The sequence below is a fragment of the Phyllobates terribilis genome, unplaced genomic scaffold (genome assembly GCF_046119375.1).
Source record: "Phyllobates terribilis strain yellow unplaced genomic scaffold, ASM4611937v1 Scaffold_30__1_contigs__length_15301838, whole genome shotgun sequence".
Classification (NCBI taxonomy): Eukaryota; Metazoa; Chordata; class Amphibia; order Anura; family Dendrobatidae; genus Phyllobates; species Phyllobates terribilis.
This window is the reverse complement of record NW_027362790.1, coordinates 4,061,059-4,133,147: the sequence shown is the minus strand read 5'-3', so window position 1 is coordinate 4,133,147 and position 72,089 is coordinate 4,061,059. Positions and strand designations below refer to the sequence as shown.

Sequence of the window (72,089 nt, the reverse complement as noted above, 5' to 3'; positions counted from 1 at the left end):
CAACATGGTGTCGCTAACAATTTGAGCCGATTCTCCGTTAAATTTGTTAGCGGACACCATGTTGCATTTGGAGAGTCCCTGTGTGCCCAAATATTGGAGCTCCCCCACAAGTGACCCCATATTGGAAACTAGACCACCCAAGGCACCTATCTAGATGCATAGTGAGCACTTGGAACCCTCAGGTGCTTCACAAATTGATTCATAAAAATGAAAAAGTGTTTTTTTTTTCACTTTTTCATTGTTATGAATCAATTTGTGAAGCACTTGGGGGTTCCAAGTGCTCACTATGCATCTAGATAGGTGCCTTGGGGGGTCTAGTTTCCAAAATGGGGTCACTTGTGGGGGAGCTCCAATGTTTGGGCACACAGCGGCTCTCCAAACGCAACATGGTGTCGATAACAATTTGAGCCGATTTTCCGTTAAATTTGTTAGCGGACACCATGTTGCATTTGGAGAGCCGCTGTGTGCCCAAATATTGGAGCTCCCCCACAAGTGACCCCATTTTGGAAACTAGACCCCCAAAGGCACCTATCGAGATGCATTGTGAGCACTTGGAACCCTCAGGTGCTTCACAAATTGATTCATAAAAATGAAAAAGTGTTTTTTTTTTCACTTTTTCATTGTTACGAATCAATTTGTGAAGCACCTGGGGGTTTCAAGTGCTCACTATGCATCTAGATAGGTGCCTTGGGGGGTCTAGTTTCCAAAATGGGGTCACTTGTGGGGGAGCTCCAATGTTTGGGCACACAGCGGCTCTCCAAACGCAACATGGTGTCGCTAACAATTTGAGCCGATTTTCCGTTAAATTTGTTAGCGGACACCATGTTGCATTTGGAGAGCCGCTGTGTCCCCAAATATTGGAGCTCCCCCACAAGTGACCCCATTTTGGAAACTAGACCCCCCAAGGCACCTATCTAGATGCATAATGAGCACTTGGAACCCCCAGGTGCTTCACAAATTGATTCGTAAAATTGAATAAGTGAAAAAAAAACACTTTTTCATTTTTATGGATCAATTTGTGAAGCACCTGGGGGTTCCAAGTGCTCACTATGCATCTAGATAGGTGCCTTGGGGGGTCTAGTTTCCAAAATGGGGTCACTTGTGGGGGAGCTCCAATGTTTAGACACACAGGATCTCTCCAAACGCGACATGGTTCCAATTTGTTAGCGGACACCATGTTGCATTTGGAGAGCCCCTGTGTGTCTAAACATTGGAGCTCCCCCACAAGTGACCCCATTTTGGAAATTAGACCCCCCAGGGAACTTATATAGATGTGTGGTGAGCCCATTGAACCCCCAGGTGCCTCTCAGAAAATCATAATGTTGACTTGTGAAAATAAAAAAAAACACATTTTTTCCACAAAAATGCAAAAAAAAATATTTTCACAAGGGTACTAGGAGAAATTGCACCCCATAAGTTGTTGTGCAATTTCTCCTGAGTACTCATATACCCCATGTGTTGGAAAAAAACTACTGTTTGGGCGCATGTAAGGGCTCGGAAGGGAAGGAGTGACGCTTTTGAACGCAGACTTTGATGGAATGGTCTGCGGGCGTCATGTCATGTTCTCAGAGCCCTTGATGTGCCTAAACAGTGAAATGCCTAACAAGTGCCCCCTTTTTGGTAGTGTTAGTTGATTTTTGAATTTTGTAATGTAGTGTTATACATCAGTTGTGTAGGACAATCTGACGAACACTACACAACTGATGTATGACAACCTGACGAACACTACGTCAGCTGTGCAGTGTTTGTCAGGTTGTCATACTTCATAAATTAATTCAATAGTCCATCGAAGTATGGTACCTTTTGAAGCAGTCTTTCATACACAGGCCAGGTTTGTCAGGGCAGGTGTCACATTGATAAATGGTGTCCTTGCGTATTCCACTTTTATAACACACTCGGCACCTCTTTTGTGACTTTCCTTTTTTTCCGCTGTGAGGGATCTGCCCTGGGAAATGCTGGCCTGGTACAATTCTTGGTCCTTCAATTCCAGAAGTACTGGGGCCCTCTCTGTCACTGCTGCCAAATATCAGGGCCTTGATAACTGTTTCCTGAAACTGAAGGTACGACGCAGAAGTCTGGCCTGCACATTGTGACAGAAGGAAAGCATTGTGCATTGCCATCTGTACAATGCGCACGGCCAGCTTCTTGTACCACACTCTGGACTTTCTCAAAGCACTGTATGGCTGGAGGACTTGATCAGAGAGATCAACTCCCCCCATGTACTTGTTGTACCCCACTACACAGTCTGGTTTGACGACCTGTGTAGTGGAACCTCGTACAGTGCTGAGTGTGCTGCCATCACCATGTATGGTGGTCAAGAAAAGGACATCCCTTTTGTCCTTGTACTTGACCATCAACAGGTGGTCGCTACATTGGGCTCTGCTCTCACCCCTTTTGAGCAGCTACCCAATTAGCGTCTTTGGGAGGCCTTTCTGAATTTTGCGGACAGTACCGCAGGCTGCGGTACGTCGCGCAGAGAGGGACTGGAAGAGCGGGATACTTGTATAAAAGTTATCCACGTAGAAGTGATAACCTTTATCAAGCAGTGGGTGCACCAAGTCCCACACAATTTTCCCACTCACTCCCAGAACAGGGGGGCATTCAGGGGGTTCAATCCGGGAGTCCTTCCCTTCATAAACTCTAAACTTGTGAGTGTATCCTGAGGTACTCTCACAAAGTTTATACAGCTTGATCCCATACCTTGCCCTCTTACTGGGCAGGTACTGCCGGAATCCAAGCCGCCCCTTAAAAGAAATTAAGGACTCATCCACACAAATGTCCCTTTGGGGCACGTACACTTCACCAAACTTGTTGTTGAAGTGTTCGATGACCGGCCGAACTTTGAAAAGACGATCAAAGTTCGGGTCATCGCATGCAGGACACCTTGCATTATCTTGGTAATGCAAGAACTTGTAGATGGCCTGAAAACGTGTCCGGGGCATGACCATTCGGAACACTGGAGTGTTATACAAAACGTCAACACTCCAGTATTGCCGAAGCTCGGGCTTCTTCAAGTTCCCCATAAGAAGGACCAGGCCCCAAAACTTCATCATTTCTACTGCGTCTACAGGAGACCAGTTAGAAAATGATGAAGAGGGGTTTTGTTCTAAAAATTGATGAGCGTATAAATTAGTTTGGCCCACCATGAGGTTTATAAAATCCTCAGAGAAAAAGACTTTGAAAAAGTCTATTTCTGTGAGGCCGGTGGTGTCAAACTTGATTCCTGATTCCGCTATGAAATCAGGAATCAGCGGCTCATAATTTTCGGGGGGCGAAGTCCATATAGGCTCAGTAGTGGGGGGCGCTGGAACATCTCTCCTGAGACGACGGCGGGGCGGGCCAGCAGAACCTGAGGAAGAGGAGGAAGAAGAGAAGGAGGAAGACGACGAGGAGTCAGAAAAAGAAAGAAATGTGGGATCCTCACCCTCACTGTCAGTGTCGGAGGCAAGAATAGCGTAAGCCTCCTCCGCTGAATAATGAGTTTGGGATGAGCAGGACATTGTTTGTTATGTATGTGGTGCGTGTGTGTCAATTCTTTGAGAGTGTGTGTGTGTCAGTACTTTATTTAGAGTGTGTGGAAAAAGGAAATACTGTATGTGGTGCAAACAGCGAGCACGAGTGTGGATTGGTGAACTATGCCACCGATCAATACTCGGCGGCTGCTGGATGTGCGCACAAATGTGTGGGGAGTGGGAAGAGGGGAATTGGGTTGGATGAGGGGAGATCAGATTACTTACCAAAGTCCTCTCTGTTCTTTCAGGACCGGGAGCCCGTAGCAGGAGCCCGGCGCTGGTGACCGGGAGCCCGGCGCTGGTGACCGGGAGCCCGGAGCAGGAGACCGGGAGCCCGGAGCAGGAGACCGGGGGCCCGGAGCAGGAGACCGGGAGCCCGGAGCAGGAGACCGGGGGCCCGGAGCAGGAGACCGGGGGCCCGGAGCAGGAGACCGGGAGCCCGGAGCAGGAAGACGGGAGCCCGGAGCAGGAAGACGGGAGCCCGGAGCAGGAGACCGGGAGCAGGAGACCGGGGGCCCGGAGCAGGAGACCGGGGGCCCGGAGCAGGAGACCGGGAGCCCGGAGCAGGAAGACGGGAGCCCGGAGTAGGAGACCGGGAGCCCGGAGCAGGAAGACGGGAGCCCGGAGCAGGAGACCGGGAGCCCGGAGCAGGAAGACGGGAGCCCGGAGCAGGAGACCAGGAGCACGGAGCAGGAGACTGGTACTGTAGCTGGAGATCAGAAGCAAAAGAATTAAAGAATTAACAGGGACACTGGGGTGAGGCGGATTGGGATGGGAAGGGGGGTAAAAAGACAGGGGAGTGGGAAGAGGGGGATTGGGGTGGATGAGGGGAGATCAGAGATGGACTTACCAAAGGGTCAGCAGGACTGGAACAGAAGACCCAGAGCAGGAGCCCGGGAGCCCGGAGCAGGAGACCAGGAACCCGGAGCAGGAGACCAGGAGCCCGGTGCAGGAGACCAGGAGCCCGGTGCAGGAGACCAGGAGCCCGGCGCTGTTGACCGGGAGCCCGAAGCTGGTGACCGGGAGCCCGGCGCAGGAGCCCGGGAGCAGTAGACCAGGAGCCCGGAGCAGGAGACCAGGAGCCCGGAGCAGGAGACCAGTACTGGAGCTGGAGATCAGAAGCAAAAGAATTAACAGGGACACTGGGGTGAGGCGGATTGGGGTGGGAAGGGGGGTAAAAAGACAGGGGAGTGGGAAGAGGGGTAAGAAAACAGGGGAGTGGGAAGAGGGGGATTGGGGTGGATGAGGGGAGATCAGAGATGGACTTACCAAAGGGTCAGCAGGACTGGAACAGAAGACCCAGAGCAGGAGACCAGGAGCCCGGTGCAGGAGACCAGGAGCCCGGTGCAGGAGACCAGGAGCCCGGTGCAGGAGACCGGTACTGGAGCTGGAGATCAGAAGCAAAAGAATTAACAGGGACACTGGGGTGAGGCGGATTGGGATGGGAAGGGGGGTAAAAAGACAGGGGAGTGGGAAGAGGGGTAAAAAGACAGGAGAGTGGGAAGAGGGGGATTGGGGTGGATGAGGGGAGATCAGAGATGGACTTACCAAAGGGTCAGCAGGACTGGAACAGAAGACCCAGAGCAGGAGACCAGGAGCCCGGTGCAGGAGACCAGGAGCCCGGTGCAGGAGACCAGGAGCCCGGTGCAGGAGACCGGTACTGGAGCTGGAGATCAGAAGCAAAAGAATTAACAGGGACACTGGGGTGGGAAGGGGGGTTAAAAGACAGGGGAGTGGGAAGAGGGGTAAAAAGACAGGGGAGTGGGAAGAGGGGGAAGAGGGGGATTGGGGTGGATGAGGGGAGATCAGAGATGGACTTACCAAAGGGTCAGCAGGACTGGAACAGAAAACCCAGAGCAGGAGACCGGGAGCCCGGCGCTGGTGACCAGGAGCCCGGCGCTGGTGACCGGGAGTGGAGCTGGAGACTCGGACCAGAGCTGGAGACCGCTGCAGGACGCAGAAAAAAAAGGTAAGGGGGGGTAAAAAGAGGGGGGAGGGGGGATTGGGGTGGATGAGGGGAGAACAGACTTACCAAAGTCTTCTCTGCAGGATCAGCAGCAGGCTCTGGAGCAGGAACCACAGCAGGTCAGGAGCAGAAGATCCAGGAGCTGGAGCAGAAGATCCAGGACGCTGGAACAGAAGATCCAGGAGCAGCGGCAGCAGCAGCGACTGGAACAGTGAGAAGATGGTCTTGTGGTGTCACAGAATATTCTGTGGCACTACAAGGCCCAGCACAGACACATCAGATGTGATCGCTCTGTAGAAATCCTCACCAAATGTGAGGGTCTGCAGGGCGGTCACAGGGTGATGATGGGGTGGTGACAGGTGGAGGTAATCTGATTGGAGCAATCATTGATGACATTGATCGCTCCAATCAGAGTACCTGAATACAGGTGACCAGGCGGTCACAGGGAGGTGTCACCCCTCTGTGACCCCCTGTGGTGCATGTTGTGCCCCAGCCATTTGATTGGTGACACTGATTGCACCAATCAGACATGGCTGGAGCAGAGCACGCACCACAGGGGGTCACAGAGGGGTGACACCTCCCTGTGACCGCCTGGTCACCTGTATTCAGGTACTCTGATTGGAGCGATCGATGTCATCATCGATCGCTCCAATCACAGCAGTCTGGGGGATTGAATCACATTACAGGGGGTCATGGGGCGGTGACAGGCAGGTCACAAGCCGGTCACCGCCCCATGACCGCCCTGTCACCGCGCGGTCGCGCTATGATAGGTGCAATCGATGTGATCGGCGATCGCACCGATCATAGCAGTCCGGGGCCAGGGCTGGGGTGTCCTAGCAACAGTCTAGGATCGGTGCTCATAGGAGCACCGATCCTAGGCTGCAGATCACTGTTTCCGGCAATCACATTGCCGGAAACAGTGAGAAATGCTGTGATTGGCTGTTCAGATTTGAACAGCCAATCACAGCGATCGCTGGTGCGGGGGGGCGGCGACAGCCCCCGGGATGATGACGCCATCTACCAGGAGGTAAGATGGCACCGTAACTTTAATGCTGTCACCGCGACTTAAGTCGCGGTGCCGCATTAAAGATATGACGTACTAATACGGGTCTGGCTCTTAAGTCCCAGGGCACAGACGCGTATTAGTACGTCATATGTTATTAAGGGGTTAAAGTGGCCACTTGCAAGTTGTTCTCCTGTTTGAATCTCCTCTGAAGAGTGGCATAATGGGCTCCTCAAAACAACTGTCAAATGATCTGAAAACAAAGATTATTCAACATAGTTGTTCAGGGTAAGGATACAAAAAGCTGTCTCAGAGATTTAACCTGTCAGTTTCCACTGTGAGGAACATAGGAAGGAAATGGAAGAACACAGGGACAGTTCTTGTTAAGGCCAGAAGTGGCAGGCCAAGAAAAACATCAGAAAGGCAGAGAAGAAGAATGGTGAGATCAGTCAAGGACAATCCTCAGACCACCTCCAGAGAGCTGCAGCATCAACTTGCTGGAGAGGGTGTCACTGTGCATCGGTCAACTATACAACACACTTTGCACAAGGAGAAGCTGTATGGGAGAGTGATGCGAAAGAAGCCGTTTCTGCAAGCACGCCACAAACAGAGTCGGCTGAGGTATGCAAAAGCACATTTGGAGAAGCCAATTTCTTTTTGGAAGAAGGTCCTGTGGACTGATGAACCCAAGATTGAGTTGTTTGGTCATACAAAAAGGCGTTATGCATGGCGGCAAAAAACACAGCATTCCAAGAAAAACACTTGCTACCCACATTAAAGTTTGGTGGAGGCTCCATCATGCTTTGGGGCTGAGTGGCCAATGCCGGCACCGGGAATCTTGTTAAAGTTGAGGGACGCATGGATTCCACTCAGTATCAGCAGATTCTTGACAATAATGTTCAAGAATCAGTGATAAAGTTGAAGTTACGCAGGGGATGGATCTTTCAGCAAGACAATGATCCAAAACACCGCTTCAAATCTACTCAGGCATTCATGCAGAGGAACAATTACAATGTTCGGGAATGGCCATCCCAGTCCCCAGACCTGAATATCATTGAACATCTGTGGGATCATTTGAAGAGGGCTGTCCATGCTCGGCGACCATCAAACTTAACTGAACTGGAATTGTTTTGTAAAGAGGAATGGTCAAAAATACCTTCATCCAGGATCCAGGAACTCATTAAAAGCTACAGGAAGCGACTAGAGGCTGTTATTTTTGCAAAAGGAGGATCTACTAAATGTTAATATCACTTTTCTGGTGAGGTGCCCATGCTTATGCACCTGTCAAATTTTGTTTGAATGCAGATTGCACATTTTCTGTTAGTACAATAAACCTCATTTCAAGGCAGAAACATTACTGTGTCCAACAGTTATAACATATATCAAACTGAAATAGCTGTTGCAAAAACACCAATTTTTTGAAAACATTAAGCTTAAGATTAATAGGGGTGCCCAAACTTTTTCATATAACTATGTACGAGCTCAAAAAAAAAAACAATATGAGAACTCAACATAACAACGGCCCGAAACGGGCAACAGGGTGGGAGCTGTGTCCCCCAATTAGAGGCTAAGAGAAAGAGATTTTAGGGTGAGCACACAAAAATCTCCTTTACTCTGTCGCCTCATTGGGGGACACAGGACCATGGGACGTCCCAAAGCATTCCCTGGGTGGAAAGCAATGGACAAATATTGTGTAGACAGGCCCCTATAATTGGGGCACCGCCGCCTGCAGGATACACCTACCCAGGCTCGCATCTGCCGAGGATTGGGTATGAACCCTGTAGTGTTTGGTAAACGTGTGTAGGCTAGTTCAGGTGGCTGCCTTACACAATTGTTGTGCCGAAGCCTGGTGCCGAATGGCCCAGGAGGTCCAACCGCACGTGTAGAGTGTGCCGTAATACCTGCTGGAAGAGGAGAATTTGAGGCGGAAGGCCTCTTGTATGGTGGATTTGATCCACCTGGCAAGGGTAGCGTTGGAAGCTGGCAGACCCTTGCGACCGTCTTCCAGAAGAAGGAAAAAAGAATAAGATTTCAGTAAGGGCGCAGTCCTAAACACATAGATACGCAATGCCCTGACAAGGTCAAGCGTATGCAGAGCATTCTCCACTCTATCAACCGGGACCGGACAGTGGGATGGCAGTGAAATTTCCTCATTGAGGTGGAGGTTGGACACAACCTTCGGAAGGAAGGATGGGACCGTATGGAGAACTACCTTGTCCTGGTAAAAAGCCAGGAAGGGCCATCTGCAGGTGAGTGCTGTTAGTTCAGACACCCTGCGTAGCGAGGTGATTGCCACCGGGAAAACCACTTTCTGGGATAGAAGCAGAGTGGGACTTCCCTAAGGGGTTCAAAGGGTTTTTCATGCAATGCTGTCAGCACCAGGTTGAGGTCCCACGCTTCTAGTGGTCGTCTGTAGGGGGGAACCAATCATGAAACCCCCTGAAGAAATGTCCTTACTTGTGGCTTGTTAGCAATGCACCTTTGAAAAAGCACTGAGAGAGCTGATACCTGGCTCTTAAGGGAGGCCAGGGACAGTCTGGCCTCCAGACCCGATTGTAGAAACCCAAGTACCCTGGGGAGGGAATAAGGGAATGGGGTCTGGCCACGAGATTCACACCAGGTAAAGAAGGCTTTCCAGGTACGGTAATAAATCTTAGCAGAGGTTGGCTTCCGTGCCCTGATCATGGTTCCAATGACGTCCGGCGAGAACCCTGACTGGGTTAGAACCCAGGTCTCAATGGCCACGCCGTCAATTTGAGGGCCCCTAAGTTCTGGTGGTAGAACGGGCCTTATGACAGAAGATCCGGGCGGTCGGGGAGATGCCAGGGGACGTCTGCTATGAGCTGTACGATGTCGGCATACCATGTACGTCTGGGCCAGTCCGGTGCGATTAGGATGGTTGGAACTCCCTCTTGCTTGATCTTCCTCACGACTCTGGATATCAGGGGGAGAGGTGGAAAAATGTACAGGAGCTGGAACTGGGTCCAGTCCTGAACCAGGGCATCCGCTCCTAGCGCCCACGGGTCGTGTGTTCTGGCCATGAAGTTGGAGACCTTGGCATTGAAGTGGGATGCCATTAGGTCCACGTCCGGAGTCCCCCAGCGATGGCAGATCTGTCGAAAAACTTCGGGATGGAGAGACCACTCTCCCGAGTCCATTCCTTGCCGGCTGAGGAAGTCTGCTTCCCAGTTGTTCACCCCCGGAATGTGGACCGCAGAGAGAATCGAACCTGTGTCTTCCGCCCAGTGGAGAATGTGTGTCACTTCTCGCATCGACTGGGCACTGCGGGTCCCCCTTTGGTGATTCACATATGCCACAGCCGTGGCATTGTCCGACTGTACTCTAATGTGAGAGGCTGCCAGTAAGAAATGGAAGGCTCTCAACGCCAGAAGGATGGCACGAATTTCCAAGATGTTGATGGGTATGGTCGCTTCCGCTGGGGACCACTTGCCCTGTGCTCTGTGGTGTAGGTGCACCGCACCCCAACCCGTCAGGCTCGCGTCGGTGGTCAGAACCTTCCATTGACCCGTGAGAAAGGATTTCCCCTTTGTTAGTGAGGTTGGCTTGAGCCACCAGTGCAGGGACCTCCTGGTTGACGACGTCAGCTGGAACTCCCTGTCGAGAGAAAAAGGGTTCCTGTCCCATGACTTGAGGATGGCTAGTTGGAGAGGCTGGTGAAATGGGACCGCTTCTATTGCCGCCACCATCCTGCCAAGGACTCTCATGGCAAACCGGAGAGATCGAGGGGGTTTGCTGAGGAGAGTGCGAACTTCTAGACGGAGAGGCAGTGCCTTGTCCTTGGGAAGGAGCACTAGACCCCTGAAGGTGTTGAGTAGCATTCCCAGGAAGGTCAGAGACTGACTCGGGGTTGGTGATGACTTTTGTAGGTTGACTAACCAGCCCAGGCAACTCAGAGTGTCGATTGTGATTGAGACGCTGAGCTCGCAGTCCTTGAAGGTGGGAGCCTTGATAAGGAGATCGTCCAGGTATGGAACGACTACTATGCCTCTGGAGTGCAGGACGTCCATGGTGGCTGCCATGACTTTGGTAAACACTCTGGGAGCCGTGGCGAGTCCGAACGGGAGAGTCACGAACTGGTAGTGGTCCTGGTCGATTGCGAACCTGAGAAATCTCTGATGGGGAGGTGCAATTGGTATATGCAGGTATGCGTCTTGTATGTCTATGGAGGCGAGAAATTCTCCCTTTTCCATGGACGCAATGATTGACCGAAGGGACTCCATGCGTTAGTGACGTACCCGTACATATTTGTTGAGCTGTTTTAGGTCCAGTATGGGCCGTATGCCTCCTCCTTTCTTGGGGACTACGAATAAATTGGAGTAGAACCCTCAGCCGCGGGGACCGGTAATATGACTCATGCTTGAAGAAGCGAGAAGACCGCTTGGCGGAAGGCACGAGCCTTGGCTGGCGGTTTTGGGGGAACAGAAAGAAAGAGTCTGTTTGGTGGGTTGGAAGTGAACTCTATTTTGCATCCCGAAGACACTAGTTCCCTGACCCACCTGTCTTCTGTAATAGGCAGCCAGACTTGATGAAAAAGCAAAAGTCGGTCACCTATAGGTGGGGTGTCTTCCGGAGTCCATGAGTCATGATGAGGAGGAAGTCTGAGATTTTCCTCCTTTGGACTTTGACTAGCCTGCTTTTGACTGCCAGGTCTTGTCCGACTTTTGAGTCGACCGTGAGTTGTCCCTGTGTGGGGAGTGGTTGCTATTTTGTGCTGGCCTCGAGACGGACCAGCACGAAGAGTTCCGAAAGGATCGGAATCGAGTTTGGTTACTCTTCTTGTAAGTGCGTTTGGGTTGCAGTTGGGGGAGAGAGGTACTCTTACCCCCGGTGGCGTTGGATATCATCGTGTCCAACTATTCACCAAAAAGTCGACCACTGAGGTACGGGAGGTGCGTGAGGGACCTCTTAGAGGCTGCATCTGCTTTCCATTCCCGCAGCCAGAGGATACACCGAATATTGATGGCGTTTGATGCTATCCCCGCTGCACCCCTTGCAGAATCCAGAGCTGCATGAAGCGTGCAATCTGCTACAACTGCTATTTGAACCACTTGGTCCAACAGCTCAGGAGCAGATACTTGGAGGCCAGCTTGTAAAGGAGTGACTGTGCTGCTAGCCTAGAGACTGGGGGATCCACTTCGGGTGGATCTGTCCATTCCTTGGTGGCCTCCTGTGAGAAGGGGTACCGCGCCTCCAGATATTTGCGATTAGTAAACTTCTACTCAGGCTGTGAGAACTGCTTTTTAAGGATCGACTTAAACTCTGGGTGGTCAAAGAAGACCTTAGGCGGCTTCAGAACTCCTTCAAAAGGAAATCTTGTGTTGTGGTGCCTCCGGGGGCGGATCAGAAATGTCCAGCACCCGATGGATGGACGAGGTTACGTCCTCAACTAGCGCTGTATTGCTAGGGGGAATTGGGATCAGGGACCCTTCAGTTTCCTTGTCTGAGTCGAAATTACAGATGCCTTCCGAATCCTGTGTATCGCTAAGGCATCTCCTGCTGGGTGAACCGGGGTGGAGGTCTGGTCGGGGATCGCTGTGGAAAACTGCATTGTCTGTCCCTGGTAGGGGACGGTCTAGATGACCTGGAACTACGGTGTCTCTCTCTAGAAGGGGATGACCGTGTGCTATAGGATGACGCAGATGAACGTGACCTGTGGGTTCGCTTGCGTCGTGACCTAGACGTGGATGTGCCCGGGTCGTCATGTCCCTGAGTCGAGCCTTCCCTTTGCTGGGTAGCGTTCATAGCCGAGGCATGACTCTGCAGAGCCTGAAGCAATGTGGAGGTTAGGTTATCTATAGACTGCGTCATAGATTGCGACATCTGAGTGACCCATTCCGGCATGGAATTAGACACCGAAGCATTGACAGGGGCTTCTTGGGGCTCTGGCACAGTAGTCTGGATGCAGTCCTGGCAGCACGGGTACGTGAAGCCACTGGGGAGAGTATTGCTGCAGGCTGTACAGAGTGCATAATAGCAGTCCTGCCTGGTTCTCTTGGACCTTGAGCCAGGCATAGTGCACTGGGGTGGCTATGCAGAGGGCCCTACAGGGTTGGCTATGCAGAGGAGCCTATAAGGAATAATGGATTCACAGCCGAGGAAGAACTCAAGCTGTGATCTTATCCCACCAGTGTGTCCGTAGTTCCAGCGCCGAAGATCCACAGTCCTGTGCCCCCCGGAGACTGGCTGGTCTTCCCTTATCCTGCAGCAGATAATGGCCGCCGGAGTAAAGTTAAGAAAGAAGTGGGGTTGAGAGCTGAAAAGGGCGGCAGAACTGTGTGAAATCGCGCCCTTTCAGTCTCGATCTGCCCCCTCTATGACACTGTAGAGTGTCAAATTTGTCATCCGGGGGGCGGGCCGGGGAGAGGAGGTGGTGGCTTCGGCTAGGCCGAAGCCGCGGCCTAAATTAGATGCCTGATGCCCAAAGGGACTCCAGACTGGCGCGGAAGTCCAGGAGGGGGACGGATCTGAACCGGACCCCCCCGGATTTAAAGGCAGGATAGCGGTGGGGTATGAGCGGAAGGGGGGGCCCTGTGAAGAGTCCCCCTGAGGCACCATAGAGCTGGTGCTGCCGCAGAAACAGGGCGCAGGGAGGCCTGTGCCTCTGTTGTGTCATGCCTGCCTGCACACCCCCTGGCCCCAACAGGAGCCCGCAGTAGGACTGGGGTCCCTGGATTGAGCCGTAGTGTGCTGGCTGCTGGGAGCTGCTGCCTGTACAGGCCCTACCTGAGGCGTTTCAACCTAATACCCCCAGGGTGGGGATTAGGGAGGTGCTGCTGTCACCGTCAGGGGGCTATATCCTCGCCTCGACCTCAACCCAGAAACCAAAAGGAATTGGGGAAGGAGGGGGGTCTCGATTTCGAACCAGCACCCGAGGGGCTGGGGAAGGAGCGACATGGGGAATAGCCATCTCGACTTCAACCGTGCACCTCGTAATAAGAGGCCGAGGTAGGAGCCATGCCGGGAGTCTCGCAGTAGACCCACTTTTCTTCATCTGTAATCCCGTCGGAGAAAACGGAGTAAAAGTTTTAGGTGTGCCTCCTATGCCACACTAAGCAAAAACTGGAGAAGGCTGATGCCGTCCAGGGGTGTATACTGCAGAGGAGGAGCCACGGTTAATCTTTTTCAGATTATGCATAGTGTTCCCTTAGTGGACAGCAGCATAACACCCAAGGTCCTGTGTCCCCCAAAGAGGCGACAGAGTAAAAGGCATGCGGATTTACATGCGCTTTTTTAAGTGTTTTTGTACATCAATGAATGCTTTTTGGAGCTAAATAAAGGTGGTGGGACATTGCTTAAGCTCTTGGATTGCCATAAGAACTTGGGTGTTTATACTGGTTCATTTAACACTAGAACTACTGATGGAGTCATTTTGACTCCTTTCGTTTTTTATTTCTCTTCTGTGACTACATTTTTCAGAATTCCGGCTTGAAACTCGGTGACTTTTCCTCAAATATGATGTGAAAAAAGATTTTGTGAGAATAAATAATTTTGGTGAAAAATTTGCGCGTTTTTTTCAAAATTTACCAAGAACTACTGAAGGGAGTCATTTTGACTCCCTACTATATTTTGAGGTCCTTTTGTCACTAAATGTTGCTATAAAGTTTTGTGCATAATTTTTTCACTCTGTCTTATTTACCCTGATGTTCATATAGATGTAGTTCAATTTACATGTCAACTTTTCACATTTTCCTTGTGTTTTACCTGCTTGTATTACTGTGTAATGCTGAACAAACTCTATCTGATGAGGAGCTAGATGCATTCATTGCGATATTCTATGCTCGTGGAATATCTGGCACGAACCGTCACTCGATTAGCAGTATTTGGTGTAATGACTGGGGAATACCGTTTTGCAAAGCGACAATGTCTAGGGACCGCTTTGTTGAAATTATGAGGTTTCTCAGATTTGATGAGAAATCTACTCGATCGGAGAGACTGCAAACGGACAAGTTTGCTCTATTTTCTACTGTGTGGGACAGGTTTATTGAAAATTGTATTGCGTGTTACAAACCTGGCCCATACATAATGGTGGATGAGCAACTTTTCCCAAGCAAAACTAGGTGTCCATTCACGCAGTACATGCCTTCCAAACCAGATAAATATGGCCACAAATATTGGCTAGCTGTTGATAAGAGGAGCAAATATCTGGCAAATGGCTTCCCTTATCTAGGCAAAGATGACACACGCCGTGCTGAGGACCGTTTAGCTGACCATGTGGTAGTGAAGTTATTGGACCCGTTTTTGAAAAAAGGTCGCAATGTTACAACCGATAATTATTTTACTTCAGTAAAATTAGCTAAACAGCTAAAAAGCAAAGGAACAACCATCGTGGGAACACTGAACAAGATAAGGCGAGAAGTGCCTAAAGAAATAAAATCCATGAAAGAGGAATTGTACAACACTAAAGTGTTTAGAAATGAAGACAATTTTACACTTACAGTATATCAAGGAAAGCCCAACAAAAATGTTGTCATTTTGAGTTCCGTCCATCCAGATGTTGTTGTTGCGTCTGATTCCGCTAAAAAAACTCCAGAAACGGTAAAGTTTTACAATGAAACAAAATATGGAGTAGATGTAGTGGATCAGATGGCACGAAAATATACCACACGAACATGCACAAGGAGATGGCCTGTTCATGCATTTGAAAATGCCTTAGACTTTGCGGGTATAAATGCATGGATAATATTCAAGGAGATTACCCACCAAAAAATGTCACGCAAGGCATTTTTGCAAACGCTTGTGAGAGAGTTGAGTGGTCCTTATGTCACAGATAGGGAAAAGGGTTCCACGTTCCAAGTTTCTACATGCTCAGAAGTGATGGTTCAAACAAAATTTTGCCAGATCAAAGAAAAGTGCAAGAAAAATAGATCTGTCGGAAATTGTAAGACTTGTGGTAAGTCTTTGTGTGGGCAATGTACTGCCATAAATCAAAGGCAATGCCTAAAATGCGAAACACCAAATGTTTAGAAGGTGAATTCTGCGCCATATTTTCATTTTTATGCTCCTCCACCTACATTTTCTCTGCTTTTTGTTCTTCAGTTGTTGTTTATATGTGTGCACTTGAATAAAAAAAAATGTTTGAAAAACGTCTATTATAATTATTGTTATTTTCTGTAGAAAAATAAGAAAAGCAGAAAAAAAACAATCAAAAGCATTACTGTTGGATCTCACAATAATAATACATTACAAAAAATATAATTATTAATAAATAACCACAAATGAAACTCTAAAAATAAACGAAAACAAGCAAGGAGTCAAAATGACTCCTTTCAGTAGTTCTAGGCGGGGTCACGAGTCCAGTAGTCCTAGTGTTAAATGATTAAAGAATGGGTCTGTTGTATTTCAGATAAAGTGTTTACACTGTGTCTATGCTTTTTTAAATTAAAGTTTGGTCATGAAAAGGTCTAATTGACACCTTGACATCACTAAACAAAAGAGCTGGGTGTCAGCTAGTCCCATTCAATCAATCTTCATTAGCATTTCTATTCATGTAATTTATGCGACTTGTGTGAGATGCTAATTTTAGCCTGGGAAGGTGCCATTAGGCAAACATGGTCCCTGGCCATTAAATAACATCTCACAGCTGGTTTGTTAGCCGCTACATCCCCCGATCAGCACTCAGCAGCGCTTTGGACACAACGTATTTATGTTGCATTCAAAACGTGATGTTCTAACGCCGCACTTTTGTTGTCGGTACATGTGAATCCACCACATATAATGACACTTCAGGTCGGTCAAAATCTGCAGCAGAGACTAGCGTGTGAGTTTGGGTTCGTGGCCACGATCAGGAGCCGCTGCAGGTTTGATGCGGCGTGTTTATACAGCGTCAAACCCGCAGCGTCCAGATGTTACAGCATAGTGGATGGGATCTCTAGAAATCCCACGTCCACTATGCGTGCATCAGAGGCTGCGAATCACCCGTGGACACTGACATGCGGTGCGTCTTTCAGGACCGCAGCATGTCAAGTTCTCTTGCGGAGTCGCTAGTCTCCGCAACAGAAAATTGACCACCAGAATGTATTGAATGCGGTAAATCAGCATGGTTCAGTGAACACATGTGGATTTACCTGTGTTCAATAGAATGCAGCATTTTGGACGCAGGAAAACTTTGCTTCCAAAGCGCTGCTACGTCTGAATTATGGGCACAGAGCCTAAGAAAAAAAAAATGGTGTGGGCTCCCGCATCATTTTTATAACCAGCAGAGGGAAAGCCGACCGCTGGGGGCTGATATTAATAATACAGAAAAAAGCCACACAATAGCTACAAAAAGGTGGGCGGATAGCCAGCCAAATGGCGAGCATCCGTCCAAAAGCACGCTGAAAACATCATATCAAAAAAAGGAGGAAAGCTCAGCATATCATTGCAAAAAAGTATCTTTATTTAAACATATATAGAAAAATAGGTATTTAGACCAGACAAATTGTAGGTAAAAGATGACTGAGTAGGAACATACTAATACTCAAATATATGCACTAATAAGACAATGGTTTTAGCCCTTTGATATAGATAGGATTGCACACTAGCCCAAGGCAAAACATGAATCATAAATAGTGGAAGCAATGAATGTGCTATATATAATAAAAGCATTCCACTTGTCACTTGTGTCGGGTAAAGGAGTATTCTTAATGTAACAGAGAAAAGCATTGCCATATGTCAAGGGGGCGCACCAACATCTACCTAATACCAGGGCAAAATATATAATGAGAAGTATGTTACTTGTAGAAAGCTCTCACAGTCAGAGAGGGGAGGAGGGGGAGAGAAGAGAGTGTGGTGGTAGCATGGAGCCTGACGCGCGTTTCACGGTAAAACCGCTTTCTCAAGGGCGGGTGATAGATGTATGGCGCCCCCAAGGCATATATATATATGTCCATATCCCTTTGATACTAGCGAAAATACATGCAGCTGTGATGCGGGGCGCGCACCCGGAAGTAGCCAGCTAAACCGGGGGCGTGTCCCGCAAATCACATGACATGAAGTAAAGCTGTAACGGCGCATGTGCGCGGGCAAGAGGGGCGCACCGCGCACGACCCGGCCGTCAAGCCGCTACTGCGCAAGCGCGAACCAAAAAGGTTCGCGCAGGCGCAGAGAGGCATGGAGACAGCCAGGCAAGCGCGCGACGCAATCTCCCCCATCATACACGCACGCGCACATCACGTCAGTGAATGGCACTGCCAATTGTAGATATAAGAAAGGAGAAGAACGGGGACAACGACTAGGAGCAGCCACGAGAGAGTATAACAGTATAACAATACAGGGATGAAACAGTAATAATACAAATGCCACTACAGAGTAATAGAGATTAGCCATATTCAGCAGCATCATCCCGGCATAGGTGTGTATTCTAATTTGTAATGCTCTCATCAGGACATATATCCCATAATGGATGTGATCACAGAATTCGCCAAATCAAATTGGGTTAGGGAAGCAGCCAAATCTATACACTCCTGAAACCAAAAAGAAAACACAAATAGAAAGGCCACAGATAAAAACCAGAATGAAAAATAAAATGAAAAAATAATATATAAATAATGAACAACCACCCAATATATGCATGTGTAAGGAGATTATATAGCTCCAAATAAGAAATGCATAGATTGTGGCTATAAGAATGGAGAGAAGCTCAGAGATTCGTTCAAGCCATAAGGTGTCACAGTGTTTAATCGTACAATCCATTGTGACTCTTTCTGAGCCAATAGCTTTTTGGCATTACCACCCCGTATCCCCATGTGTATTGCATCAATACCACGCACCATGAAAGAGCGGGGATTACAGTTATGTTTCAATTTAAAGTGCCGTGGTATTGTTTTTAGCTGAGCTAGATCGCTCGCCGAGGTAGCTGCTGCAATGTCACAAATATGCTCACGTGTGCGAACCCGTAGTTCCCTTGTGGTTAAACCAACATAGATCATGGGGCAGCTACACGTGGCATAGTAATGATGTTGGATGTACCGCAGGAAATATGGTGTCTGATATCGAATGTTCTGTGGCCATCAGCTGAACAAATGCTGGTGTACCGCAAAACATTTGGACAGGCCACACAGTGTCCACATTTATAATTGCCTTTAATAGGGCCCCCAGAGCCAAAGGGTCGCGTTACCGGTGCAACGTAGTGACTCTTGGTCAATATGTCGCCAAGATTCCGACATCTCATTGGTGTCATTGATGGAAGAGACCCCGGGTGTCCCCTCAGGGAGGGCTCCACCATCAAGATACTCCAATGTTTTTGAAGGATGGCTCTCATGCTATCCCATTCGTGGTTATAGGTGGAGATGAAACGTATGGTTTCTTCCCTATCCGATGATCGTATTTTCGGATGCAGGAGGACAGTACGAGGAGTCTTACATGCTCTATCATACCCCCTCCTAATACATCTCCGACTATAACCACGTTGCAGGAAGCGCTGTTTAAGGTCATGTGCCTGACGCTGAAAGCTCTGTTCAGTAGAGCAGATGCGCCTCATCCTCAGGAACTGTCCGACCGGGACAGCTCCAATTGTGGCTGGACTGTGGGCAGATCCCGCATGAATCAAAGCATTGACCGAGGTGGGCTTTCTGAACACGTCCGTCTGCAGGCCCCCATGGATGTCGACACACAGGGATATGTCCAGAAAGTCCACCTTCTTAGTGTCATGTATATAGGTCAGCTTGATGTTATATTGATTCATGTTAAGACAGTCCATGAACTCTCCGAGCTGCTGTATAGAACCCCGCCACAAAAATAAAATGTCATCAATATATCTCAGCCAGCACAGCACATGGTGGGCAGCAGGGATGGTATCCCCATCAAAGATTTCCCTTTACCACAGCCCTAGGAAGAGGTTGGCATATGAGGGGGCACAGGCCGCCCCCATGGCTGTGCCACGCTTCTGGAGATAAAATTGATCTTTGAAAACAAAAAAGTTATGAGTCAGGGCAAATTCCATCAGCTCAAGGATGAGTTCACACAAGGGACTATCCAGGTCGGAGGCTCCGAGAAAGAGACGCACCACGTTCAAACCATAAGTGTGGTTAATGCTGGTATACAGGCTTTCAACGTCGGCAGTGACCAAGAGAGTCCCCTCATCCACCGTGATACCGTCGACCCTAGTAAGGGCGTCCGTTGTGTCTTTGATGTATGATGGTAAATTGGTCACTAAGGGTTTTAAATAGTGATCAATAAATCTACATATGGGTTCACATAGTCCCCCAATACCAGACACAATCGGACACCCTGGAGGGTCGACGGGATCTTTGTGGATTTTGGGTAGAAGGTAAAAGGTGGGGATCCTGGGGAAGGCCACTGTCAAGCCCTCATAAACCTTTTTGGAGATTATTGAGCACTCCAGAGCCTGGGTTAGGATGTCCTGCAGCCTAGCAGTGAAGTGGGTCAAAAGACAAGAGGGCAATCTAACATAGGTATTGGGGTCTCTCAATTGGCGGAAAGCCTCCCGCTCATACTTGTTGATAGGCCAAATAACAATGTTGCCCCCCTTATCTACACCCTTGATAACCACGTCACTGAGTTCCTGAAGCTGTTGTAAAGCTCGGCGATGGTTATATGTGAGATTATCAAATTTCCGTTTTGTTGGTAATCTAAGGAAATCTTCAGTGACAAGTTTGGTGAAAATCTCTACTGCAGGGCATAGAGATAAGGGGGGAACCTTGTAGATTTCGGCATAATAGATTGAGGGAACCCACCTCGTGAAGGATTGCAGTGTTCCTCTGCCAGTTCTTCCAAACATCTCAATGCTTCTCTCTCAGTCACTGCTGCATCCATAACCTCCGGGCTCTTGTGATGCAACTTCTTCAATACCAATTTGCGAGAAAATAGGTGTAGATCTTTTATCCCTGTGAAGAAGTTGAAAGCATTAGTTGGAGAAAATGTAAGACCTCTCCCCAGGACCTCCACCTGTGGGGGCTGATATTAGTAGCCGCAGAAGGCTCCATTAGCCAACAATGTTCCCTGGCTATTAATATCAAACCACAGCTGTTTGTTTAGCCTTAACTGACTAGATTACAGGAGCAGCCCAGAAAAAAATTGACATGGGGTCCCCCTATAAAACCTAACCAGCAAAGGCTAAACTAGACAGCTGTGGGCTGATATTAATAGCCAGGGAAGGGGTCATGAATACTAGCCCCCTTCGCGGCTATTAATATCACCCCTCAGCAGTCCCAGAAATGGCGCATAAGATCCCCAATACTAACCGTGTAGTAAAGTGAACGGCGCTTTTTCAATAAAAACACGGCCAGAATAAAGTATTTTAATGTATACTGACAGGGGTGTAAAATCACCCCTAGTCAGAATACAGTGCTTCAGGGGGTCACTGTGGTTCATCAGCTGAAGATCAGCTGATGAGCCCCTGTGAGTTTACCACCATGGGAACATTCATGCAAATGTTCTCAGGTTGAACATCAGCTGATCGGACATGAGACTGATCAGCTGATTACCGGCGTCAGCAATCAGCTAATGGTCACGTGGTCATCAGCTGATTGTTGCCAGCACTGATCAGCTGATGATCACGCGACCATCAGCTGACCGCTGACTTCACTGATCACCTGATGGTCGCGTAACCATCAGGTGATCGCTGACGGCACTGATCACCTGATGGTCACGTGACCATCAGGTGAACGCTGACTTCACCGCAGGTCCTGGCAGCACACTGCGGTGCGCAGGTCCACGCCCTGCAGTGTACCGCTAGCCACTGAGGACAGAGCATATATTATATATATATATATATATATATACACACACACACATACAGTATACATATACAGTACAGACCAAAAGTTTGGACACACCTTCTCATTTAAAGATTTTTCTGTATTTTCATGACTATGAAAATTGTACATTCACACTGAAGGCATCAAAACTATGAATTAACACATGTGGAATTATATACTTAACAAAAAAGTGTGAAACAACTGAAAATATGTCTTATATTCTAGGTTCTTCAAAGTAGCCACCTTTTGCTTTAATGACTGCTTTGCACACTCTTGGCATTCTCTTGATAAGCTTCAAGAGGTAGTCACTGGAAATAGTCTTCCAACAATCTTGAAGGAGTTCCCAGAGATGCTTAGCACTTGTTGGCCCTTTTGCCTTCACTCTGTGGTCCAGCTCACCCCAAACCATCTCGATTGGGTTCAGTTCTGGTGACTGTGGAGGCCAGGTCATCTGGCGTAGCACCCCATCACTCTCCTTCTTGGTCAAATAGCCCTTACAAAGCCTGGAGGTGTGTTTGGGGTCATTGTGTTGTTGAAAAATAAATGATGGTCCAACTGTGACGCGAGTCACTACAGAAATAACAGTCTCAGAAGAGGAGAGAAAAGACTAATATTACTGAAAGAAATATAATATTAGAGCTACTTACTAGATAAAAATAGGGAGGTCAAACAATCCAAAGTCAAGTCCAGGAAGATGGCGCAGTACAAAGGGAGCAGACAAAAGAGTAGTCAGATAACAAGCAAATGGTCAAAATCCAGGTAAGGGAAAATAGTCAGGCGGGGTCAGGCACAGAGCACAGAGAGATCAGTCCTACACAGGTAATACCAAATGTACAATTGACACTGGGTGAAGGAGCTAGCATGCTTAAGTAGAAGACTAATCAAGGGAAGTGAACACAGATGATTGCAGAAACAACCCAGCAAACCCAAAACAGACTGACAGCCTCCACACAATAGTAACCTAGCAGACAAGGAAAGTGTGGAGACCGTGACACCAACTAAACGCAAACCGGATGGAATACCATGCCGCTGCAAGACGCTGTGGTAGCCATGCTGGTTCAGTATGCCTTCAATTTTGAATAAATCCCCAACAGTGTCACCAGCAAAGCTCCCCCACACCATCACACCTCCTCCTCCATGCTTCACGGTGGGAACCAGGCATGTAGAGTCCATCCGTTCACCTTTTCTGCGTTGCACAAAGACACGATGGTTTGAACCAAAGATCTCAAATTTGGACTCCTCAGACCAAAGCACAGATTTCCACTAGTCTAATGTCCATTCCTTGTGTTCTTTAGCCCAAACAAGTCTCTTCTGCTTGTTGCCTGTCCTTAGCAGTGGTTTCCTAGCAGCTATTTTACCATGAAGGCCTGCTGCACAAAGTCTCCTCTTAACAGTTGTTGAAGAGATGTGTCTGCTGCTAGAACTCTGTGTGGCATTGACCTGGTCTCTAATCTGAGCTGCAGTTAACCTGTGATTTCTGAGGCTGGTGACTCGGATAAACTTATCCTCAGAAGCAGTAGTGACTCTTGGTCTTCCTTTCCTGGGGGGTCCTCATGTGAGCCAGTTTCTTTGTAGCGCTTGATGGTTTTTGCAACTGCACTTGGGGACACTTTCAAAGTTTGCCCAATTTTTCAGACTGACTGACCTTCGTTTCTTAAAGTAATGATGGTCACTCGTTTTTCTTTGCTTAGAATTTGTATTATGGCAAGAAAAAAGCAGCTAACAGTCTATTCAGTAGGATTATCAGCTGTGTAGCCACCTGACTTCTGCACAACACAACTGATGGTCCCAACCCCATTTATAAGGCAAGAAATCCCACTTATTAAACCTGACAGGGCACACCTGTGAAGTGAAAACCATTTCCGGTGACTACCTCTTGAAGCTCATCAAGAGAATGCCAAGAGTGTGCAAAGCAGTCATCAAAGCAAAAGGTGGTTACTTTGAAGAACCTAGAATATAAGACATATTTTCAGTTGTTTCACACTTTTTTGTTAAGTATATAATTCCACATGTGTTGTGTGGCGCCCCTGAGGGTTCGACCGCCACAGGGATGCTGCACTTCTTTAATGGAGTGTAGTGTTCCTCCTCTGAGGTAAGAACAGTGTGATAGTCGTGACCCAATCTTTGCATCCAACACCACACTTCTCCACCAGAGGGGGCTAGTATGTTACAGGGAGACTGGGGAACCAAGAGTGAGGGGAACCAGTTAGTGGGTGTGGGTGGAGGACCTACAAGTTAGTTACACTTTAAATTTCATATTTAATAAAAAGCCATCTTTGGTTTTGGTCTTTGTGCTGTTAAATACTGTGTGTTACTGTGCTCTCCCACTCTGATAGTGGACCCTGTGTGGGCCTGCAGAGGTCGGAGACACGGCCCTCATACCCTGGTCTTGGGACGAGAGGCAAGTTGCAGACGGGGAATGTCTCAACCCGGCCAATGACCATGACCAAGAAGGCCTGGAGCTTAAGAGTGTGACTCCACAGCAAATGGATCCCAGGCAGGATGCAGACGGAGCGGTGTACGCCACCTGTCCTCGCCAACCTGATATATTCAGAGGGAGTCCGGCTGCAAGAGGGGTACCTACCCCCGACACCCGACCTTGCTACTCCATGTCCTGGTCGGGGAAGCCCGGTAGGCCCTGAGGATCCCACCGGGTACCGGACGGAGCGGAGCTGCCACCCGAGCCCTTGTTCTGAGAGGAGCTCAGAGGGAGACCCGGCCTATTTGCACACACACTGACAGGAAAGGATTAGGCCCGTAGTTCAGGAACACTCTGGTGTAGTGTCCCGACTGAATGCTGGACTTACTCGGAGGTTGTCGGACCCCCGTCTCTGGTGACCGAAGGACTCCGCGGGGAGCAGGGAGTCACCTTCCTCATGCCATCTATGTGAGTAAAGCCTTGGAAGTTCACCCCTACGGCCTCCGGACTGTTCATTCTGCACCACACCACGAGACGCGGAGCCTGCATTCCTTCACTACTACCCCCTCCATCCTGTCCCTCTGCCCTGAGGCCACGCTCCGCCTGTGGGGAGTAGTAATAACTTTGACCGCCATAACACCATGTCTCAGCGGACTGAAGCGGCGCTGGTGGCCCTTCACCAGGTACCACCGGTGGCGTAGTCGTTAATCAGCCACTCAACCCGGACAAGCATACACCATCTCTTTTTTTACTGTGACGGCCCTGAGCACGGGTCGGGTCCGGGCCACGGCTACACCCCATCTCTCCATCACAGGACCTGACTCCGAGTCCCCCATCTCCCAGGGTAAAGAAAAGAGCTTTTTCGAGTAAGAGGCGTCACAGCTGATTCATAGTTTTGATGCCTTCAGTGTGAATGTACAATTTTCAAAGTAATGAAAATACAGAAAAATCTTTAAATGAGAAGGTGTTTCCAAACTTTTGGTCTGTACTGTATATATACACACATATACAGTATACATATATATACACACACATATACAATATATATATATACCCAAATATTTTGATTATGTGTATATATATATATATATATATATTTCACTTTCTTACACTTTTTTTTACTTTTACACTTTGTCCCACTATGGGACTTTCATTTTTTGCAGGCCGATCGCTTGTACAGCATAGAGATGCAGCAGCAGCATCTCTATGCATCCAGCCTGTCAGCGCTGCACACGCACAAGTTATTTTGATTGTGCACTGCGCATGATCAAAGTAACTTTCTGGTGACCCGGATGTTGTCATGACGACATCGGGTCATCATAGCAACTATCGGGACCCCGTGCTCACAGTGCAGTTTTTGATTCAAGGTAAGAGAGTCGCGCTTACCTCCCCCCTGCTCCCGGAATGCTGCGATCGACTTAGTTCGCAACATTTCGAGGGAGCGGTGCGGCCCCACTCCTGGCACAAAGCATCGGGTGTTGGCTGTGAGAATCAGCTGACACCCGGCAGCGATCGCGCCAGCACAGCCTCTGTATGGGTGCGATCGCCAAGGCATAATAATACGCACCTGGTCCAATAGGCCCAGGTCGCAGGTACATATTATTACGCCTGACATCAGTAAGGAGTTAATATCAGATTTGTGGGGGTCCGGCACGTGGCACCTCCACTACTCAGTTGTTTGAAACTCCGGCAGAGGTCAGATGTAAACATTGTTGAGGAGCTGAACATCACAGCTCTGGTCACTGTGTAGTGGCTGCTACCTGGTGCTGCAGATCAGCTCCTATTACATGAATATTAGCTGACTTGCAGGACCCACAGTACAGTGAATGGAGCAGTGATGTTCAGATCTTCAAACTATTTACATCTGAGCGTTGCAAACAACTGATGGGTAGAGCCAGTGCCGCGTGTCGGAGCCCACCTATCTGATATTGATAACCCATCCCCAGGATGGCATCTCAGTAGATACCATACCAGGATGGGGGACATTATGCCAGAATGGGTACATTATACGAGAATTAGGTCATTATGCCAGAATGTGAGACACTGTAACAGAATGGAGTGCATTGTACCAGGATGGGGGGCATTAAACCAGTATGATGGTCATTACCAGGATGGGGGGTCATTATACCAAGATGGGGGGTCATTATACCAGGATGGGGACATTATATCAGAATGAGGACATTATATCAGAATTGGGGACATTATACCAGAATTGGGGACATTATACCAGAATAAGGGACACTATACCAGAATGGGGTACACCATACCTGGATGGGTGACACTATATCAGAATGGGGACATTACATCACAATGATGATATTATACCAGTATGGGGGATATTATAGCAGCATGGGGGACATTATGCCAGAACTGGAGATACCATACCAGGATGTGGGGCATTATACCAGCTTTGGGGACATTATAGCAGAATTGGGAGCATTACACCAGCATGGGGGATATTATACCAGGTTAGAGACATTATACCAAAATGGGGACATTATATCAGAATGGGGACACTATACCAGGATGGGGACATTAAACCAGAATGAAGTAAATGATGCCAGAATGGGGACATTACCAGACAGGGGCACAGGTGGGGGAAAATGTCATAGCATAAGGCCCAGCATGTGGGAGATTATTACAAGAAGGAGCCAGGATGGAGGACATTACTACATAGGGAGAGAACACATATTTCTTTATAGGATCCAGAACGCTACAAGGGCCCATACATCTGACCAACATGCCGGTGGGGGCCTATCAGACTCTAGTTACTCCACTAGGTGGGACCAGATCATTTCCAGGACTCCTTGTTCTTTACATTGAAGATAATTCTTAATGACATTGGCTGTATGTTTGGGGTTGTTGTTCTGCTGAAGAAAACATTTGGATCCAATCGGACACCTCCCTCATGATATTGCAGGATGGATAAGTATCTGCCTCTATATCTCAGCATTGAGGGAACCAATAATTCTGACCCAATTTCCACCTCCATTTGCTGAAATGCAGCCCCAAACTTACTGGACCCTCCACCGTGCTTATGCATCACTATTGCCCACAGACGCTCATTATTGTACTGCTCTCCAGCCCTTCAGTGAACAAAATCTCTTCTGTAATAACATTTTTCATATTTTGACTCAACCGTCCAGAGCACATCCTGCCAATTTTCTACACCCTGGTTCCTCTGTTTTAATGCATAGTTGAGTCACTTGGCCTTGTTTTGATGTGGAAGATATTTCTTTTTCACCACAATTTTGCTATGAAGACCACTTCTGGCCAGTCTTCTCTGAACAGTAGATGAGTGAAGCTGAGTCCCACTGGTTGCTGCCAGTTCTGAGCTGATGGCACTGCTGGACATCTTCTGCTTTTGAAGCAAAGTAACCATAATGTGTCATACATCTGCTGCACTAAGTTTCCTTGGCCGACCACTGCATCTACTGACCTCGACGTTGCACATTTTCTTGTGCATCTTCACAAGTGCTTGAATGACACATCTTGAACCCTCAATCTGCTTTGAAATTTGTGCCTTAGAGACCTTGCTGATGTAGTATAACTTCCTTGTGTATTCTTGCTCAGTCTTGCCATGGTGTATGACCAGACACCTGACTGTATTATTACAAAATCCCTGACTTTGCGCAGGTGTACCTAGAAGAATTGACGCTGTTTTAAAGTGAAAAGTTGGTCACACCAAATATTGATTGGATCTAGATTTTTTGTTTGTTCATTCACTTGTATTTTGTTAATTGATTAAATAGATCATTAACATTTCTATTTTTGAAGCATTCTTACTTTACAGCATTTTTTCTACACCTTTCTAAAGATTCTTTTTATGTGATTGTGTCTTTTATTTGCTCATTAATAATCTGATATACCTTTTGGTATTTTGTTTATAGTTGTTTTTTTGCTGTTGGGGTAAATTGTAGGATATTGATTTCAGAGGGGTTTCCTGATCCTTTGATTGTAGGAATGAGTGGTATATATGTGCTAATAAATTAGGACAAAACGTAGGAAATTTAGGAAAAAACTGAACATCTCAGCAGTAATAACATGCTGATTGTGATGTCATGAAGATGACTTGAATTTCCACCAATCAGAGATCAGCATGTATCAGGTCACCCAGATAGAACAGTCCATGAAACATGAGTCACGGCCACTGTGAGGTCATAATGCTGATTAGAATTTCCACCAGTCAGAAAACAGAACCGCCCAGAAGAACCACCCAGGAGGTATGAGTCATCGCCACTGTGAGGTCATAATGCTGACCAATCACAGAGCAGCCACACCCAGATTTTCCACCAATCAGAGAGCAGCCACACCCAGATCTTCCACCAATCAGAGATCAGCAGTGGGTATAAATAGCCGCTACCACCTGCCCGGCTTAGCCTTGCACTGGTTGGGTCTCTCTTTTTTTTCCTCTCTCTTGGTCTCTCTCTCTCTCTCTCTCTTCTCTCTCTCTTCTCTCTCTCTTCTCTCTCTCTTCTCTCTCTCTCTCTTCTCTCTCTCTTCTCTCTCTCTTCTCTCTCTCTTCTCTTCTCTCTCTCTTCTCTCTCTCTTCTCTCTCTCTTCTCTCTCTCTTCTCTCTCTCTCTCTTCTCTCTCTCTTTCTCTCTCTCTTCTCTCTCTCTTCTCTCTTCTCTCTCTCTTCTCTCTCTCTTCTCTCTCTCTTCTCTCTCTCTCTTCTCTCTCTCTTCTCTCTCTCTCTCTCTCTTCTCTCTCTCTTCTCTCTCTCTTCTCTCTCTCTTCTCTCTCTCTCTCTCTCTCTCTCTCTCCGGCCCTCTTAAGGGCTACCCCAAATGTGTAAAAGATAGAAACCAATATTTGTGTTGTTTGTCCGTTTTATGAGCCTTTGATTAACCCCTTCCCACTCTTTGCCATATATATATATATATATATACATAGTATGTGCAGGTGGGCCTTAAAGGGAATTTCCAGGACAAACATATTGATGGCCTATCCCCTGGTTATCTCATTAATATCAGATTTGTGGGGGTCCGGCACGTGTCACCTCCACTAATCAGCTGTTTGCAGCTTCGGTCGAGATCAGATGTAAACAGTGTTGAGGAGCTGAACATCACAGCTCTGGTCACTGTGTAGTGGCCGCTCCCTGGTGCTGCAGATCAGCTCCTATTACATGAATATTAGCTGATCTGCAGGACCCGCAGTACAGTGAATGGAGCGGTGATGTTCAATCTTCACACTATTTACACTTGAGCGCTGCAATCAGCTGATGGGTAGAGCCGGTGCCGCGTGTCGGAGTCCACCGATCTGATCTTGATAACCCATCCCCAGGATAAATCATCATTATTATACTACTGGAAACTCCATTAATGGATTGTCTGGGATTAATAACATGAGCCCCTTCTTTAAGAAAAAACAGTCCCTAACTGGTCACAGGATAAATGTGGGATTTCAGGTCACCCATTTACTGCAATGCAGCTGGCAATGCCACCCAGCGGATCTAAGCAAGTCCCGGGGCCTCAACAATATACAGCCAGTGCCCGAGTATAGGATGGAAGATTAAAAAAAATCTTCAAAAATGTATTTTGTATGAGGCATACATCAAAAATACAGGCAATGCTTTTCCTGACAACACTGAGTTTTATAATGTGGAAAAAAACGTTTAAATAAACACTGTGTGAACATAACCCTAACTGCATTGTGACTGTGTATATACATATATAAGCTGCCCCTCCCCCACCATGTGAGCATTCTCAGCGCGTACTGACCAATGCTGTCCACCAGGTGGCATCAGCAGGAAATTACAGCGATGAGACAAGCACTGCATGACAGCCCCGCCCCAATCTGCCCTATACCAGACACGCCCCCTACCAACGCCCCGCCTCCACTGCCATGACAACCGAATTATTTAATGGCAGAAAGAGAGACCTTATATGAGCAGAGAAGTAGCGGCCGGAGCGCGGGGTCCGCACAGGTGAGCGCCCCCATAACACAGTGTATGTACTGCACGTCAGCTCTATGGCAGACTGTCGCCAGATATATATATATATGTGTGTGTGTGTGTATATACAGTATATATGTGTATGTATATGCTGTATTACTGTATATATGTGTGTGTGTGTGTGTGTATATACAGTATATATGTGTATGTATATGCTGTATTACTGTATATATATTTGTGTGTGTGTGTATATACAGTATATATATGTGTATGTATATGCTGTATTACTGTATATATGCGTGTATATATGTACTAGCTATTAAACCCGTTCTACGCCCGGGTGGCGAGCATTTTTATTGGTATATGGTCTCCCATCCTGGTATTTGTGCTGCCCCCATCCTATTGTGGTATGCATGGTCCCTCCACCCCCCAATCCTGGTATTCATGGCACACCTCATTCCCCAATCATGATATGTATGGTCCCCTCACCCCCCAACCCTGGTATGCATGGCACACCTCACCCCCCAATCATGGTATGTATGGTCCCCTCACCCCCCAATCCTAGTATGCATGGCACACCTCATTCCCCAATCCTGGTATGCATGGTCCCCTCACCTCCCAATCCTGGTATACATGGCACCCCTCACCCCCCAATCCTGGTATGCATGGCACCCCTCACCCCCAATCCTGGTATACATGGTCCCCTCACCCCTCAATTCTGGTATACATGGCATCCCTCATTCCCCAGTCCTGGTATACATGGCACCCCTCACCCCCTAATTCTGGTATGCATGGTCCCCTCACCCCCCAATCCTGGTATGTATGGTCCCCTCACCCCCCAATTCTGGTATACATGGCATCCCTCATTCCCCAATCCTGGTATGCATGGTCACCTCACCTCCCAATCCTGGTATACATGGCACCCCTCACCCCCCAATCCTGGTATGCATGGCACCCCTCACCCCCAATCCTGGTATACTTGGCACCCCTCATTTCCCAATCCTGGTATGCATGGCACCCCTCACCCCCAATCCTGGTATGCATGGCACCCCTCATTCCCCAATCCTGGTATGCATGGCACCCCTCATTCCCCAATCCTGGTATGCATGGCACCCCTCATCCCCAATCCTGGTATGCATGCCCCCCCCCCCAATTCTGGTATACATGGTACCCCTCACCCCCAATCCTGGTATGCATGGTACCCCCTCATCCCTATTCTGGTATCTATGGTACCCCCTCACATCCCCAATCCTGGTATGCATGGCACCCCTCATCCCTATCCTGATATGCATGGCACCCCTCAGCCCCAATCCCGGTATGCATGGTCCCCTCACCCCCCAATTCTGGTATACATGGTACCCCTCACCCCCAATCCTGGTATGCATGGTACCCCCTCATCCCTATTCTGGTATCTATGGTACCCCCTCACATCCCCAATCCTGGTATGCATGGCACCCCTCATCCCTATCCTGATATGCATGGCACCCCTCACCCCCAATCCTGTTATGCATGGCACCCCTCACCCCCAATCCTGTTATGCATGGTCCCCTCACCCCCAATCCTGTTATGCATGGTCCCCTTACCCCCCAATCCTGGTATGCATGGCACCCCTCACCCCCCAATCCTGGTATGGATAGTCCCCTCACCCGCCAATCCTGGTATGTATGGTCCTCTCACCCCCCAATCCTGGTATGTATGGCACCCCTCACCCCCCAATCCTGGTATGTATGGCACCCCTCACCCCCCAATCCTGGTATGTATGGCACCCCTCATCCCTATCATGCTACACACACATACAAGAAAATAAACACTTATACTCACCTTTCTTCCCTGTGCTCCAGCGCTGTTTCCCGTTCTGCTGGAGGCCGGGGGAGGAGTGCGGCGCCGAAGTACGCGTGTGCTCATACCACGCTGTCCGGCTCCATTTTGCTGAAGACACATTGCAAATGTGTCTTCAGTAAAATGGCGCCGGATAGCGCTATGCGCATGTGCCGATTTCAATGCCTCCCTCTTCCCCCGGACTCCGGACCGAACAGAAGCGCCGCGGTAGCGCTCATCCCGGTCAGGTAAGTATGTAAGTATGGCGCCAGAGATCGCGGTATGTGTTCAGTGTATACGCATACCGTGATCTCCAGCACCATACACTCCTCTTACCTGTAACGGCTCCATGCGTTCTTCAGTCTGGAGCCAGACTGTGCAGGCGTGTCGCACTAGCGCAGACTATAAAGGCTTCAGACAGAGGGACGCTTGTAGCGTTATATTATAGATACTCTATATGTATGTATATATATATATATGTATACTGTATATGTGTATATGCATACTGTATGTATATATATATGTATACTGTATATGGGTGTGTATATATGTATACTGTATATGGGTGTGTATATGTATACTGTATATGGGTGTGTATATATGTATACTGTATGTGTGTGTATATATATGTATACTGTATATGTGTGTGTATATCTATACTGTGTATATATGTATACTGTATATGGGTGTGTATATATGTATACTGTATATAGGTGTATATATATGTATACTGTAGATGTGTGTATATGTATACTGTATATGGGTGTATATATGTATGCTGTATGTGTGTGTATATATATATGTACAGTGCTGGCCAAAAGTATTGGCACCCCTGCAATTCTGTCAGATAATACTCAGTTTCTTCCTGAAAATGATTGCAATCACAAATTCTTTGGTATTATTCTCTTCATTTAATTTGCTTGCAAGGAAAAACACAAAAGAGAATGAAGCAAAAATAAAATCATTGATCATTTCACACAAAACTCCAAAAATGGGCCGGACAAAAGTATTGGCACCCTCAGCCTAATACTTGGTTGCACAACCTTTAGCCAAAATAACTGCGAACAACCGCTTCCGGTAACCATCAATGAGTTTCTTACAATGCTCTGCTGGAATTGTAGACCATTCTTCTTTGGCAAACTTGTAGTGAGCTGGCCGTCTCTGGCTGTTCTGTGATAATTGATATAGAGCCTGTTACAGAAGTGATTACACAGGATGATGTTGCCACCTTGTGGCCAGAGGTTGCACCTGCGCAGGGTGTGATGACAGAGAAAAAGACTGAGCCTCCTGTGTCCCGCCCTAGAGAGTCACGTGACCAAAGTGGGAAGCAGGAAAAAGCGCGCGCAGAGTCTGCTGTGGTCTGTGAAAAGAGCCAGGACGGTGTGCAGGCCCTCGTGTGTGGCGCAGGAGAGACTCTCAACGTGATTTCTTCTATCTGACACCATATCCTCGGAGCCTTCCCCAGCTCCTGCACTGCTGAAGGATTCAGCTGTTACACTCCCTGCTACTGGAGTGTGGACTACATAAGGGGACCCACCAGAGCTTCTATCCGGATCAGAGAGACTGTAAGCGGGACCTCTGGCGAGAGGCCGAAGTATCCCTTCCTTTGTTTCCGCGAATTCTGCTGTTCCTGTTTTTTCTCCGGCTGGGACGCCTTCCTGCAAAGACAGACAGGCCTGCGACGGGGGACACATCCTTCTAGAGTAAAGGACTGGTAACGTGTGAGTAGGGACAGTGAGGGTCAGCTTATCAGTACACGTTATTACTGTGCATATTTACGGTTGTCATTTATTGTTTTTTTTTCTTTGCTGTGTTAAAAATGTATGCGAGTAAAGATACGGTTGTCAAGATAGAGTCTGTGTGTGGGTATCTTGCTGGGCCAGATCATAGATACCAATGCGCGGCCTTGCCCGCGGTCACTTCAAACTGCTCCAGGTCCCTGATATTTGAAGGGAGCCTTCTCCAAACTGCCATTTTGCGATCTCTCCACAGATGTTCTATGGTATTCAGGTCTGGACTCATTGCTGGCCACCTTAGAAGTCTCCAGTGCTTTCTCTAAAACCATTTTATAGTGCTTTTGGAAGTGTGTTTTGGGTCATTGTCCTGCTGGAAGACCCATGACCTCTGAGGGAAACCCAGCTTTCTCACACTGGGCCCTACATTATGCTGCAAAATTTGTTGGTAGTCTTCAGACTTCATAATGCCATGCACACGGTCAAGCAGTCCAGTGCCAGAGGCAGCAAAGCAACCCCAAAACATCAGGGAACCTCCGCCATGTTTGACTGTAGGGACCGTGTTCTTTTCTTTGAATGCCTCTTTTTTTTTCCTGTACACTCTATGTTGATGCTTTTTCCCAAAAAGCTCTACTTTTGTCTCATCTGACCAGAGAACATTCTTCCAAAACGTTTTAGGCTTTCTCAGGTAAGTTTTGGCAAACTCCAGCCTGGCTTTTTTATGTCTCGGGGTAAGAAGTGGGGTCTTCCTGGGTATCCTACCATACAGTCCCTTTTCATTCAGACGCCAACGGATAGTATGGGTTGACACTGCTGTACCCTCGGACTGCAGGGCAGCTTGAACTTGTTTGGATGTTAGTCGAGGTTCTTTATCCACCATCCGCACAATCTTGCGTTGAAATCTCTCGTCAATTTTTTTTTCCGTCCACATCTAGGGAGGTTAGCCACAGTGCCATGGGCTTTACACTTCTTGATGACACTGCGCACGGAAGACACAGGAACATTCAGGTCTTTGGAGATGGACTTGTAGCCTTGAGATTGCTCATGCTTCCTCACAATTTGGTTTCTCAAGTCCTCAGACAGTTCTTTGGTCTTCTTTCTTTTCTACATGCTCAATGTGGTATACACAAGGATACAGGACAGAGGCTGAGTCAACTTTAATCCATGTTAACTGGCTGCAAGTGTGATTTAGTTATTGCCAACACCTGTTAGGTGCCACAGGTAAGTTACATGTGCTGTTAATTACACGAATTAGAGAAGCATCACATGATTTTTCAAAGGGTGCCAATACTTTTGTCCACCCCCTTTTTTAGGTTTGGTGTGGAATTATATCCAATCTGGCTTTAGGACAATTCTTTTTGTGTTTTTTTCATTGAAGACAAATTAAATGAAGAGAATAATACCAAAGAATTTATGATTGCAATCATTTTCAGGAAGAAATTGAGCATTGTCTGACAGAATTGCAGGGGTGCCAATACTTTTGGCCAGCACTGTATACTGTATATGGGCGTGTGTATATATATATATATGTATACTGGTATGTGTGTGTATATGTGTGTATATATGTGTATATATGTATACTGTATATGTGTGTATATATGTATACTGTATATGTGTGTGTATATGTATACTGTATATGGGTGTGTATATATGTATACTGTATATGTGTGTATATATGTATACTGTATAAGTGTGTATATATATGTATGCTGTATGTGTGTGTATATATATGTATACTGTATATGTGTGTATATATATACTGTATATGGGTGTATATATATGTATACTGGTATATGTGTGTATATATGTATACTGTATATGTGTGTGTATATGTATACTGTATATGGGTGTGTATATATGTATACTGTATATGTGTGTATATGTATGCTGTATATGGGTGGATATATACAGTACAGACCAAAAGTTTGGACACACCTTCTCATTTAAAGATTTTTCTGTATTTTCATGACTATGAAAATTGTACATTCACACTGAAGGCATCAAAACTATGAATTACCACATGTGGAATTATATACTTAACAAAAAAGTGTGAAACAACTGAAAATATGTCTTATATTCTAGGTTCTTCAGAGTAGCCCCCTTTTGCTTTGATGACTGCTTTGCACGCTCTTGGCGTTCTCTTGATGAGCTTCTAGAGGTAGTCACCGGAAATGGTCTTCACCTCACAGGTGTGCCCTGTCAGGTTTAATATGATAAAGTGCTTTATTCTTTGTCAGGTCCAGGGGTCCTGTAGAATGTGAATCCCTGAGGAACAGCGTATCCTTGGCTTGTGCCAAGACAGAAGAAAAGTTGCTGAACACTTGGTACCCCAAAGTGATCAATCTATTTGCCAATCAAGATGCCCTGCAGTTGATTAATGCGGACAAATTGGATTCCTTTTATAACTGCGTCTCGACTAGCGGGGTGCCTCAAGGGTCTGTCTTGGGCCCTATATTATTTAATATATTTATTAATGATCTAGTGGAAGGGTTGCATAGTAAAATAGCAATATTTGCAGATGATACTAAACTTTGTAACGTAGTTAATACAGATGAGGATAGGGCACAGCTACAGGAGGATTTAGATAAATTGGGGAGTTGGGCCAAAAAATGGCAAATGGGGTTCAATGCCGATAAATGTAAGGTCATGCACATGGGAAAGAAAAACAGCAGTCACCCATACATATTAAATGGGAAACCGTTGGGGAAATCTGACATGGAGAAGGACCTGGGCGTCTTGGTTAACAGCAAATTAAATTGGAGTGCCCAGTGTCAGGCAGCAGCTGCGAAGGCAAATAGAGTCATGGCATGCATCAGAAGAGGAATAGGGGCATATGATGAGAACATTGTTCTTCCTCTGTATAAAGCGCTGGTAAGGCCGCACTTAGAATATTGTGCACAGTTCTGGGCTCCGGTACTCAGGAAAGACATATTGGAGCTAGAGAGGGTACAAAGGAGGGCGACTAAGGTAATAAAGGGAATGGAGGGACTAGAATACCCAGAGAGGTTGTCCAAATTAGGCCTATTTACGTTGGAAAAGAGAAGGCTTAGGGGAGACCTCATAAACATGTATAAATACATCAGGGGGCTGTACAGAGATCTCTCCCATGACCTGTTTATACCAAGGATGGTGACAAAGACGAGGGGGCACACTATGCGTCTGGAGGAAAGGAGGTTCCTGCACCAGCATAGAAGGGGATTCTTTACGGTCAGAGCTGTGAGACTCTGGAATTCTCTGGGAGAGGAAGTGGTGATGTCCAACTCACTTAATGAGTTCAAGAGAGGACTGGACGCCTTTCTTGAGAACAATAAAATTACATCTTATGCTTAGTGATAGTTAATTAATCCAGGGATTTAATCTGACTGCCAGATTGGAGTCGGGAAGTGAATTTTTCCTCAATGATGTAAATTGGCCTATACCGCATGGTTTTTTTTTGCCTTCCCCTGGATCAACGCTGCGGAATAGCTGCAGTGCACAAGAAATAGGCTGAACTGGATGGACGCTTGTCTTTTTTCGGCCTTTTAAACTATGTAACTATGTAACACTTATGTCCAAGCAGGTAAAGGCGGCTGCAAGATCCGTGATATATAAGGATTCATGTTCATTATTGTATCTCTGGATCAGACATAGACTCAGAGTGATACAACTAAATAGACCCTATAGGGGTAAAGTTGGCATATCCGGGGGGAAATATATCCCAGATTTGCCAAACTGAGCCAACTCATGAAACACATGGGTACATAGGAGAAGAAAGAGTTAATTGGCGTAAAAAATATAAATTTTTATTCCATCAAGTTAAAAAACGTACATAGTAAAAAGAGAAATGACATAATACGGATAGTATAAAGACACTAATTAGATTACCAATGTAGCAAGATATGTTACAAAGTATACATATATGGTCACGCATATGGTCACAGTGGGACATGAGCAATATAGATAATATAGCATAAGGTTAGTATATCAAGACAATCCAATGAGTGTAATAATATATCAAAAAGTAATCCATAAGTATTCCATAGTCATTGGATTTACACTTGCCATATGCATCAGGTATCCATCTAAATAATGCTCCTGCCCACAAATAATCAGATACATGTCACATAAAACATTTTTTAAGGTAGTCTCTTACCACAAAGAGTGCCAAAAAGGAGGGTAAAGTGCATAAAGGAACGCACAGTGGCAGAGTGGTATTCCCATCTCATATATTTATGGCACTTCCACAGTCTGAGGACGCACATTCGGCTGAAGTATATTGCTGCGCAGGGACATGCCGGGTCCCTGAGCTGCAATGCATGCCGCCAGCCAATCAAAGGCCAGTAGCTGATGTCGGCGTGCCAGTCACGAGCGACGCATGGAAGTGACGTCATGCGCTGCCCTTGCCGGCACACTGAAATCAGCTACAGAAGAAGACGCCGCATGTCGTGGGAGCGCAGGAAGGTAAGAAGAATCATTTATTTTTGTTTATTTAATGTATTAGAAAAGAACGACAGAACATTATACCAGGAAAGGGCCAAGGATGGGGAGCATTAGACAAGGAAGGGGCTCAGGGTGGGGAGAATTAGACAAGGAAGGGGCCCAGGATGGGGAGCATTATATAAAGAAGGGGCCCAGGATGGGGAACATTATACAAGGAAAGGGCCCAGGATAGGGAGCATTATACCAGAATGGGGGTCATTATACCATGACATGGGCCAGGATGAAGGACATTACACCAGGAAGGGCACAAGGATGGAGGTCATTATACCAGAATGGGGCCTAGGATGGGGGACAGGATACCAGGATGGAGGACATTGTTATAGGATGGGGGACATTGTACCAGGATTGGGGACATTGTTACAGGAAGGGGCCAGGATGGGGGACATTATTACAGTAAGAGGCCCAGGACCAAGGACATTATACCAGGAAGGAGCCCAGGATTGGGACGTTATTGCTGAAAGGGGCTCAGGATGCGGGGTATTATACACAGAAGGTGGATATTATAACAGGAAGAGGCCCAGGATCGGGGATATTATAACAGGAAGGGGCGCAGGATGGGGAACATTATACCAGGAAGGGGCCTAGAATGAGAGACATTATTATAGGATGGGGCTACAATGGGAAACATCCAAGGCAGGGACGAACACGCGCATCATTATCGGATCTAGAATGCTACAAGGGCCCATACATCTGACCAACATGCTGGTGGGGGCCCAGGTCCAAATTTTGCACATCTGCAGGAACATGGCATATGGCTTAACAGTATGTCATATGTTGGGAAGGGGTTAAGCTACAGCACATTACATAGCCTCTTGCAGCTATATCAATGGAAAAATTAAAAAATGTATGGCTTTTTGAAGAAGGGAAGGAAAAAATGCAAAACAAAAAATTATCCGGTCCTGAAGGGATTAAGGATTTCCCACCCACAGTAAATGTTGTCACTCAGCTTAAAATCTTCACTTGCTTATTAGCAGAAGCTAAGGTTTCATTAGGATCTCCGAGGCTAAAGTTACATGCGGCTCCAGCTTACATGTAAAGGGGATGGTATCAAGGAGTCTCACCAAACTTTCCCTACAAATGTCCAACATTTCAGAATTCATATCCATTGATAATTTATCTTCTAAAATGATAGCATTTTTTTTCTATCCTTTTCATTTTATGTGTAATTAACTTTTTGCTTTCCTCCTTTAAGCAATGGGAGGAACGACTGATAAGGATCCAGGAAACCATTGATGAATGGCTGAAGGTGCCGACCCAGTGGCTTTAATCTTCTCTTCTGAGGACATCATGCAGCAAATGCCTGAAGAAGGACGCTTATTCCAGACTGTGGACAGAAACTGGAGAGAGATCATGAAACATTGCGTTAAAGACCCGAAGGTAAATGGATGCTTCATGGTGGACTGATACAAGAAAGCACGGTCATCTTGCATCCAGGATTGATGTTTTCCAAGAGTCCGTGTCCTGATGCTTCCATCACAAGGATCCCGGGTTATGGGGCTCCGCACTGCCTGGACTCCAGCCTCCCGCATCTTCTATTTTCTATCCAAATAGGTTCTAATTTTTCTTTTAATATAAACTATTGGCACAATAGTCAATGAATGTGACCTTTTTTCAGTCTCTATAACTATATAATGGAATCTTACTTATGGGCTATCTACTTTGTTTTAGGTTTTAAGCGCCACTTCTCTGACCGGACTTCTGGAGAAACTTCAGGACAGCAATGTGCTTCTGGATAAAATCATGAAAGGGCTGAATGCCTATCTGGAGAAGAAGAGGCTTTTTTCCCACGGTATAGTCCTTTCACTTGTTGCAATGATTGTATATATTCCTTAAATATTTTTTTTTCTTATTTAAACGCATTGAAATCATTTTTGTAATTGGATTTCATTAATAATTTTGCACTGTTTGCCTTCTATTGGCTCTGTGTTGCGCTGGCTATTGGACTTATTTTTAATCGGTCTTTTTTCAGCTCCTCTTAGCCGATTTATGACCACAGATCACATCAAAGCTGAATGTGCAGGAAACAAAAAGCCTAACGGTGCAACATTTTTAATGAAACTGAATTGTCGCAAATACTCGCAATTAAATGGGTATTCCCATCTCCAAGATCCTATCCCAATATGTAGTAGGCGTAGTAATAATAATAATATTAGCAAATACCTCCAATTAGAAGTGTAGTATAGTTCTTCTGATTCACTATGTCGCTTTCCCCATGTGCAAGGCATTGCAGTAGCTTCGGTATCCATGGTTACGACCACTCATATAGTGACAGTTATTTGCTAGTGGTCGTAACCTAAGCTACTGCAATGCCCTGCACATGGGGTAAGCGACAAAACAAATCAGAAGAACTATACTAAACTTCTAATTGGAGGTATTTGCTAATATTATTATTATTACGCATACTACATATTGGGGTAGAATCCTGGAGATGGGAATACACATTTCAGTTAAATAAAAAAAAGTTCCCAAAGCTGGATAGCCCCATAAAGCTAACCATACGCATGACATATGAGATACCCGTGGTCTGAATGGTTATTTGGCTATTTCTCCTGACTCCCACCTATTCTGCTGAACAGTCATGTGGTTTTAATGGGGAGAGAGGAGAAAGTCGGTACTGGACACCTCCGGCAGCGGGTTATCTCCCCTGAGAACCAAAAGACCGAGTATTGAAATCCCATCTGCCCGATCCTTCTGGCCCTGACATCCTCTATCGGGGGAGAGTCAGGAGACCCCCATACACATCAGTGGGTAGGCCGGTCCTGCTGCAATCGTCAGGTTTAAACTATTTTAATCCAATGTGTATGGGGACTGAGTCTTTACTTTAAAGCTTTGCTTTTCTATTTTCTCACATAGACACTAATACAAATGGCGCCTGACCCAATACTTTAATGACATCTTTATCATATTGTGCATTTTCGCTTTAGCTTTTTCTTCCTGTCCAACGACGAAATGCTAGAAATTCTCTCTGAGACTAAAGATCCTCTGCGGGTCCAACCACATCTAAAGAAGGGCTTTGAAGGCATCGCAAAGCTGGAGTTCCTTCCTAACCTGGACATCAAAGCCATGTACAGCACCGAGGGGGAACGCGTAGAGCTCATCCAGACCATCTCCACCTCCGAGGCTCGGGGGGCCGTGGAGAAGTGGCTCATCCAAGGGGAAGATGTCATGTTAAGGAGCGTGCATGATGTTATTGCTCGGTCACGAATGGTACGGATCTACCTACAGACCAAAAGCATTAATTGGAACTAATCTAGTCTATATATATAATCGTCTTATCCCGTCTGTCTGTCTGTCTGTGTGTCTGTCTGTCCAGGAAATCCCGCGTCGCTCATTGGTCCGGCAGCGGCCAATCAGCGCCGGGGGATTTCTAAAAAAAGATGGCGGCCGTTAGCGGCTCATCTGCGGGACGGAGCTGAGCGGCGATGCAGCCGGGAGATGACCGGCGCAAGGCGCTCATCTCCCGGCCGGCAACAGCAGAAGGAACCCGACCGACGGACCCATCTGCGGGATGGAGATGCAGCCGGAAGATGAGCGCCGCGAGGCGCTCATCTCCCGGCCGGTAGCAGCGGAAGGACCGCCGGCGTCGCTGACCTCCATGCGGAAGGGAGGACCGGGGAGCGGCGCTGCGGGTCGGGATACTTCTGCTGTGAGCGCCCGCTATGTCCCGGGTTCTCGCAGCGGAAGTAGCCGCACAGGCAGCGCCGCTCCCCGGTCCTCACCAAGACGATTCGATGATTGATCGCGGTCTTCGGACCCGACCAATCACTGATCTTAGCGCAAAACTTAAACACCGCTGTGCTGATTGGTCGCCGACGCTGCCCGCGACCAATCACCGATCTTGGCTCCACATTTAAACACCGCTGTGGTGATTGGTCGCGGCCGATATTTAAATTTGGCGCCAAAATCGGTGATTGGTCGCGGCCGATATTTCAATTTGGCGCCCAAATCGGTGATTGGTCGCGGTCAGCGTCCGCGACCAATCAGCACAATAGTGTTTAACTTTGGCACCAAGATCAGTCATTGGTCGCGGGCCAAGACAGCGACCAATCACCGATTTGTGCGGCACTTTTAAATAGCGTCCGTGACCAATTGGATGTCAGCGCCACTCCCCGGTCCTCCCTTCACACCCTAGCCGCATGGATGTCAGCGCCGCTCCCCGGTCCTCCCTTCACACCCTAGCCGCATGGATGTCAGCGGCGCTGCCTGTGCGGATACTTCCGCTCCGAGAACCTGGGACATGAGCGGGCGCTCGCAGCAGAAGTATCTGGACTCGCAGCGCCGCTCCCCGGTCCTCCCTTCACACCCTAGCCGCTGATGTCCCCACTGTATCCGCATGGTCTTACAAAGGTCCGGACATTTGTGTTAAAAATCGCTGATTGGTCGCTGGCGCTGCCCGCGACCAATCACCGATTTGGGCGCCAAATTTAAATATCAGCCGCGACCAATCAGCACAGCGGTGTTTAAATGTGGAGCCAAGATCGGTGATTGGTCGCGGCCGATATTTAAATTTGGCGCCCAAATCGGTGATTGGTCGTGGGCAGCGCCAGCGACCAATCAGCGATTTTTAACACAAATGTCCGGACCTTTGTAACACCATGCGGATACTGTGGGGACATCAGCGGCTAGGGTGTGAAGGGAGGACCGGGGAGCGGCGCTGCGGGTCGGGATACTTCTGCTCCGAGCGCCCGCTCATGTCCCGGGTTCTCGCAGCGGAAGTATCCGCACAGGCAGCGCCGCTGACATCCATGCGGCTAGGGTGTGAAGGGAGGACCGGGGAGCGGCGCTGACATCCAATTGGTCGCGGACGCTATTTAAAAGTGCCGCACAAATCGGTGATTGGTCGCGGTCTTGGCCCACAACCAATCACGGATCTTGCCGCAAAAGTTAAACACTACGGTGCTGATTGGTCGCGGACGCTGACAGCGACCAATCACCGATTTGGGCGCCACATTCAAATATCGGCCGCGACCAATCACCGATCTTGGCTCCACATTTAAACACCGCTGTGCGGATTGGTCGCGGACGCTATTTAAATGTGGCACCAAAATCGGTGATTGGTCGCGCCCAGCGTCGGCGACCAATCAGCACAGCGGTGTTTAAATGTGGAGCCAAGATCGGTGATTGGTCGCGGCCGATATTTGAATGTGGCGCCCAAATCGGTGATTGGTCGCTGTCAGCGTCCGCAACCAATTAGCACCGTAGTGTTTAACTTTGGCCGCAAGATCAGTGATTGGTTGCGGGCCAAGTCGGCGACCAATCACCGATTTGTGCGGCACATTTAAATAGCGGCCGCGACCAATTGGATGTCAGCGCCGCTCCCCGGTGCTCCCTTCACGCCCTAGCCGCATGGATGTCAGCGCCGCTGCCTGTGCGGATACTTCCGCTCCGAGAACCCGGGACATGAGCGGGCGCTCGCAGCAGAAGTATCCCGACCCGCAGCGCCGCTCCCCGGTCCTCCCTTCACACCCTAGCCGCTGATGTCCCCACAGTATCCGCATGGTGTTACAAAGGTCCGGACATTTGTGTTAAAAATCGCTGATTGGTCGCTGACGCTGCCGCCGACCAATCACCGATTTAGGCGCCAAATTTAAATATCGGCCGCGACCAATCACCGATCTTGGCTCAACATTTAAACACCGCTGTACTGATTGGTCGCGGACGCTATTTAAATGTGCCGCCAAAATTGGTGATTGGTCGCGCACAGCGTCGGCGACCAATCAGCACAGCGGTGTTTGAATTTGCCGCCAAGATCGGTGATTGGTCGCGGCCAGCGCCAGCGACCAATCAGCGATTTTTAACACAGATGTCCTGACCTTTGTAACACCATGCGGATACTGTGGGGACATCAGTGGCTAGGGTGTGAAGGGAGGACCGGGGAGCGGCGCTGCGAGTCCGGATACTTCTGCTGCGAGCGCCCGCTCATGTCCCGGGTTCTTGCAGCGGAACTATCCGCACAGGCAGCGGCGCTGACATCCATGCGGCTAGGGTGTGAAGGGAGGACCGGGGAGCGGCGCTGACATCCAATTGGTCGCGGCCGCTATTTAAATTTAAATGTGGCGCCAAAATCGGTGATTGGTTGCGCCCAGCGTCGGCGACCAATCAGCACAGCGGTGTTTAAATGTGGAGCCAAGATCGGTGATTGGTCGCGGCCGATATTTAAAATTGGCGCCCAAATCGGTGATTGGTCGCGGGCAGCGCCAGCGACCAATCAGCGATTTTGAACACAAATGTCCGGACCTTTGTAACACCCTGCGGATACTGTGGGGACATCAGCGGCTAGGGTGTGAAGGGAGGACCGGGGAGCGGCGCTGCGGGTCGGGATACTTCTGCTCCGAGCGCCCGCTCATGTCCCGGGTTCTCGCAGCGGAAGTAGCCGCACAGGCAGGGGCGCTCCCCTGTCCTCTCTAATACGATTCCACTCCCCGCTCCTCACCAATACGATTCGCTGATTGGTCGCGCTCTCCACACCCGACCAATCAGTGATCTTGGCGCTAAAGTTAAACACCGCTCTGCTGATTGGTCGCGTCCGCTGCCCGCAACCAATCACCGATTTGGGCACCACATTTAAATAGCGGCCGCGACCATTCACCGATCTTGCCGCCACATTTAAACACTGCTGTGCTGATTGGACGCGGACGCCGGACGCGTCCAATAAACGAGATTGGCGACAAATTTAAGCAACGCTCTGCTGATTGATCGCGGTCGCTGGCCGAGATCAATCAGCAGTATTGGCGCAAAATTTAAACAACGCTCTGCTGATTGGTCGCGGTTGTCGGCCGTGACCAGTCAGCAGTATTGGCGCCAAATTTAAACCTCACTCTGCTGATTGGTCGCAACCACCGGCCGCGACCAATCTGCGTTTTTGGTGCCAAATTTAAACAACGCTCTGCTGATTGGTCACGGTCACCGGCCGAGACCAATCAGCAGCATTGGGGCCACATGTAAACCCCGCTGTGCTGATTGGTCGCGGTCGCCGGCAAAGACCCATCAGCATTATTGGTGCCAAATTTAAACCCTGCTCTGCTGATTGGTCGCAGCCGCCAGCCGCGATTAATCAGCGATTTTGGTGCCAAATTTAAACACCGCACTGCTGATTGGTCGCGGCCGCCAGCCGCGACCAATCAGCGAGATTGGCGCCAAATTTAAACACCGCTCTGCTGATTGGTCGCGGCCGCCATCCGCGACCAATCAGCGAGATTGGCGCCAAATTTAAACAACGCTCTGCTGATTGTTCGCTGTCGCCGGCCTCGACCAATCAGCGATTTTGGCGCCAAATTTAAAGAATGCTCTGCTGTTTGGTCGCGGCCGGCGACCAATCTGTGATTTTGGCGCCGAATTTAAACCCCGCTCTGCATCGCTCTGCTGATTGGTCGCGGTCGGCGGCCATGACCAGTCAGCAGTATTGGCGCCAAATTTAAACACCGCTCGGCTGATTGGTCGCGACTAATCAGCGATTTTGGTGCCAAATTTAAACACGGTCTCCAGTCCTCACTAACACGGTTCGCTGATTGGTCGCGGCCGCCGCCCGCGACCAATCATCGATATTGCCGCCAAATTTAAACACCGCTTTGCTGATTGGTCGCGGTTGCCGAACGCGACCAATCAGCGATTTTGGCGCCAAATTTAAACACAGCTCTGCTGATTGCACCCGGTCGGCCGCATACCTATTCTAGAATACCCGATGCATTAGAATCGGGCCACCATCTAGTTCTTTTATATTTGTATAAGATTATTTGGCGGCAGTGAATGATTTGTGGATGATGTATCTCTTGCAATAGAGCCAGGTAGCAGATCTTCTACCTGCAATCGGTAGAAATGAATTTGCTAGATAATACTAGTAAGGTTGTCCCTCTCTTAAATGCTTCTGTCAACGTAATTTAACTTTCTTTTTTAAAAGGCATACCCTGCGACTGCAAGAAAAGACTGGGTGAGGGAATGGCCGGGACAGGTCGTGCTCTGTGTGTCTCATGTTCTGGACAAGTGAAGTGCATGAAGCTATCGACAGTGGCCCGGAGGTACGGCATAAGCTCCTTTACTGATCAAGGTTGCTTCACTATAAACAGTCATGGCCGGAAGTGTTGGCACCCTTGAAGTTGTTCCAGAAAATGAAGTATTTTTCCATAAAAAATTGCATGTGTATTTTCTGTTATACACATGTTTATTTCCTTTGTATGTATTGGAACAACACAAAAAAAGGCAAATTGGATATAATTTCACACAAAACCCCATAAATGGGTCGGACAAAATTGTTGGCATCTTTCCAAAATTGTGGGTAAACAATTTTGTTTCAAGCATGTGATGCTCGTTCAAAGTCACCTGTGGCAAGTAAAAGGTGCGGGCAATATGAAAATCACACCTGAAACCTGATACAAAGGGGAAAAGTTGACTCAGTCTTTGCGTTGTTACGTGCCACACTAAGCAGGGAGAACAGAAAGAGGAGAAGAGAACTGTCTGAGGACTTGAGAACCAAAATTGTTGACTAATATCTTCTTTTTGTGTTGCTCCAATATACACAAATGAAATAAACATGTGAACAACAAAACGTGTAATTGTAATAATTTTCTGGGAGAAATACATATATATACATTCATAGACAGACTTCATGAGTTCTCCTGCTAATAGACTGTCATACCCAGAGACGCAGCTTATAGGAGTTTCCAGGGGGGGATATACCATTGGTGCAACAGAGGTAAGGGGACCCACATTCACATCCAAAGATGCAAGCAGCTTATTTCACAGTACGTTATTAGACTGCAAAGAGCCCATGTAGTGTTCTTGCCCAGGGGTCTTCTCCTGGGGGTTGCAGTTGTACAGCGGCTCAATATCTTGAAGGTACCCAAAAGGCTCCATAGTATTGTTGGGATTTTGCATTGATTCATGCATCTTGTCTAGAGATGCGCAACTAAATTTGCAGGACCTTGGTCTAAGAGAGCAGGTTAGTAGTCTGTGGCTGTTGGATGGGAGCCTTGCTAACCGCCTCTTACATGCCGGCATCCCTGGCTCCTCTTTTGATTAGCCGGCCAGGCGTGATGTCATTTGTGCCTCACACCACAACTATGACATCGACATCAAAAGAGGAGCCGGAGATGCCGGTTCACGGGGCTCCGGTCCTGCGGCCGTGGAATACTGACCGGACTGTTGGACCAGAGTCCTGCAAATCCATTCGCTCATCTCTACTCTCGTCATATCTACCAATAAGGGAAGACATTGTATGGGATTTCCCATAATACCAGCATAAAATTAATCCATCTGCATTGAGTTTTCCATGCTGTTTGTAGCAGGGTTTTATAGAGGTACATCTGGGTATTTGGAGCAATTTGCGAGGAGGCAAATTGTCCCAGCAGACTCGCAGCACATTGGGGGCTCTCGTCACCATAGAGGGGCACGCTCGTGACGTGGTCAGGGAAATGATCGAAACAGGTTTGTGCAAACATCATGGCTGGCAGCAAACTTTCCAATACCATGTTCTATTTATTATACACTACATGGAGAAAGGTATTGTGCCCCCTCCACATTACACCTACAGGGGCTTTTATGGCCTCCTATTCTAATCCATATCCAGGATGTTAATATGGAGTCCGTCCCTCTACAGATATCACAGCTCAGTATGCCGAGCACCTTCATACATTTCACCATATTCCTATGTTCTTTCCATATCTATGTTATGTTCCCCCCTCTTTTCTTTGAGTTTTCATAGGACACAATTGATCTTGTCACAGTAAAGCAATCTTGGGGTGTACTTACAATGACGTCTATGGGGCAGTAGTCATTTCTGCATATTGAGATGGTGGTCCCTATATAGGAATGTTTTGGCATCTGTAGGTGTCGGCATCCCCTGTATATGACTCATTGCCACAATTGATCTTCTTTATAGTCAGTGGTTTGGATGGCCTAGGTGCGGTGTGTAATATTTTCTATCAATGGTGTGTGCGCCCTCCTCTGTGCAGTGTCGTTCTATAACCATGGATGGACTAATAAAGGGGTTTTATGTCAATTCCTTTAATGACCTTTTGTTCGGTTTCTTTGTAGGTATTATGTCATTCTCCGAGTGGTCAGCCATTCTAAGCCTGAGCAGACATATGGCAATGTAATTGATGTGTGCCTGACATTGTTCTTCCCTATGTGGCGGTGACATATTTATGCTGCCATTCTCCAGTATTTGTTCTAATTAATCATCCTAAAGGTGTTTAGTGGGGTTGAGGTTGAGAACGTGTGGGAAACAGTTCTGCTCTTCTATTCCCTTAGGGTTGGAAGCTACAATTGTTTAAAATGTCTTGTGCTGAAGCATTAAGATATCTTTTCACTGGAACTAAGGGGCCTAGACCACCCCCTAAAAACAAGGCCATACCTCCACCACCAAACTGCCCAGCGGGCACAATGCAGTTAATAGGGTAACGTTCTCCTGGCATTCACCAAATCCAGACTCGTCCATCAGATGCCAGATAGAGAAGTGTGATCCGTCACTGCACAGAACAGGTCTCCTCCAGAGTCCTGTGGTGGCGGCTTCACACCACTCCATCCGACGCTCGGCATCGTGCTTGGTGATGTAAGGCTGCATGCAGCTGCTCGGCCATAAAGCTCCAGGCGGGGGCGCAGTGTTTGTGGTGATGTTGTTACCAAAGTAGATCTGGACTCTGCAGTTATGGAGTCAGGAGAGCGTTCTGCCCTCTGCTCCTCAGCACTCAGTGACCCCGCTCTGTAATGTTCTGGGGTCTCCTGAGTTGCTGCAGTTCCTTCCACTCCTTAATAATATCACTCACATGTGATGGGGGAAGATTTAGGAGGGAAGAAATGTAATATCCAGACTTGTTACCCCAGTGGCTCCTATTACAGGACCGCGCTGGTATCAGAGAGCTCTGCACCACCAGCCGTTCTGTCATATGTTAGTAACAGCACACCGCATGGGAGGGCGGATGTTATACACCGGGGGGCGTGGGGATTGATGTTATACACTGGTGGGGGGCGAGAGTCTTAATGTTATACAAGGCCGAGGGGCCAGATGTTATACCCTAGGGGTACGAGGGGCTAGATGTTATACTGTCCGAGGGCTGGATGTTATACACTGAGGAGCAAGGGGACGGATATTATATACCGGGGTGAGGGGACGGATATTATACACCGGGGGGCGTGGGGACGGATATTATACACCAGGGGCGAGGGGACGGATATTATACACCAGGTGCGAGGGGACGGATATTATACACCAGGGGTGAGGGGACAGATATTATACACCAGGTGCGAGGGGACGGATATTATACACCAGGGGCGAGGGGACGGATATTATTCACCAGGGGTGAGGGGACGGATATTATACACCAGGGGCGAGGGGACGGATATTATACACCAGGGGCGGGGGGACGGATATTATACACCGGGGCGAGGGGACGGATATTATACACCGGGGGGCGTGGGGACGGATATTATACACCAGGGGCGAGGGGACGGATATTATACACCAGGTGCGAGGGGACGGATATTATACACCAGGTGCGAGGGGACGGATATTATACACCAGGGGCGAGGGGACGGATATTATACACCAGGTGCGAGGGGACGGATATTATACACCAGGGGCGAGGGGACGGATATTATACACCAGGTGCGAGGGGACGGATATTATACACCAGGGGTGAGGGGACAGATATTATACGCAAGGTGCGAGGGGACGGATATTATTCACCAGGGGCGAGGGGACGGATATTATACACCAGGGGCGAGGGGACGGATATTATTCACCAGGGGCGGGGGGACGGATATTATACACCAGGTGCGAGGGGACGGATATTATACACCAGGGGTGAGGGGACAGATATTATACACCAGGTGCGAGGGGACGGATATTATTCACCAGGGGCGAGGGGACGGATATTATACACCAGGGGTGAGGGGACGGATATTATACACCAGGGGCGAGGGGACGGATATTATTCACCAGGGGCGGGGGGACGGATATTATACACCAGGTGCGAGGGGACGGATATTATACACCAGGGGTGAGGGGACAGATATTATACACCAGGTGCGAGGGGACGGATATTATTCACCAGGGGCGAGGGGACGGATATTATACACCAGGTGCGAGGGGACGGATATTATACACCAGGGGTGAGGGGACAGATATTATACACCAGGTGCGAGGGGACGGATATTATTCACCAGGGGCGAGGGGACGGATATTATACACCAGGGGCGAGGGGACGGATATTATACACCAGGGGCGGGGGGACGGATATTATACACCGGGGCGAGGGGACGGATATTATACACCGGGGGGGCGAGAGGCCAGATGTTATACACAAGGGGGAGGGAGCGAGGGGACAGATGTTATACACCGGGGCTGGGGGCCGGATATTATGCAAAGAAGGGCTTGGGGTTGGATGTTATACAGTGGGGTTGAGGGGATGGATTTTATACACTGGCGGGGGGGGCGAGGGGACGGATATTATACACCGGGGGGGCGAGAGGCCGGATGTTATACACCAGGGGGAGGGAGCGAGGGGACAGATGTTATACACCGGGGCTGGGGGCCGGATGTTATACCCTGGGGGCCAGATGTTATGCAATGGAGCGCTTGGGGTTGGATGTTATACAGTGGGGTTGAGGGGATGGATTTTATACACTGGCGGGGGGGGCGAGGGGAGAGATGTTATACTAAACTAGGGCCGAGGGGTGGATGTTATACACCGGGGGAGGCGAGAGGCCGGATTTTATAAACTGGGGGCTGAGAGTCCGGATGTTATACACCGTGGGCAATGGGACTAAATGAAAAAAGCAGAATTCGGTGACTAGGAGTTTTGTCCTATAATGTATGTGCATTTGCCTTCCCTTTAGAAACTCTCCCTTGTGATTCTGCAGTGTCTTAGAGGTTGACTATCTTTTCCTACATTCCTCAGGAGTTTCTCATGAACAGACTTCCGGTGGCTTGCCCAACTCCGCTATTACTGGGAGAATGAGAATGCGAGAGTGCGAATCATCAACTGCAATGTGAAGTCCGCCTATGAGTACCTGGGCAGCTCCCCACGCCTGGTCATCACTCCGCTCACTGACCGATGCTAGCGGACTCTGCTATGATGTGATGGGTTATGCTCAGAAATGTTTTTGACTTTTGTATGATGCATGAAACTTATTAGCAATTATTATTGATATTTCATACCAGTTCTTTCATGTTTCATTGGTAGATCGGTGCTTTTTATCTAAATCTTGGTGGAGCTCCAGAAGGTCCGGCCGGCACAGGAAAAACTGAGACCACCAAAGATTTGGCCAAGGCGCTGGCCGTGCAGTGTGTGGTCTTTAACTGCTCTGATGGTTTGGACTACATAGCAATGTCAAAGGTACATACAATGTTAAGCTGCTCCATTGCAGATAATAAACTGACTCCATCCGATGTTCTGCTGACATCTTTTGATTATATAGTACAGACCAAAAGTTTGGACACACCTTCTCATTTAAAGATTTTTCTGTATTTTCATGACTATGAAAATTGTACATTCACACTGAAAGCATCAAAACTATGAATTAACACATGTGGAATTATATACTTAACAAAAAAGTGTGAAACAACTGAAAATATGTCTTATAGTCTAGGTTCTTCAAAGTAGCCACCTTTTGCTTTGATGACTGCTTTGCACACTCTTGGCATTCTCTTGATGAGCTTCAAGAGGTAGTCACCGGAAATGGTTTTCACTTCACAGGTGTGCCCTGTCAGGTTTAATAAGTGGGATTTCTTGCCTTATAAATGGGGTTCGGATCATCAGCTGTGTTGTGCAGAAGTCAGGTGAATACACAGCTGATAGTCCTACTGAATAGACTGTTAGAATTTGTATTATGGCAAGAAAAAAGCAGCTAAGTAAAGAAAAACGAGTGGCCATCATTACTTTAAGAAATGAAGGTCAGTCAGTCCGAAAAATTGGGAAAACTTTGAAAGTGTCCCCAAGTACAGTTGCAAAAACCATGAAGCGCTACAAAGTAACTGGGTCACATGAGGACCGCCCCAGTAAAGGAAGACCAAGAGTCACCTCTGCTTCTGAGGATAAGTTTATCCGAGTCACCAGCCTCAGAAATCTCAGGTTAACAGCAGCTCAGATTAGAGACCAGGTCAATGCCACACAGAGTTCTAGCAGCAGACACATCTCTACAACAACAGTTAAGAGGAGACTTTGTGCAGCAGGCCTTCATGGTAAAATAGCTGCTAGGAAACCACTGCTAAGGACAGGCAACAAGAAGAAGAGACTTGTTTGGGCTAAAGAACACAAGGAATGGACACTAGACCAGTGGAAATCTGTGCTTTGGTCTGATGAGTCCAAATTTTAGATCTTTGGTTCCAACCACCGTGTCTTTGTGCGACGCAGAAAAGGTGAACGGATGGACTCTACATGCCTGGTTCCCACCGTGAAGCATGGAGGAGGAGGTGTGATGGTGTGGGGGTGCTTTGCTGCTGACACTGTTGTGGATTTATTCAAAATGGAAGGCATACTGAACCAGCATGGCTACCACAGCATCTTGCAGTGGCATGCTATTCCATCTGGTTTGCGTTTAGTTGGACCATCATTTATTTTTCAACAGGACAATGACCCCAAACACACCTCCAGGCTTTGTAAGGGCTATTTGACCAAGAAAGAGAGTGATGGGGTGCTACACCAGTTGACCTGGCCTCCACAGTCACCAGACCTGAACTCAATCGAGATGGTTTGGCGTGAGCTGGACCACAGAGTGAAGGCAAAAGGGCCAACAAGTGCTAAGCATCTCTGGGAACTCCTTCAAGATTGTTGGAAGACCATTTCCGGTGACTACCTCTTGAAGCTCATCAAGAGAATGCCAAGAGTGTGCAAAGCAGTCATCAAACCAAAAGGTGGCTACTCTGAAGAACCTAGAATATAAGACATATTTTCAGTTGTTTCACACTTTTTTGTTAAGTATATAATTCCACATGTGTTAATTCATAGTTTTGATGCTTTCAGTGTGAATGTACAATTTTCAAAGTCATGAAAATCCAGAAAAATCTTTAAATGAGAAGGTGTGTCCAAACTTTTTTCTGTACTGTATATACACACACATATATATACTGTATATATACACACACATATATATATATATATATATATATATATATATATATATATATATACACACATACACATATATATATATATATATATTGTATATATACACAACACATATATATATTGTGTATATATACACACACACACATATATATATATATATACTGTATATAGACACACACACATATATACTGTATATAGACACACACATATATATATACTGTATATACACACACACATATACAGTATATACTGTATATAGACACACACACATATATATATTGTATATAGACACACACATATATATATATATATATACTGTATATACACACACATATATATATACTGTATATATACACACACACAAATATATAGAAATATATATATCTGGCGACAGGGCCCCGCTGCGTCCTCTGTGTCTCTGTACAGATATAAGTGTAACACGTACTGGATCCAGCACAGGTGACAGTCTGCCATAGAGCTGACGTGCAGTACATACACTGTGTTATGGGGGCGCTCACCTGTGCGGACCCCGCTCTCCGGCCGCTACTTCTTTGCTCATATAAGGTCTCATTCTGCCATTAAACAATTCGGTTGTCATGGCAGCGGGGGTGGGGCGTTGGTAGGGGGCGTGTCTGGTATAGGGCAGATTGGGGCGGGGCTGTCATGCAGTGCTTGTCTCATCCCTGTAATTTCCTGCTGATGCCACCTGGTGGACAGCATTGGTCAGTACACGCTGAGAATGCTACATTTGCATTGTACTGTGGGAGCTGCTGGTACTACTGGTGCTTCCTGACTGCTGTCCCTATGAGGTATGCAGTATGTCACATGGTGGGGGAGGAACATTTTATATATGTATATGCACTGCTCAAAAAATAAAGGGAACTGTGCGGCCCTCCAAACAAATGCCACCCCACACCATTACTGACCCACTACCAAACCGGTCATGCTGAGGGATGTTGCAGGCAGCAGATCGCTCTCCACGGCGTCTCCAGACTCTGTCACGTCTGTTACATGTGCTCAGTGTGAACCTGCTTTCATCTGTGAAGAGCACAGGGCGCCAGTGGCGACTTTGCCAATCCTGGTGTTCTGTGGCATTTCTTTGGATGGCCGCACAGCCCTCCTTGTGCTCGGCAGAGGTAGCCTGACTGCCATTAGGTACCGAGATGAGATCCTCAGACCCCTTGTGAGACCATATGCTGGTGCGGTTGGCCCTGGGTTCCTCCTAATGCCGGACAATGCCAGACCTCATGTGGCTGGAGTGTGTCAGCAGTTCCTGCAAGATGAAGGCATTGAAGCTATGGACTGGCCCGCCCGTTCCCCAGACCTGAATCCGGGACACATCTGGGACATCATGTCTCGCTCCATCCATAAAACAGACAAACAACACAAATATTGGTTCTATCTTTTACACATTTGGGGTAGCCCTTAAGAGGGCCATTGGGTCAAAGAGAGAGAGAGAAGAGAGAGGGGAGGGAGAGAAGAGAGAGGGAAGGGAGAGATACCGGGAGATACCAAGAGAGGGAAAAAAGAGAGACCCAACCAGTGCAAGGCTAAGCCGGGCAGGCGGCAGCGGCTATTTATACCCACTGCTGATCTCTGATTGGTGGAAAATCTGGGTATGGCTGCTCTGATTGGTGGAAAAACTGGGTGTGGCTGCTCTGTGATTGGTCAGCATTATGACCTCACAGTGGCGATGACTCATACCTCCTGGGTGGTTGTTTTTAATGTATTTTTTGTTGTAACATTTTGTATGGCTGTTTGGTGCAGGGGGTGGGGTCGGGAGTATTTTAACCCCTGCACACCCCCATGACCATATGCCTCGACCCGTAGAAGCGTGATAGACACGCGAAACGGCCGTCGTCCGCAAAAGGCGCCGCTTCCCTGTATTTTTAATGGAAATGGAATAAAAGAAGATTTTATTAAATCGGTGTGCCACCTCGCTTTCTTCATGTATGAGTAGTATAATAATGATGATTTATCCTGGGGATGGGTTATCAATATCAGATCGGTGGGCTCCGACACGCGGCACCGGCTCTACCCATCAGCTGATTGCAGCGCTCAAGTGTAAATAGTGTGAAGATTGAACATCACAGCTCCATTCACTGTACTGTGGGTCCTGCAGATCAGCTAATATTCATGTAATAGGAGCTGATCTGCAGCACCAGGGAGCGGCCACTACAGAGTGAACAGATCAGTGATTTTTCAGCTCCTCAACACTGTTTACATCTGACCTCGGCCGAAGCTACAAACAGCTGATTAGTAGAGGTGCCGTGTGCCGGACCACCACAAATCTGATATTAATGAGCTAACCAGGGGATAAGCCATCAAAATGTTTGTCCTGGAAAATCCCTTTAAGGCCCACCTGCACATAATAAATATATATATATATATATATATATATATATAGCAAAGAGTGGGAAGGGGTTAATCAAAGGCTCATAAAACGGACAAACAACACAAATATTGGTTCTATCTTTTACACATTTGGGGTAGCCCTTAAGAGGGCCATTGGGTCAAAGAGAGAGAGAGAGAAGAGAGAGGGGAGGGATAGATACCGGGAGATACCAAGAGAGAGAAAAAGAGAGAGACCCAACCAGTGCAAGGCTAAGCCGGGCAGGCGGCAGCAGCTATTTATACCCACTGCTGATCTCTGATTGGTGGAAAATCTGGGTGTGGCTGCTATTTATACCCACTGCTTATCTCTGATTGGTGGAAAATCTGGGGGTGCCTGCTCTGTGATTGGTGGAAAATCTGGGCATGGCTGCTCTGTGATTGGTCAGCATTATGACCTCACAGTGGCGATGACTCATACCTCCTGGGTGGTTCTTCTGGGCAATTCTGTTTTCTGATTGGTGGAAATTCTAATCAGCATTATGACCTCACAGTGGCCGTGACTCATGTTTCATGGACTGTTCTATCTGGGTGACCTGAAACATGCTGATCTCTGATTGGTTGAAATTCAAGTCATCTTCATGACATCACAATCGAGAAGAATGAATATCCACTTTACTTAATATAAATGACCAGCAATGCTGTTCTCTTAATGGTGGAAATTCAAGTCATCTTCATGACATCACAATCAGCATGTTATTACTGCCGATATGTCCAATGTTTTTCCTAAATTTCCTACGTTTGTCCTAATTTATTAGCACATATATACCACTCATTCCTACAATCAAAGGATCAGGAAACCCCTCTGAAATCAATATCCTACAATTTACCCCAACAGCAAAAAAACAACTATACACAAAATACCAAAAGGTATATCAGATTATTAATGAGCAAATAAAAGACACATAAAAATAATTTTTAGAAATGTGTAGAAAAAATGCTGTAAAGTAAGAATGCTTCAAAAATAGAAATGTTAATGATCTATTTAATCAATTAACAAAATACAAGTGAATGAACAAACGAAAAATCTAGATCCAATCAATATTTGGTGTGACCAACTTTTCACTTTAAAACAGCGTCAATTCTTCTAGGTACACCTGCGCAAAGTCAGGGATTTTGTAATAATGCAGTCAGGTGTCTGGTCATACACCATGGCAAGACTGAGCAAGAATACACAAGGAAGTTATACTACATCAGCAAGGTCTCTAAGGCACAAATTTCAAAACAGATTGAGGGTTCAAGATGTGTCATTCAAGCACTAGTGAAGAAGCACAAGAAAATGTGCAAGGTTGAGGTCAATAGATGCAGTGGTCGGCCAAGGAAACTTAGTGCAGCAGATGTATGACACATTATGGTTACTTTCCTTCAAAAGCGGAAGATGTCCAGCAGTGCCATCAGCTCAGAACTGGCAGCAACCAGTGGGACTCAGCTTCACTCATCTACTGTTCAGAGAAGACTGGCCAGAAGTGGTCTTCATAGCAGAAGTATGGTGAAAAAGCCATATCTTCCACATCAAAACAAGGCCAAGTGACGCTGAGTCACTGCATTAAAACAGAGAAAACGGGGAAGGAGGGGGGGGATTGGCAAGATGTGCGCGGTTGAGCCAAAATATGAAAAATGTGGTTGTTACTGTAGGGAGTTTGTTCACTGAAGGGCTGGAGAGCAGAACAATAATGAGTGTCTGTGGTCAATAGTGATGCATAACCACGGTGAAGGGTCCTGTAAGTTTGGGGCTGCATTTCAGCAAATGGAGTTGGGAATTGGGTCAGACCTCATGCTATAACATTTTCCCCCATCATGGGCCCCTCTCTGGCATATTGTCCCCATTCTGGCATAATTTCCCTCATTCTGGTTTAAGACATCGCTGTTTGCTCCGCTGCACCTTCTGCATTCTTCAATATCCAGATCCATATTCCAGTTTGTCTTCTCTTCTGCACTACGTGAGTCCACAATCAACTGAGGAATGCCTACGTCTGCTTACTATCCTTATTTCTGTTTGCATATTACTGTACCTAAGTAAACTTGGACTATCGTTAACGTTTACATACCCTAATAGTAATGAAGGCCGTGCCTTACAGATTAGGTTCTAAGAAGTATTGTTTGGAATGAACTTACCTTCATAAACTGTTTGCTGTGATCTTTTGCACTTGAGTTTAAAATAGACTTTCACACTACTCTTGTCTCAGTCTCTGCTTTTGGCCCACGCCATTGGACTTCAGGGTATCTACTAACATCGTAACAGGCAGTTCCTTTGAGCTCATGATTCTCATTTGGTCTGACATGCACTGTGAGCTGTGAGGTCTTATATAGACAGGTGTGTGCCTTTCCAAATCAAGTCCTATCAGTTTAATTAAACACAGCTGGACTCCAATGAAAGAGTAGAACCATCTCAAGGAGGATCACAAGGAAATGGACAGCATGTGACTTAAATATGAGCAAAGGGTCTGAATACTTATGACCATGTGATATTTCAGTTTTCCTTTTTTAATAAATTTGCAAAAATTTCTACATTTCTGTTTTTTTTCAGTCAAGATGGGGTGCACAGTGTACTTTAATGAGAAAAAAAAGAACTTTTTAGAATTTACCAAATGGCTGCAATGAAACAAGGAGTGAAAAATGTAAAGGGGTCTGAATGCTTTCCGTACCCACTGTATATAGTACTCAATGGGTGTGGCCTGCCTCTGATTGAGAAGTGCCTCTTCCCGCAGTCTGAATAAGGGTCTATCGTTAGGGGTGTGACTAATTTGTTTTCACTTAGGGTGATATATGTCCCGCTTTTAATGAGATTTAATAACATTTGTATTTTAGGGTTTCTATTATAATTCTGGGATTTCCTAATTTGTTTATAGAATTTTTGAATTGCATAACACATAGGATAAGGATAATAGGTTTAGTATATGAGATAGGAAATAGTTATTGATAGAACTAGTGCAGTGGATGGGCACTAGTGTTAATAAAAAGAGGGGCATTTCCTGATAGTGTGCGCCATGTCCCATGATTTGGGAATCTTACAGACCATATTGCACTATCATTAAGTTGCTGTTTGTTGCTATGCAGTTAGGTTTTCCTTTCTTATAAGTTTGTCCTTTGTCTCTCCCTGTCTCTCTCAGATGTAGCTGTGATGTCAGTAACCCCTCCCTTCTTCTCCATTCTTCTTCCTCATTCACCATCTTCAGCCATGTTAGAAGCTTATGTGCTTCCAGCCCGTTTCTAAAAAAGTCTTTTTACCTGCTGTACATTTGCACATCATCGAGTATTCTGCTAGAAAATAAATCTTCTTCTGAATCTTCAACAATGTGCTTCTTGCAGTCGAGTTAAACTATCTGAAGACATCACTATGTGTGAGTACGGTAAAGAGACAGCCTAGAAACGGTGTCTCACAGCGCCCTATGCTTGCAGCTTAGTCATGGAGTCAGAATAGTGTGAGTTCAGTGAGAGTTAGTGAAGTGCATAGTGAAGGTGAAGTTCAGGTGCGGTGGGCTGCTAGGGGCAGCATGTGTCACTTGTTCCAGGCAGTGGGAGGCATTACTGGGATCCAGAGCAGTCGCTCCAGTCAGGTCCAGAGCCTAAGGTCTGGCATAGGAGCTGCCGGACACTTTGTGTACTCTGAAGTACAAAGGAAGATGGACAGGGACCTGCATAGATGGAAGTTGAAGGCCAGTCCCGGGTGCACTGCAGAGGTGGACGAGAAATACAGGATGAGCTAGCAGCAGGGCTGAAGAGGAGTTATGCTAAGAAGGAGGATAATGTGAATTGCTGTGCCTTATCCTGTCTGTACCCACCTGACGAACTAGAACTGTCAAGTATATGTTTGACTGTTACAAAGAACTTTGTGTCCCCTAAATTGTGTGCGGCGGCTTCTGAGGAAAGAAGCCTGAAGGCAGTGGAGGCCTGCGGCCTACAAGAGAATGTGCTGCACCCCACACCCTAGAGCACACTGGGACTGGGACACCCATTGTCTGTAAAGTGCCAGAGCGAAATCAGACAGACGTTCAGTCACGACTACCGCTCTGTGCCACTTTACAAGATGAGTGATAAGGGAACTTCTCGATCAGAAGAGAAGAGGAAATAATGGTCGCTGCCCAAACTGTGACAAGAACAGGACCACAATGTGTGTCACCCTGGCCTGGATGCCACAAATGTATAATAAAGCTGTGTCTGAGAGCAAAGGGGAGGTCCTCTAGTCAAGGGCCATTAGCATGCAATACCTCCTGTCACAGGCCAGTAGGGGGAGCAGGCTGCCCCTATAAAAGCTGGAACTGGGGGCAGGGTTAGAGAGAACTGGACAACCTGTCTCTGGATTGAGAGGTGTCCCAGAGCCGGGACAGACAGTTGTGTTGCAGCCTAAGAGGACGTGTGGCAGTAGGAGAGCCACGAGCCAGGGACAAAAGGCGAAGTGAGTCTGTCCTGGCAGATAAAGAAACTAATCTTCCAGACTTTGGTGTCTGAGGCTGTGAGGATTCCACATCCTACAGCAGATAACCAGTCCGCAGGGGACTGTATGTTCCTTGGCCTAAGAAGCCCGGAGGCTCCACCACAGCAGAAGGGACCAACAGAGCCGTACCAGGCCGGGAGTAGCAAGGGACCCAAGTTGCAAGCCATACGGGCGAGAGGACACGGTGAGCTCAGGAACGTGGACTGTTACATTACCAGAAGGGAAATAGCCAGAAGGAGCACAGAGAGCACGGTAGGCCGACACCCTCATCTTGACCAGGGCCAGCTTCCCACTTGCTCTCAGACATCCAGGCCCCCTCCTAGCCGGGCCTGTTTCTGGGTCGTTTTACCTGTTCTAATAAAGACCCTGAACTGTTTAAGAGGCCTCCGTTTCCTGGCTAACGCGGTTGGAATCATCCCCTCCATCATCCATCATACACTGCCCTGGGGCCCTACTCTTCCCATGGGGAGTTGTACTATTCGGAGCTGCACATTTACATCTGCCCCAGAGGTCTGCACTGCAGCGGCGGTTAGCACTGACCGCAATCCACGGGTGGCGTAGTCGGACATTACTTAAAACTTATAAAGTACTGCCACTGGCCTGACCACCCTAAGCCACGGACCGGGTTGCCACCACTACCCCCATCGTCTCCCTATTGCCCGGCTCCGAGTGCCCCACGGCCCAGGGGGCGAGTCAGCTTTGGCGTAGTCGGCAGGATTGTAACCAACCCGCCACAAACGGGTATTGCGTGCCTGAAAAAGACTGTACACGTACCTGAAGAAGAGTTTTTCCACCACCCGGAGCCGTTTCCCGCCATTTTCAACCGTCTCCCGCCATCTTCCGTCGGTTCCCGCCATCTTCAGCCGTTTTCCCGCCAACGGATGCCATCTTCAGGACGCTGCGCGGGAAGAGGAGGGGCGTGGACGTCCAAACCGCGCGAGACCCGAATCTCCGCCCCACGCACCGACGCTGCGCAAGGTCCTGGAAGGGAGAGAGAGCGACGCTGACGTCATCAGGACGCGACGCAGGTCCTCGTCCGGAGCAGCACCAGTGGAGTCGCGGCCTACAGAAGAGGATCGTCAGAAGGTAGGCCACGCTTAACTAGGGGGGAGGAAGATGTCGGACACTGAGGCGCCTACTAACACCAGCACAGCTGCAGCAGCGGTGATGCCATTTTCCCTGCCCTACGTCAATGGAGCGGCCTGGTTGCCTAAGTATTCAGGGGAGCCCCATGCCCTAACTGACTTTAAGGAAAGGCTGTACAGTTTGTTCCAAGTTTAGCCCCTGACAGAGGAACAGAAGATTAGCATACTGACAGGGCAGTTAACTGGCACAGCCCAGCGGGAGGTAAAGTAATGGCCCGCTGAGGAGAAAAGGACCGTAAAGGACATTCTGGCCCGGCTGCGGGGTACCTTTGATACACGTACCTCCGCTGAAATTAAAATGCGGTTCTACGGATGTAAGCAGCGGGCACAGGACAGCATCAGAGACTATGCCCTAAATTTGCAGGAAGCCTTGAGAGCCATCAAACAAGCTGACCCTGGCAGCGTGCAGGATACGGATAAGCTACTAACAGAACAGTTCATAGAAGGTCTGCTGTCTAGCGCCCACAGGACCCAGATGCGCCTCATGTTCTTTCAGAACCCTGATCTGACCTTTGCCCAATTCAAGGACAGGGCCATAAGGGTGCTCCGTGAACCCGCAACAAGTGGCGCTATAAACCCCCGGCGCCCTGCTCTCACCTACCACCAGAAGGCGGCGCCCTCCTCTGTGGACTCTGTGGGGGACGATGCACAGGCCCTGAACCAAGCCCCGTCGAAAGATCTGCATCACCAAGTCCAGGAGCTGACCAGGAGCGTTGCGGCATTGACCAGGACCGTCCAGGCGTTACAAGTGGACCCGTCAAGACCCATCGAGTTGGCTTCAAGTCCGGAGGATGTCCCGTGGCGTCGACAGAGGAGGACCCCGTCGTTCCGAGGAAGGCCCACAGATCGCTACGCAGAGGATGGACAGCCCATTTGCCGTCGATGCAACCAGCCCGGACACATTTCCAGGTACTGTAATTTAAACGGGTCCAACCTGGGGCAGAGAGCCAACCCCCAGGCATAAGATCACCAGGCCCTTATAATTGGCGTGATAAGTACGTTGGGGGGGGCGCCCGGTTTTACCCGTGGTGCTGAACGGTATCCCCATGAGCGCCTTGCTGGATACCGGGTCGCAAGTAACTACTATCCCTTATGTACTTTTTAAGCAGTATTGGACTGATGCTGATATAACACGGTACCCAGACAGTGACTTGAGCATCATCGCCAGTAATGGCTTGCCCGTGCCGCAGATGGGGTTCAAGGAAATGACCATTAAAATTGGTAAAGTTGAACTACCGGCACAGGGAGTGATTATTGTGGACATTGACCGTCGTGAAAGTCACCCTAAAATAACTGTGGGTACTAACGTGATTGAAAATTGTCTTTCAGAGGTAATTGTAATTCTACAACAGGTGGCAGTGAATGCTAGTTCCAGCCAACAGAGAGTCCTCAACAAGGAGATAAAAGCCCTGATGAGACGGCAGCAGGTAGAACTGTCTGGTGGTGAGATCGGTAGCGTAAGACTGAGTGACCCATTCCCCATTTCCATGCCTCCCAAAAGTGAAATGATGATCTGGTGTCGGACTGCAATCGGGTTGAGAGGTAGAGACTACCAAGCCATGGTAGAACCCGTGTACTCAGACAGCAGGCCCACCATTTTGACAGCCTGGGGGGTGGTTGATGTCCGTCATGGGAGGGTGCCCGTTCACATTCTCAACATTGGGGAGAGGGAGGTACACTTACCCAGGTACGCTACACTTGCCAAACTGTTTGCTGTTGAGCACAAAGCTATCAGGGCCGTGGAACCTTTGCCTCCCTCTCCACAGGCGGAGAGTAATGGCTCCCAGAAACAAAAGGAGGACTGGTGCCAGAAACTCCATGTGGGTGCTGACTCCACTCCCCTGCACCAAAAACAAGGAGTCTACCGGGTGGTACAGGAGTACGAGAGAGTCTTTAGTAAGCACCCGCTAGACTTCGGCAGAGTAAAAGGGATAGAACACCACATCCCCACAGGGAGCCACCCACCAATAAAAGAGAGACACAGGCCTGTACCCCCTGCACATTATCAGAACGCCAAAGGTATGCTGCGGGAAATGAAAGAAGCTGGGGACATTAGAGATAGCTGTAGCCCCTGGGCAGCCCCACTGGTTCTGGTAAAAAAGAAAGACGGCACCATGAGAATGTGCGTGGACTATAGACAAATCAACCGTATCACCCACAAAGACGCATATCCGCTGCCTAGAATAGAAGAGTCTTTAGCCCCACTAAAATCAGCTAACTTCTTTTCTACTTTGGACCTTACTAGCGGGTACTGGCAGGTTCCTGTGGCAGAGGCTGACAAGGAGAAGACCGCCTTCACCACCCTGATGGGACTGAGCGAGTTCAACTGTATGCCCTTCGGGCTCTGGAACGCACCAGGGACCTTCCAGAGGCTGATGGAATGCTGTCTAGGGCACCGAAACTTCGAGACTGTCCTCCTTTACCTGGACGACGTGATCGTCTATTCGAAGACTTACGAGCACCATCTAAAGCACCTGGCCGAGGTGTTCGAAGCCCTGGCAGGCTATGGCCTGAAGGTGAAACCATCAAAGTGTCACCTGTTGAAACCGAAGGTCCAGTACCTAGGGCACGTGGTAAGTGCGGAAGGAGTAGCCCCCGACCCTGACAAGGTCACGGCAATCAAGAGCTGGCCAAGCCCTTCGAACATCAAGGAAGTGAGGCAATTCCTCTGGTTGGTAGGCTACTACCAAAGGTTCATCCCCGGGTTCACTAAGATGGCAGCTCCTATGCAGGACCTCCTGATAGGACAGTCTAAGTCCAGAAGCCAAAAGCCACCCTTCAAGTGGGATAAACCGGAAGAGGAGTCCTTCCGTCAGTTGAAGATGGCCCTCACAGGGGATGAGATCCTGGCCTACCCTGATTATGGCCAGCCTTTTATTCTCCACACAGACGCCAGTAATGTGGGACTGGGAGCCGTACTGTCACAAAACCAACAGGGCAGAGAAAGAGTGATCGCGTACGCCAGTCGGAAGCTGAGGCCCACCGAGAGGAACCCGGAGAATTACAGCTCCTTCAAGCTAGAATTCTTGGCGGTGGTGTGGGCCCTAACGGAACGCTTCAAGCATTACCTGACCTCCGCAAAGTTCACTGTGTACACGGACAACAACCCGTTAACACACCTAGACAGTGCAAGACTTGGTGCCCTGGAACAGCGGTGGATGGCCCGTCTCTCCAATTATGACTTCGTGATCAAGTACCGGGCAGGCAAAACCAATGCCAACGCTGATGCCCTATCGAGAATGCCTCACTTACCTGAAGGTGACGAAGACCCAGAAGAGCTGGAGGAGGTAGAACTCCCCGCGTTTCACCGGTATGGGGCCGCTCAATACTCCCACCGCGTGAAGGAGGAAGATTTAACAACCGTTATGATCAATCCCCTACCTCACCACAGCTGGGCCGAGACCCAAGATAGTGACCCTGCAATCCGCCTGGTGAAAGATCTGCTGACCCAGGAAGATGCCCGCTTAGATCCGGATGCTCCAGAGGAAGCCAAGCAGCTATGGAAAGAGAAGAGCAAGCTGTTCCTCTATGAAGGCAAGCTGTACAGAAGACTTGTCAACCACCGGACACAAGAGCTGACCTGGCAAGTCGTGGTCCCAAGGCGGGATGCAGCTATGGTCCTGGGGGCTTACCATGACAGAGCGGGGCACTTCGGTTGGAAGAAACTGGAGTTCCTGCTAAGAGGACGGCTCTTTTGGGTCGGCATGAGAGGGGCTGTAGAGAAGTGGTGCAGGGACTGTGGCCCTTGTAACTTAAGGAGAAAAGACCGCACCAGCCAGAAGACACCCTTGAAGCCCATCGTCACCCAGCAGCCTCTTGAGCTGGTAGCTCTGGACCACGTCAAATTGGCTCCAAGCCGGTCAGGATACATCTACGCCCTGACAATCGTGGACCACTATTCCCGTTTTCTAGTGGTGGTCCCGGTAAAAGACTTGACAGCCCAAACGGCGGCCAGAGCCTTCCAGCAATACTTCTGCCGTCCACACGGGTATCCGGAAAACAGGTCCTGACGGACCAGGGTCCAGCGTTCGGAGCTGAAATCTTGCAAGAGTTCTGCAACCTCTATGGCTGTAAGAAGATTCGGACAACGCCTTACCGCCCACAAACCAACGGGATGTGTGATTAAATGAACAATATAGTCATTGATCTCCTGAAGACGTTGCCCCTGGAGGAATGCAGCCTGTGGCCAGAAAAACTGCCGGACCTGATAGACTTATACAACCATATCCCGGTGAACGCTACAAACTGCACCCCGGCTTACCTGATGCGAGCCAGACCAGGTAAGCTGCCCCTAGATCTGGAGATGGGAGTCCTAACATCTGAGGACACCTCCCTGGATGCGGACTGGGATACGGAGAGGCGACTGCAGTACAAGAATGTACAGGAGAGTGTGGAGAAGAGCCTGGCCCAGGTGAGAGAAAGGCAAGAAAGACTCTTCAACCAACACGCCCCTGCTGGTCCCCTAGAACCTGGTGAGCAGGTCCTGAAGCGAAAGAGAAGGCTACATAAGATGGACGACCAGTGGGAAAGGGAACCCTACACCGTACTGCAGTCTGATCATGACAACTCGAAGGTGTGCGTGATCACCAAGGATGGAGGAGAAACCACTAGTACCGTCTCCAGAGACCACCTAAAAAGGTGCCCCGAACAACTCCGTAGTGCAGAAGAGGATCAAAGTGACCTTGAACCTGCAGAGGACAAGGAAGAAATGATCAGCACCGTTCTCTGAGAGTTCCCTCAGTCCTGGACTCGAATAAACGATGCCATAGTGGTACCCATCCTGCATTTCCTGCAACCGGCTCAGCAACAACCTACACCAGAGCCGGAAGGTGAAGAAGAGCAAGCAGTTTCAGAGGCAGAAGAGCCTGTACCAGCAGCCCAGGAGAATCAACCCTCTGCTGACAGTGAGCCTGCCATGCCTGCGATGAGCCAAAGGACCCGTAGACAGCTGCCTGCCCTACCTGTACACCAAGCTGGTAGCTCTACCCCTAACGCTAGTGAAGAAAACCAGGTTGGTCCACCACCAGACAGTGGGTTACGCAGGTCAACCAGAAGCACAAAGGGGCAGATACCCGCTCGCTGGAGAATATAGGGTGCACTAAAACTGTAAATAACCCTGTTGCCAAGTGTTGAAATGTTTGCAAATTTACATGCATGATTAGTAATTGTGTATTTCAGTTTCTTACAGTTACCGTACGGACTCAAAGGTTATGGACTTTTAATAACCGGGACTTTGTATGGACTGCGTTCGGAGCCTGACCAAGGAATGAACTAAGACTGTAAAGGACTTGGGGCTAGGACAGACCTCCACCTGGTTAAGGCTCCCCGTTGTGTTGGTGAAAATGGACACCCGGTCACAGACCACACTGTGACCTTAAGAACTCAATCTGTGCGTCACTTGCCTGATAATGTTTTATGGTCATGCATATGATCTTTGTTTATTGTTTAGTCCCGGAGTACTAAATTTTACTAGGGGGGAATGTGTCACCCTGGCCTGGATAACACAAATGTATAATGAAGCTGTGTCTGAGAGCAAGGGGGAGGTCCTCTAGTCAAGGGCCATTAGCATGCAATACCTCCTGTCACAGGCCAGTAGGGGGAGCAGGCTGCCCCTATAAAAGCTGGAACTGGGGGCAGGGTTAGAGAGAACTGGACAACCTGTCTCTGGATTGAGAGGTGTCCCAGAGCAGGGACAGACAGTTGTGTTGCAGCCTAAGAGGACGTGTGGCAGTAGGAGAGCCATGAGCCAGCGACAAAAGGCGAAGTGAGTCTGTCCTGGCAGATAAAGAAACTAATCTTCCAGACTTTGGTGTCTGAGGCTGTGGGGATTCCACATCCTACAGCAGATAACCAGTCCGCAGTGGACTGTATGTTCCTTGGCCTAAGAAGCCCGGAGGCTCCGCCACAGCAGAAGGGACCAGCAGAGCCGTACCAGGCCGGGAGTAGCAAGGGACCCAAGTTGCAAATGTAGCACCCTGAGGATTCGGCTGCTACAGGGGTATTGCACCTCAACCCAGAGGTGTGATATTCCACTCCCGGATAAGGATGGAGAGTGGATCTGAGCTCGGTAGGCTGCATGCACTACACACATCCCATTTCCGAGGAACAGACCGACGGTACTCCCACTTAGAAATGTGCAGGTACGACCGAGTCTGTTCCTGGCTGGAGTGGGAGGGGGGTGGAACATCCCATGTAGTGTAGGGGCAGATAGGGGGAGCAGCCTGGGTAAAGATAGGAGCTCATTGGGTGCTGGTCACCTGAGCTCACACATAGAGGGTGTATATAAGGTGGGCACCAACTAGAATCAGGGTCAGACGCAGAGAGTCAGTTGCAGAGAACAAGTCAGGAGCAAAGGAGAGAAGAAAGACCAAGACCCAGAGTGAGAGAGGAGAAAAGAGAAAGACCCAGAGCACAGAAGAGAAGGGACCCAAGAACCCAAATCAGAGCACCGGGTGAGGAGTCAGCATCAGGGTACCGGAACCCAAGCTGGTGGGGGTAAAAACAATCCCCAGCCAGAGACCGGAGACCGTGGGCAGTGTCTGTCACGGTCACCCACCACATTCACCCCGAAGGCACACCACATGAAGGGTCAGGGAACCCAGGGCCAAGGGTGTCCCAACAGAAGGCCCGAGGGAGCTGGACCTAGGTGGATCACTGGTGGGGACGGCTGAAGAAAGGACAGAGGGAGAGCTCAGGGCCACGCTCCGGACTTGTTTGGGGGTTGGCTGGATCCAGGACCTGGTGGACGCAGCACGGCTCGGGTGGTCACTAGCAGCTGGAGTGACCAGTACAACATCTGCAGTAAGTAAACACCCTTAACTGCACAACCCGACTCTGTCTTCACTGCCGTCTGCACTACACCACCACAACCCCCATCCTCTGCGCCTGTCCCCTCTGAGGCTATACCCCTCCCGTTGGGGGTTATCTCACCAAGCTGCGCACCCACCATCAGCCTCAGCGGACCCTGCTGCAGCGGCGGCCACAGTGACCGCATCACAACGGGTGGCGTAGTCGACACAAAAGAACTTTAATAACATCTGTAGGACTGCCACATCACACTGAGCTTGACGCCCTGGGCACGGGACCGGGTCACAGCCGCTCGGAGACTACAACCCCCCATCTGATCCGGTGCCGGGTATTCCCCTCAAAAAGGAATATGTCCCAGGGGGCGCGTCAACTTTGGCGTAGTCGGCAGGATTACGTGCCCGCAACACCCGGGTACTGCGTGCCTGAAGAAAAGTGCAAGTTTACCTCAGAAAGAAGTCTCCCGCCGGTTCCGGAGGGTCCACGCCATCGGACTCCATCACCAGTCGTTTCCCGCCGATTGTCCGCCATTTCCAACTTGTTCCCGCCATCTGCAGAGTTTCCCGCCACTGGGCGACGCTTCCCGCCAAAACCGCAGATTTCCCGCCTTGGAAGAGCAGCGGACGCCATTATGGGCGTGCCAAAGGAGGGCAAGAGGCCACCTCCCATCGTGGGCCAGGACAGAAAATGGCGCCAAAAGTGGAAACCGCCCCCACCAACAGAGACTGTGATGCTGGAGGTGTCTGTCAGCGTGAAAGAACTACCCCTGGAGCTGACAGTCACCGAGTTGCCCCGGGACCGCCCTCTAAGTGGGAGGAGACGAAAGAGAAGAGAAAAGATGGGTGTCGCTTGGAGCAGTCTGGAGCGAGCGCACCCGGAGGCAAGAGGTCTAACGAGGAGTAGCGGAGGAGCTTACCCGGATATGGAGAAAAAGCAGAACAGCACCGGCCCGCTGGCCAGGAGTCTGCTAGAGACCGAGGAAGGAGGGCAGAGCAGCACCGGCCCGCTGGCCAAGAGCCTGCCGGAAGGAGAGCAGAGCAGCACCGACCCGATGGTCAGGAGCCTGCTAGAGTCTACAACCCCGCTAGGTCTAGCGGAGATATTAGCGCAGCTCCCCCGAGACCGGGAGTGTGCACAAACTGCCCTGGAGGGCCTCGCACGGAGGATGGCCCGGGTACAGCGCGAGATACTGGCGGAGTGGAGCCGGGAGATGGCCCAGCAAGCAGAGACCAGTCAACGGAGCACGCTACCCTGGAAGAGGAAGCAGACCGCCTCTGAGGATGGCGCGGGAGGACCCAAGGCCGGAGACGGCGCCGAAGAGGGAGCCGAACGCATGGAGGCAGGTAAAGGGGACGCCTATACCCCAAGCCGTGACACCGCTCACCTGCCCCAGCTCCCCGTCGCAGAGCCCGAAAGTCCCCCTGCTGTGCCCGTAGCCGCCATGTCACCGCTATGGACTAGGCCCCGACCGGAAGCCGCCGCAGCGACCCCTGTGACGTCACGCGCCTCGACCCGGAGAGTGACAAAGCAGGAAATACCACCAGCCTGGTCGCAAGGCCTAGTACCCCCGGGCGCCGCATCAACAACAGCGCCCCCTACCTCCGCGGAGCCTCCGGCCTGGCCGCAAGGCCAGGTAGCCCAGGGCGCCGCCGTATTAACGGTGCCCTTCACCTTCCAGGTGCCCCAGGCCTGGCCGCAAGGCCTGGGCAACCCGGGCGCCACCACCACCGCGCCCGCGCCCGCAATACCAAGGGTGCCACACCTGGGGGAGGACTTGTTCAGCCAGCTCACATGGCCGGACGGGCGGCCCTTCATCTGGCCCGAAGGATACCATGAGCTGGAACGGCAGCAGAGACTAAGACCCCTGGATGAACCCCTGATTCCGGCTCCGAAGCCCGTGGCACGGATCTCGCCCCCGCTAGCGGAAGCGCAGTTTGAGTGGGACCCCACCGGAGAAGATCTAATGGGGTTCACTCAGGAAACTAGGGCCGCTGCAGCAGAGCGTGCGGAGTGCTGCCGCCAACAGCTCGAGGAGTTTGCGAGGGAGCGGAGAGAGAGGCGGGTCCGGGAACAACAGGCCCAAATAAGGAGCGCCGAGCAGAAGAGCCGGACCAGGAGGGACCCCCGTGCAGCGCACAGTCCCCGTACCACTGGGACTGTAATAAAGTTCAACCAGCAGCACGGGTGGGGCTTCATTCGAGACAACAACACCCACGGCGACGTCTTTGTCACGCGCAGAGACGTGGAGTCCCATCTGCCGGAGGGGCACAGAGGTCGTGACCTCTACATCGGAGATGAGGTCACCTTTACCCGGCACAAGTGTGCCAAAGGACCTTACGCCCTCCACGTACACCGCCTGACGGAGGAGGAGTTGCGGTGCGAGGAGGAGGAGCAAGAGGACCCGGACGGGTCTGAAGTTACAACCAGCTATAAGCAAAGAGCAGGAGGAAGACGCCGTTGAGTGCGGCAGAGCAGTGGATGTAAATAGTTACCCGACCGGGGTATAAAGAAACTGTTGCTAAATATATATAGTCCCCGTTGGGACCAGTGAACTGTTTACCCGTTAACCCCTTCATCCTACAGGCTGAGGACTGTGAGCAGCCATTCCCTTCCCTCTACCTGGCCGAGGACTGAGAGCGGCCAACTTCCCCTGTAAATAGTTGGGCGTCCTAAAGCGCCCCCTACCGGTTTTATAGAAAACCAGATTTTCTAAGAGACTGTCGCACTTTTCCCGGACACACGGTGCACAGTGTCCGGAGGAGGAACCTGAAACAAGAAACGACTACGAGAATGTTTTATCTGAACAGTTTTATATGATGTTTTATATATATATAATGTTTTATATGTTTATATGAAAAATTTTGTATGTTTTGGTGTTTTATGTCTTACAGCCCGAGGACGTGCTGTGATTTACCAGGGGGGAATGTAGCACCCTGAGGATTCGGCTGCTACAGGGGTATTGCACCTCAACCCAGAGGTGTGATATTCCACTCCCGGATAAGGATGGAGAGTGGATCTGAGCTCGGTAGGCTGCATGCACTACACACATCCCATTTCCGAGGAACAGACCGACGGTACTCCCACTTAGAAATGTGCAGGTACGACCGAGTCTGTTCCTGGCTGGAGTGGGAGGGGGGTGGAACATCCCATGTAGTGTAGGGGCAGATAGGGGGAGCAGCCTGGGTAAAGATAGGAGCTCATTGGGTGCTGGTCACCTGAGCTCACACATAGAGGGTGTATATAAGGTGGGCACCAACTAGAATCAGGGTCAGACGCAGAGAGTCAGTTGCAGAGAACAAGTCAGGAGCAAAGGAGAGAAGAAAGACCAAGACCCAGAGTGAGAGAGGAGAAAAGAGAAAGACCCAGAGCACAGAAGAGAAGGGACCCAAGAACCCAAATCAGAGCACCGGGTGAGGAGTCAGCATCAGGGTACCGGAACCCAAGCTGGTGGGGGTAAAAACAATCCCCAGCCAGAGACCGGAGACCGTGGGCAGTGTCTGTCACGGTCACCCACCACATTCACCCCGAAGGCACACCACATGAAGGGTCAGGGAACCCAGGGCCAAGGGTGTCCCAACAGAAGGCCCGAGGGAGCTGGACCTAGGTGGATCACTGGTGGGGACGGCTGAAGAAAGGACAGAGGGAGAGCTCAGGGCCACGCTCCGGACTTGTTTGGGGGTTGGCTGGATCCAGGACCTGGTGGACGCAGCACGGCTCGGGTGGTCACTAGCAGCTGGAGTGACCAGTACAACATCTGCAGTAAGTAAACACCCTTAACTGCACAACCCGACTCTGTCTTCACTGCCGTCTGCACTACACCACCACAACCCCCATCCTCTGCGCCTGTCCCCTCTGAGGCTATACCCCTCCCGTTGGGGGTTATCTCACCAAGCTGCGCACCCACCATCAGCCTCAGCGGACCCTGCTGCAGCGGCGGCCACAGTGACCGCATCACAACGGGTGGCGTAGTCGACACAAAAGAACTTTAATAACATCTGTAGGACTGCCACATCACACTGAGCTTGACGCCCTGGGCACGGGACCGGGTCACAGCCGCTCGGAGACTACAACCCCCCATCTGATCCGGTGCCGGGTATTCCCCTCAAAAAGGAATATGTCCCAGGGGGCGCGTCACAAGCCATAAGGGCGAGAGGACACGGTGAGCTCAGGAATGTGGGCTGTTACATTACCAGAAGGGAAATAGCCAGAAGGAGCACAGAGAGCACGGTAGGCCGACACCCTCACTCTGACCAGGGCCAGCTTCCCACTTTCTCTCAGACATCCAGGCCCCCTCCTAGCCGGGCCTGTTTCTGGGTCGTTTTACCTGTTCTAATAAAGACCCTGAACTGTTTAAGAGGCCTCCGTTTCCTGGCTAATGCGGTTGGAATCATCTCCTCCATCATCCATCATATACTACCCTGGGGCCCTACTCTTCCCGTGGGGAGTTGTACTATTCGGAGCTGCACATTTACATCTGCCCCAGAGGTCTGCACTGCAGCGGCGGTTAGCACTGACCGCAATCCACGGGTGGCGTAGTCGGACATTACTTAAAACTTATAAAGGACTGCCACTGGCCTGACCACCCTGAGCCACGGACCGGGTTGCCACCACTACCCCCATCTTCTCCCTATTGCCCGGCTCCGAGTGCCCGAGAGCAAATACATTAAATCACTAGCAGACAGTGCAGTTATCAAACAATAAAAAATAGAC

At 48.8% G+C, this 72,089-nt stretch overlaps 1 protein-coding gene across 1 annotated transcript; it reads left to right on the top strand.

The window, feature by feature from the left end:
• Window positions 1-29,453: 29,453 nt before the first annotated feature.
• Window positions 29,454-50,973, top strand: LOC141178772 (dynein axonemal heavy chain 12-like). Its single transcript, XM_073660617.1, has 6 exons — window positions 29,454-29,545; window positions 38,735-38,919; window positions 39,211-39,331; window positions 40,467-40,749; window positions 45,440-45,557; window positions 50,436-50,973. Exons 2-4 carry the CDS (start codon window positions 38,779-38,781, stop codon window positions 40,496-40,498), a joined length of 294 nt encoding a protein of 97 aa, XP_073516718.1. The 5' UTR covers window positions 29,454-29,545; window positions 38,735-38,778; the 3' UTR covers window positions 40,499-40,749; window positions 45,440-45,557; window positions 50,436-50,973.
• Window positions 50,974-72,089: the final 21,116 nt, after the last annotated feature.

Bases quoted from the DNA above. Each gene is read 5' to 3' on its own strand.
- LOC141178772 (XM_073660617.1), top strand. From the start codon at position 38,779: ATGGCTGAAGGTGCCGACCCAGTGGCTTTAATCTTCTCTTCTGAGGAC. The intron at 38,920-39,210 runs GTAAATGGATGC...ACTTTGTTTTAG, and splicing joins ATTGCGTTAAAGACCCGAAG to GTTTTAAGCGCCACTTCTCT. The intron at 39,332-40,466 runs GTATAGTCCTTT...TTTTCGCTTTAG, and splicing joins GAAGAGGCTTTTTTCCCACG to CTTTTTCTTCCTGTCCAACG.